The 71,212-nt window shown below is 45.6% G+C and overlaps 4 protein-coding genes and 1 non-coding gene across 5 annotated transcripts; 2 read left to right on the top strand and 3 right to left on the bottom strand.

Annotated features, from left to right (window-relative positions):
• The first annotated feature begins 33,619 nt into the window (after positions 1-33,619).
• LOC123190609 (beta-fructofuranosidase, insoluble isoenzyme 7) lies at positions 33,620-35,993 on the top strand. Its single transcript, XM_044603283.1, has 5 exons — positions 33,620-33,814; positions 33,934-33,942; positions 34,116-35,385; positions 35,479-35,572; positions 35,652-35,993. Exons 1-5 carry the CDS (start codon positions 33,742-33,744, stop codon positions 35,844-35,846), a joined length of 1,641 nt encoding a protein of 546 aa, XP_044459218.1. The 5' UTR covers positions 33,620-33,741; the 3' UTR covers positions 35,847-35,993.
• A 4,821-nt stretch (positions 35,994-40,814) lies between these two features.
• Positions 40,815-40,933, bottom strand: LOC123038368 (U5 spliceosomal RNA). The gene has a single exon (XR_006417822.1). It is a non-coding gene; the product is annotated as a U5 spliceosomal RNA (small nuclear RNA).
• Positions 40,934-41,868: 935 nt separating this feature from the next.
• LOC123190608 (cell division protein FtsZ homolog 1, chloroplastic) lies at positions 41,869-45,132 on the bottom strand. The gene is made up of 6 exons (XM_044603282.1): positions 44,748-45,132; positions 44,229-44,328; positions 43,791-44,020; positions 43,001-43,168; positions 42,478-42,711; positions 41,869-42,329 (listed from the first exon to the last, which is right to left on the bottom strand). The coding sequence occupies exons 1-6, from the start codon at positions 44,970-44,972 to the stop codon at positions 42,075-42,077; spliced, it is 1,212 nt and encodes a 403-aa protein (XP_044459217.1). The 5' UTR covers positions 44,973-45,132; the 3' UTR covers positions 41,869-42,074.
• A 6,177-nt stretch (positions 45,133-51,309) lies between these two features.
• On the top strand, positions 51,310-54,994 carry LOC123190607 (formin-like protein 1). The gene is made up of 6 exons (XM_044603280.1): positions 51,310-52,101; positions 53,109-53,214; positions 53,303-53,471; positions 53,568-53,761; positions 54,426-54,562; positions 54,701-54,994. The coding sequence occupies exons 1-5, from the start codon at positions 51,443-51,445 to the stop codon at positions 54,543-54,545; spliced, it is 1,248 nt and encodes a 415-aa protein (XP_044459215.1). The 5' UTR covers positions 51,310-51,442; the 3' UTR covers positions 54,546-54,562; positions 54,701-54,994.
• A 7,582-nt stretch (positions 54,995-62,576) lies between these two features.
• LOC123186239 (uncharacterized) lies at positions 62,577-65,728 on the bottom strand. Its single transcript, XM_044598024.1, has 8 exons — positions 65,355-65,728; positions 64,262-64,881; positions 63,948-64,158; positions 63,757-63,833; positions 63,573-63,630; positions 63,371-63,431; positions 63,151-63,220; positions 62,577-63,037 (listed from the first exon to the last, which is right to left on the bottom strand). Exons 1-8 carry the CDS (start codon positions 65,362-65,364, stop codon positions 62,786-62,788), a joined length of 1,359 nt encoding a protein of 452 aa, XP_044453959.1. The 5' UTR covers positions 65,365-65,728; the 3' UTR covers positions 62,577-62,785.
• Between the last annotated feature and the right edge of the window lie 5,484 nt (positions 65,729-71,212).

Here is a 71,212-nt window from a genome sequence, read left to right as displayed (position 1 = left end):
AACATCTGGGGGCAGATATGCACAATAAATAAAAATCATCTTTTGTTCACCGACCGAATATTCCCTTAAGAACGCTAGCTTTCGGCTTCACCCAGTCTGAGGTACACATCCGGCTGACCCGGCAGTAACAATCGCAGAGGTGTTCCCCTTATGCCCTAGCCGAATTAACAGGAACGTAGGGCATAAATACAAGAGCCAGGCAACCCAGCTTGGCCAAAACTTAAGTCATATCGATGCATATAATGGCGAAAAAAGGTACATGCGGAAGCATGACACATGTGCGGGGCTTGAGGCCCTGATAAATAATTAAGCTTCTATGAAAGAAGCCCCCAGGTATGATGAGCGCGGCTAGCGCATCTATAATGTGCAAGCGAGGCACAAGTGAAGGCCTAGAGAAAGAATAAAAGAAAGGAAGAAAGAAAAACAAGACAGATAATGTATATGTAAAAAATGGACAAACGGAGGGGACGAACATAGAGTCCGGCGCTAGGCGTAGAATCTTTGGAGCCTGGCCGCGTTCCATGGGTTTGGCTCGAGTCGACTAGTCGATGCATCCCACAGTTGGTACGCTCCACCGGTCAGAACTTGGTCAATAATGAAGGGACCTTCCCATTTGGGCTCGAGCTTGTTCTTTTTCTTGTCCGGCAGGCCTAGAACTAGTTCGCCAACGTTATAAGTTTTGGCTCGTACTTCTCTGCTTTGGTATCTGTGAGCATGTTGCTGATAAAATGTGGAACGGGCTTTGGCTATGTCGCGCTCCTCCTCCAGGGTGTCCAGACTATCCTGCCGATTGAGCTCGGCTTCTTTTTCTTTGTACATGCGCACTCGAGGCGAGTCATGAATTATGTCACGGGGCAAGACTGCCTCTGTGCCGTATACCATAAAGAACAGTGTGTATCCGGTACTACGATTCGGCGTGGTCCGCAGCCCCCAGAGTACGGAGTCGAGCTCCTCTACCCAGTGCGTGTTAGACTCCATTAAGGAATGCACCAACCTGGGTTTAATGCTGCTCATTATAAGACCATTTGCTTGCTCGACTTGGCCGTTGGTTTGTGGGTGATAGACTAAAGCATAATCGAGCTTGATGCCCATTTTGCTGCACCAGAGTTTGACCTCATCGGCTGTGAAGTTTGTGCCGTTGTCAGTGATGATGCTATGGGGGACGCCATAATGGTGTACGACCCCAGATATGAAGTCTATCACTGGTCCGGATTCGGCTGTTTTAACAGGTTTGGCCTCTATCCATTTGGTGAATTTATCCACCATGACCAGTAGGTATTTTTTTTTGTGGGTTCCCCCTTTAAGGGGTCCAACCATGTCAAGCCCCCAGACCACGAAGGGCCACGTAATGGGGATTGTTTGGAGGGCGGTAGGTGGCATGTGGCTTTGATTTGCAAAGAGCTGGCAACCGGCGCAACGTTGGACCAAGTCATGTGCATCTGCCCGGGTCGTTGGCCAATAGAATCATGTACGGAAGGCCTTGCTTACAAGAGCCCGGGCTGCGGCATGGTGACCGCCGAGTCCGGCGTGGATTTCTGCCAAAAGGTTCCGCCCCTCCTCTTCGGAGATGCACCTTTGAAGGACTCTGGTAGTGCTTTTTTTATACAATTCTCCCTCGTGGACCCTGCAGGCCTTAGATCGCCGCACTATGCAGCGTGCCTCATTTTGGTCCTTCGGAAGTTCCTGCCTAGTTATGTAGGCCAGGAATGGTTCTGTCCACAGGGCTATGATGGCCATTATTACGTGGGATGAAGGTGTTATTTCGGTGGCGGAGCCTCCGATTGTGTTAGTGTGTTCGGTATCGGGCATTTTGGCCGGGTCCGGACTATTGTTACCGGTGTCCCGTTTCCATACTACGGATGGCTTGAACAGCCTTTCCAGAAAGATGTTGGGGGGACCGCATCGCTTTTTGCAACGATGTGGGCGAGGATATCCGCCGCCTGATTGTTTTCCCGAGTCACATGGTGAAATTCGAGCCCCTCGAACAGAGCTGACATTTTTAGGACGGCATTTTGGTAGGCCGCCATTTTCGGATCCTTGGCGTCAAAGTCTCCATTTATTTGGGATATTCCAAGTTTTGAATCCCCACGCACCTCCAGGCGTTGAATGCCCATGGATACTGCCATCCGAAGACCATGCAACAGAGCTTCATATTCGGCTGCGTTGTTGGAGTCTATGTACAACATTTGCAGTACGTACTGAACGGTATCTCCAGTTGGGGACATCAGGACAACGCCAGCCCCTAGACCAGCCAGCATTTTAGAACCGTCGAAGTGCATGATCCAATTGGAGTATGCTCCGTAATCTTTAGGGAGTTCGGCCTCCGTCCATTCGGCGACAAAGTCGGCCAATACTTGCGACTTAATAGCTCGTCGAGGTTTGTATGTTATGTCGAATGGGAGGAGATCAATGGCCCATTTAGCAATCCGGCCTGTAGCGTCGCGATTGTTTATAATATCATTAAGCGGCACTTCAGAGGCTACTGTAATCGAACACTCTTGAAAGTAGTGTCGCACCTTCCAGGATGCCATGAATACCGCATAGGCTATCTTTGGATAATGTGGGTACAGTGATTTGCGTGGAGTGAGTACAGTGGATACATAGTATACCGGCTTTTGAAGAGGAAATTTATGTTCGTCAGCTTCTCGTTCGACGACGAGCACTGCGCTTACAACTTGATAAGTTGCCGCAATGTACAACAGCATTGGTTCGCCGATGTTTGGCGCGGCCAGGATTGGGTTGGTTGCCAAAATGACCTTTATTTCTTCCAATCCGGCTGTGGCAGCGTCCGTCCACTCAAAGTGTTCGGTGCACCGAAGGAGGCGATAAAGGGGTAAAGCCTTTTCTCCTAAGCGGGAGATAAAGCGGCTTAGAGCCGCCACGCATCATGTTAACTTCTGGATTTGTTTGAGGTCTGTTGGGGTAGCCAACTGTGACAAAGCTTGGATTTTGGCCGGATTAGCTTCAATACCTCTACTGGAGACAATGAAACCCAGGAGCTTTCCGGCTGGTACGCCGAAAATGCATTTTTCCGGATTGAGCTTGATGTCGTATGTTCGGAGGTTGTCGAATGTGAGCCTCAAGTCGTCTATCAAAGAGTCGACGTGTTTGGTTTTGACGACCACATCGTCTACGTATGCCTCTACTATTTTGCCGATTTATTTCTCCAGACATGTATGAATCATGCGCTGATATGTTGCGCTGGCATTTTTGAGCCCAAAAGGCATTGTGTTGAAACAGAAGGGACCGTATGGTGTGATGAATGTCGTTGTGGCTTGGTCGGACTCCGCCATCTTGATTTGGAGGTAACCGGAGTATGCGTCGAGGAAACACAATGACTCGTGTCCTACGGTAGCATCAATAATTTGATCGATGCGGGGGAGGGGGAATGGGTCCTTTGGGCAAGCTTTATTGAGGTCCTTGAAATCGACACAAAGGCACCAGGATTTATCCTTCCTTGGTACCATCACCAGGTTTGCTAGCCAGACCGGGTGTTTTATTTCTCTGATGAATCCGGCCTCCAATAACTTGGCTAGTTCCTCTCCCATGGCCTGTCTCTTAGGTTCGGAGAAACGCTGAAGAGCTTGCTTGACCAGCTTGAATCCCTTTAGGATATTGAGGCTATGCTCGGCCAGCCTGCATGGGATTCCTGGCATGTTTGAGGGGTGCCAGGCGAATATGTCCCAATTCTCGCGCAGGAACTCTCGTAGTGCGGTGTCCACGGCGGGGTTTAACTGTGCCCCGATGGAGGCTGTTTTTGTAGGGTCTATTGGGTGGACTTGGAATTTGACTATTTCATCCGCTGGTTTAAACGAGGTGGACTTGGGTCTCTTATCGAGTATCACGTTGTCCCTGTCCACTGTGGAGCGTAGCGTGGCTAATTCCTCGGCCGAGAGGGCTTCGGATAATGCCTCGAGGGCCAGTGCGGCTGTTTTGTGTTCGGCGCGGAGTGTTGTGTCCGGATCACTCGCGAGGGTGATGATTCCGTTGGGCCCGGGCATTTTGAGCTTCATGTACCCATAATGGGGTACGGCTTGGAAGATCGTGAACGCCTCACGTCCTAAAAGGGCGTGGTATCCACTGTTGAACGGGGCCACTTGAAATGTAATTTCTTCGGACCTATAATTCTCTGGCGTACCGAATACCACATCTAGTGTGATTTTCCCAGCGCATCGTGCCTCCCAACTGGGTTTGATTCCCCTGAAGGTTGTGCTACTTTGCTCAATGCGATTCCAGTCTATTTCCATTTTTTGTAGAGTTTCCTCATAGATGAGGTTTAATCCGCTGCCGCCGTCCATGAGAACTTTGGTGAGTCGAAAGCCATCCACAATTGGACTGAGGACCAGTGCGTCTGGTGCTCGGGCTGTTCGGAGTTTAGGTTCATCACTGGCATTGAAGGTAATAGCCGTGTCACTCCATGGATTTATTGTTGCTACGTGGCAGATTTCGGCCATGCTAAGAAGTGTTCGCTCGCGCCTATTATTTGACGCAAAGGTCTCGAAGACTGTTAACACCGTATTGTTATCCACGGGATGGTGCTCTGTGGCGTTTGGGATAAGAAGATCCTCACCACTTTTGGCCACCTGCCAGAGTATCCAACATGCTCTAAGGATGTGCGTTGGTACTGTATCCATTGTACTATGAATTTTGCAGGGTCCGTTAAGCCATCCCTCCAGTACGGTTTCATGCACTGTAGAGGGTTTTTGCTTCTTTGCAACTAGTTCGGGTGTCTTACGATAGTGCACCCTTTTACTTCAGACTGGGTGTGTATTCGAAGCCGGATTATCCCAAAATTTTGTTTCGGTTTTCCAGGTGTTTTCCATCGCACGGTACTTTCGTACTATGGATGCCAGGTCAGCGAAGCGTGATATGTCACGGCGACTTAAGGCGTTAAGGATTCCCTTGTCCGTGCAATTATTGCAGAAAAGTGATACTGCATCTTCCTCGCGATAGTCCTTAACCTTGTTCATCACAAGGAGGAATCTGGCCCAATAATGATGTACTGTTTCATGGGGCTCTTGCCTGACGTGGGAAAGATCGTTTATGTCTGGGTGGGTGGGTGGATTTGAGTCCGTACCCCTACCCGATCTGAGACCCAGGGGCCGAGGAGTTTCCAATCTTGGAAGTTCGGGTTCTGGAGTGTTACCCGATAAGTCTAGCCCGTCGCTTGATTCTAGGTTCAGGGCTTGGGTGATGTCCTCGCGTAAGCGGGTATCCGGCTCGGAGAGCTCAGGAATCCGGACATAGTTAGTCCTCAAAATAGAGGAAGAGTTGTCACGTTGTTCCTCCACCACCGCAACGTGATGGGTGACCGATGGAGAGTTAATCTCCCTTTGATCGGGTTTAAGCCCAATCCGATCATAGTCCGTAGCGACTCCCAAGGCGGCGATGCAATCCAAGAGTTCGTTTAGGGAAGAGAGCTCCATTGGATCCATCTGCTCGGCGACTTCCGAGCCGACGTGGAGGCTATTTTTGATGACCCAAGAAGTCATTGTCGGTGCAGCGGCCGAACAGGCAGTCATGACGAAACTGCCTAGCCGGAGAGTTTGGCCGACAGCCAAAGCTCCCCCGGCGGTAATGTTGCTTTTAACAATGAGACGAGACATCCTTCCTTACGGTGACGTCACAGAGAAACTCTCAATGAAAGCACCAATGTCAGTGTCAAAACCGGCGGATCTCGGGTAGGGGGTCTCGAACTGTGTGTCTAAGGCGGATGGTAACAGGAGGCAGGGGACACAATGTTTTACCCAGGTTCAGGCCCTCTTGATGGAGGTAAAACCCTACATCCTGCTTGATTTATTCTTGATGATATGAGTATTACAAGAGTTGATCTACCACGAGATCAGAGAGGCTAAACCCTAGAAGCTAGCCCATGGTATGATTGTATGTTGTCCTATGGACTAAAACCCTCCGGTTTATATAGACACCGGAAAGGGCTAGGGTTTCACAAGGTCGGTTACAAAGGAGGAGATATACATATCCATATTGCCTAGCTTGCCTTCCACGCCAAGTAGAGTCCCATCCGGACACAAGACGAAGTCTTCAATCCTGTATCTTCATAGTTCAATAGTCCGGCCAAAGGATATAATCCGGCTGTCCTGATACCCCCTAATCCAGGAGTCCCTCACTCATATCCTTGAAAATGGTCAAAAATCTTCTTCATAGAGTAACAACTCATAAAATCCATATCAGTACCAATGATGCTAACTTTATTTATTCTCCAATGATTACAATCTCTCGCTTTTCCATTACATGTCTCAACTCAACACCTTGAAACAAAAGAGTTGTTCCCACTACTTCTACTACTACTATATTACTTCTCACAGACACAACTAATTATCACAAGTCTCCTTCTCCTTGGGACAATCCCTAGCAAAGTGCCCTGCTTCATTACAATGAAAAAATATTACTTCTGACAAGTCCCGAGGTTTCCTTGTGATTATATAGCCTCCTTGGGTCCTTGGCTTCCTTTTTGGGCAATTGCTGAGGTAGTGCCCTGACTCCTTGCACCTATAACAGGTGATATGACTCAGATCCTTCCTGGAATCCAATCAACGTCTCTTTCTGGACTTTTCCGTTCCAATCAAGGCTTCTATATCCTGTGGGTCATACTCTACTTCCTCCATCAGGAATTCTACTAGATCCCCATTCATACAATTCTGGGAGATGTGTCCTTCTTATCCACATGAATAGCAAGACTTGGTGTAGGGTTTAATTGGGTCTTCTTCGGGTTTGTCCTCCACCTCTTCCTTCATCACAGATTCTTCTAAAATTTCCATGAGGGCTCCTTTCATTGCTTCTTTCTTCTGATGGATGGTTCTTTGTGTTGGGTTTAGTAGTAATTTCAAAAAATTTCCTACGCGCACACAGGATCATGTGATGCATAGCAACGAGAGGAGAGTGTTGTCTACGTACCCAACGCAGACCGACTGCGGAAGCGATGACACGACGTAGAGGAAGTAGTCGTACGTCTTCACGATCCAACCGATCAAGCACCGAAACTACGGCACCTCCGAGTTCGAGCACACGTTCAGCTCGATGACGATCCCCGGACTCCGATCCAGCAAAGTGTCGGGGAAGAGTTTCGTCAGCACGACGGCGTGGTGACGATCTTGATGAACTACAGCAGCAGGGCTTCGCCTAAACTCCGCTACAGTATTATCGAGGAATATGGTGGCAGGGGGCACCGCACACGGCTAAGGAATTGATCAAGTGGATCAACTTGTGTCAACTTGTGTGTTTAGAGGTGCCCCTGCCTCCGTATATAAAGGAGGAGAGGAGGGGAGGCTGGCCGGCCAAAGAGGGAGGCGCAGGAGAGTCCTACTCCCTCTGGGAGTAGGATTCCTCCCCCCAATCCTAGTCCAACTAGGATTCCTCGGAGGGGAAGGGAGAGAGGGGGGCCGGCCACCTTCTCCTAGTCCTAATAGGACTAGGAGAGGGGGAAGAGGCGCAGCCACCTTGGGCTGCCCCTTTCTCCTTTCTACTAAGGCCCATGAAGGCCCATATGGCTCCCGGGGGGTTACGGTAACCTCCCGGTAACCCGGTAAAATCCCGATTTCACCCGGAACACTTCCGATGTCCAAACATAGGCTTCCAATATATCAATCTTTACGTCTCGACCATTTCGAGACTCCTCGTCATGTCCGTGATCACATCCGGGACTCCGAACAACCTTCGGTACATCAAAATGCATAAACTCATAATATAACTGTCATCGTAACCTTAAGCGTGCGGACCCTACGGGTTCGAGAACAATGTAGACATGACCGAGACATGTCTCTGGTCAATAACCAATAGCGGGACCTGGATGCCCATATTGGCTCCTACATATTCTACGAAGATCTTTATCGGTCAGACCGCATAACAACATACGTTGTTCCCTTTGTCATCGGTATGTTACTTGCCCGAGATTCGATCGTCGGTATCCAATACCTAGTTCAATCTCGTTACCGGCAAGTCTCTTTACTCGTTCCGTAATACATCATCTCACAACTAACATATTAGTTGTAATGCTTGCAAGGCTTATGTGATGTGTATTACCGAGAGGGCCCAGAGATACCTCTCCGACAATCGGAGTGACAAATCCTAATCTCGAAATACGCCAACCCAACATCGACCATTGGAGACACCTGTAGTACTCCTTTATAATCACCCATTTACGTTGTGACGTTTGGTAGTACCCAAAGTGTTCCTCCGGTAAACGGGAGTTGCATAATCTCATAGTCATAGGAACATGTATAAGTCATGAAGAAAGCAATAGCAACATACTAAACGATCAGGTGCTAAGCTAATGGAATGGGTCATGTCAATCAGATCATTCTACTAATGATGTGACCTCGTTAATCAAATAACAACTCATTGTTCATGGTTAGGAAACATAACCATCTTTGATTAACGAGCTAGTCAAGTAGAGGCATACTAGTGACACTCTGTTTGTCTATGTATTCACACATGTATTATGTTTCCGGAAAATACAATTCTAGCATGAATAATAAACATTTATCATGATTATAAGGAAATAAATAATAACTTTATTATTGCCTCTAGGGCATATTTCCTTCAGTCTCCCACTTGCACTAGAGTCAATAATCTAGATTACACTGTAATGAATCTAACACCCATGGAGCTTTGGTGCTGATCATGTTTTGCTCGTGGAAGAGGCTTAGTCAACGGGTCTGCAACATTCAGATCCGTATGTATCTTGCAAATCTCTATGTCTCCCACCTGGACTAGATCCCGGATGGAGTTTGAAGCGTCTCTTGATGTGTTTGGTCCTTTTGTGAAATCTGGATTCCTTTGCCAAGGCAATTGCACCAGTATTGTCACAAAAGATTTTCATTGGACCCGATGCACTAGGTATGACACCTAGATCGGATATGAACTCCTTCATCCAGACTCCTTCATTTGCTGCTTCCGAAGCAGCTATGTATTCCGCTTCACATGTAGATCCCGCTACGACGCTTTGTTTAGAACTGCACCAACTGACAGCTCCACCGTTTAATGTAAACACGTATCCGGTTTGCGATTTAGAATCGTCCGGATCAGTGTCAAAGCTTGCATCAACGTAACCTTTTACGATGAGCTCTTTGTCACTTCCATATACGAGAAACATATCCTTAGTCCTTTTCAGGTATTTCAGGATGTTCTTGACCGCTGTCCAGTGATCCATTCCTGGATTACTTTGGTACCTCCCTGCTAAACTTATAGCAAGGCACACATCAGGTCTGGTACACAGCATTGCATACATGATAGAGCCTATGGCTGATGCATAGGGAACATCTTTCATATTCTCTCTATCTTCTGCAGTGGTCGGGCATTGAGTCTTACTCAATTTCACACCTTGTAACACAGGCAAGAACCCTTTCTTTGCTTGATCCATTTTGAATTTCTTCAAAATTTTGTCAAGGTATGTGCTTTGTGAAAGTCCAATTAAGCGTCTTGATCTGTCTCTATAGATCTTAATGCCTAATATGTAAGCAGCTTCACCGAGGTCTTTCATTGAAAAACTTTTATTCAAGTATCCCTTTATGCTATCCAGAAATTCTATATCATTTCCAATCAGTAATATGTCATCCACATATAATATCAGAAATGCTACAGAGCTCCCACTCACTTTCTTGTAAATACAGGCTTCTCCAAAAGTCTGTATAAAACCAAATGCTTTGATCACACTATCAAAACGTTTATTCCAACTCCGAGAGGCTTGCACCAGTCCATAAATGGATCGCTGGAGTTTGCACACTTTGTTAGCTCCCTTTGGATCGACAAAACCTTCTGGTTGCATCATATACAACTCTTCTTCCAGGAATCCATTTAGGAATGCAGTTTTGACATCCATTTGCCAAATTTCATAATCATAAAATGCGGCAATTGCTAACATGATTCGGACGGACTAAAGCATCGCTACGGGTGAGAAGGTCTCATCGTAGTCAATTCCTTGAACTTGCCGAAAACCTTTTGCGACAAGTCGAGCTTTGTAGACAGTAACATTACCATCAGCGTCAGTCTTCTTCTTAAAGATCCATTTATTCTCAATCGCTTGCCGATCATCGGGCAAGTCAACCAAAGTCCATACTTTGTTCTCATACATGGATCCCATCTCAGATTTCATGGCTTCTAGCCACTTTGCGGAATCTGGGCTCACCATCGCTTCTTCATAGTTCGTAGGTTCATCATGATCTAGTAGTATGACTTCCAGAACAGGATTACCGTACCACTCTGGTGCGGATCTTACTCTGGTTGATCTACGAAGTTCAGTAGTATCTTGATCTGAAGTTTCATGATCATTATCATTGGCTTCCTCACTAACTGGTGTAGGTGTCACTGAAACAGTTTTCTGTGATGAACTACTTTCCAGTAAGGGAGCAGGTATAGTTACCTCGTCAAGTTTTACTTTTTTCCCACTCACTTCTTTCGAGAGAAACTCCTTCTCTAGAAATGATCCATTCTTAGCAACGAATGTTTTGCCTTCGGATCTGTGATAGAAGGTGTACCCAACAGTTTCCTTTGGGTATCCTATGAAGACACATTTCTCCGATTTGGGTTCGAGCTTATCAGGTTGAAGTTTTTTCACATAAGCATCGCAGCCCCAAACTTTAAGAAACGACAACTTTGGTTTCTTGCCAAACCATAGTTCATAAGGCGTCGTCTCAACGGATTTTGATGGTGCCCTATTTAACGTGAATGCGGCCGTCTCTAAAGCATATCCCCAAAATGATAGCGGTAAATCAGTAAGAGACATCATAGATCGCACCATATCTAGTAAAGTACGATTACGACGTTCGGACACACCATTACGCTGTGGTGTTCCGGGTGGCGTGAGTTGCGAAACTATTCCACAGTTTTTCAAATGTACACCAAACTCGTAACTCAAATATTCTCCTCCACGATCAGATCGTAGAAACTTTATTTTCTTGTTACGATGATTTTCAACTTCACTCTGAAATTCTTTGAACTTTTCAAATGTTTCAGACTTATGTTTCATTAAGTAAATATACCCATATCTGCTTAAATCATCTGTGAAGGTGAGAAAATAACGATATCCGCCACGAGCCTCAATATTCATCGGGCCACATACATCGGTATGTATGATTTCCAACAAATCTGTTGCTCTCTCCATAGTACCGGAGAACGGTGTTTTAGTCATCTTGCCCATGAGGCACGGTTCGCAAGTACCAAGTGATTCATAATCAAGTGGTTCCAAAAGTCCATTAGTATGGAGTTTCTTCATGCGTTTTACACCGATATGACCTAAACGACAGTGCCACAAATAAGTTGCACTTTCATTATCAACTCTACATCTTTTGGTTTCAACATTATGAATATGTGTATTACTACTATCGAGATTTAGTAAGAATAGACCACTCTTCAAGGGTGCATGACCATAAAAGATATTACTCATATAAATAGAACAACCATTATTCTCTGATTTAAATGAATAACCGTCTCGCATTAAACAAGATCCAGATATAATGTTCATGCTCAACGCTGGCACCAAATAACAATTATTTAGGTCTAATATTAATCCCGAAGGTAGATGTAGAGGTAGCGTGCCGACCGCGATCACATCGACTTTGGAACCGTTTCCCACGCGCATCGTCACCTCGTCCTTTGCCAATGCCCGCTTATTCTGTAGTCCCTGTTTCGAGTTGCAAATATTAGCAACAGAACCAGTATCAAATACCCAGGTGCTACTGCGAGCATTGGTAAGGTACACATCAATAACATGTATATCATATATACCTTTGTTCACCTTGCCATCCTTCTTATCCGCCAAATACTTGGGGCAGTTCCGCTTCCAGTGACCAGTCTGCTTGCAGTAGAAGCACTCAGTTTCAGGCTTAGGTCTAGACTTGGGTTTCTTCTCTTGAGCAGCAACTTACTTGCCGTTCTTTTTGAAGTTCCCCTTTTTCTTCCCTTTGCCCTTTTTCTTGAAACTAGTGGTCTTGTTAACCATCAACACTTGATGCTCCTTCTTAATTTCTACCTCCGCAGCTTTCAGCATTGCGAAGAGCTCGGGAATAGTCTTGTTCATCCCTTGCATATTATAGTTCATCACGAAGCTCTTGTAGCTTGGTGGCAGTGATTGGAGAATTCTATCAATGACGCAATCATCCGGAAGATTAACTCCCAATTGAATCAAGTGATTATTATACCCAGACATTTTGAGTATATGCTCACTGACAGAACTGTTCTCCTCCATCTTGCAGCTATAGAACTTATTGGAGACTTCATATCTCTCAATCCGGGCATTTGCTTGAAATATTAACTTCAACTCCTGGAACATCTCATATGCTCCATGACGTTCAAAACGTCGTTGAAGTCCCGATTCTAAGCCGTAAAGCATGGCACACTGAACTATCGAGTAGTCATCAGCTTTGCTCTGCCAGACGTTCATAACATCTGGCGTTGCTCCAACAGCAGGCCTGGCACCCAGCGGTGCTTCCAGGACGTAATTCTTCTGTGCAACAATGAGGATAATCCTCAAGTACGGACCCAGTCCGTGTAATTGCTACCATCATTTTTCAACTTTGCTTTCTCAAGGAACGCATTAAAATTTAACGGAACAACAGCACGAGCCATCTATCTACAATCAACATAAACAAGCAAGATACTATCAGGGACTAAGTTCATGATAAATTTTAAGTTCATTTAATCATATTTATTAAAGAACTCCCACTTAGATAGACATCCCTCTAATCCTCTAAGTGATCACGTGATCCAAATCAACTAAACCATGTCCGATCATCACGTGAGATGGAGTAGTTTCATCGGTGAACATCATTATGTTGATCATATCTACTATATGATTCACGCTCGACCTTTCGGTCTCCGTGTTCCGAGGCCATATCTGCATATGCTAGGCTCGTCAAGTTTAACCTGAGTATTCTGCGTGCGCAACTGTTTTGCACCCGTTGTATTTGAACGTAGAGCCTATCACACCCGATCATCACGTGGTGTCTCAGCACGAAGAACTTTTGCAACGGTGCATACTCAGGGAGAACACTTCTTGATAATTTAGTGAGAGATCATCTTATAATGCTACCGTCAATCAAAGCAAGATAAGATGCATAAAAAGATAAACATCACATGCAATCAATATAAGTGATATGATATGGCCATCATCATCTTGTGCTTGTGATCTCCATCTCCGAAGCACCGTCATGATCACCATCGTCACCGGCGCGACACCTTGATCTCCATCGTAGCATCGTTGTCGTCTCGCCAATCTTATGCTTCCACGACTATCACTACCGTTTAGTAATAAAGTAAAGCATTACATCGCGATTGCATTGCATACAATAAAGCGACAACCATATGGCTCCTGCCAGTTGCCGATAACTCGGTTACAAAACATGATCATCTCATACAATAAAATTCAGCATCATGCTTTGACCATATCACATCACAACATGCCCTGCAAAAACAAGTTAGACGTCCTCTACTTTGTTGTTGCATGTTTTACGTGGCTGCTACGGGCTTAAGTAAGAACCAATCTCACCTACGCATCAAAACCACAACGATAGTTTGTCAAATAGACTCCGTTTTAACCTTCGCAAGGACCGGGCGTAGCCATACTTGGTTCAACTAAAGTTGGAGAGGCAGTCGCCCGCAAGCCATCTCTGTGCAAAGCACGTCGAGGGAACCGGTCTCGCGTAAGCGTACGCGTAAGGTTGGTCCGGGTCGTCTCGTCCAACAATACCGCCGAACCAAAATATGACATGCTGGTAGGCAGTATGACTTGTATCGTCCACAACTCACTTGTGTTCTACTCGTGCATATAACATCAACATCATTAACCTAGGCTCTGATACCACTGTTGGGTTTCGTAGTAATTTCAAAAAATTTCCTACGCGCACACAGGATCATGTGATGCATAGCAACGAGAGGAGAGTGTTGTCTACGTACCCAACGCAGACCGACTGCGGAAGCGATGACACGACGTAGAGGAAGTAGTCGTACGTCTTCACGATCCAACCGATCAAGCACCGAAACTACGGCACCTCCGAGTTCGAGCACACGTTCAGCTCGATGACGATCCCCGGACTCCGATCCAGCAAAGTGTCGGGGAAGAGTTTCGTCAGCACGACGGCGTGGTGACGATCTTGATGAACTACAGCAGCAGGGCTTCGCCTAAACTCCGCTACAGTATTATCGAGGAATATGGTGGCAGGGGGCACCGCACACGGCTAAGGAATTGATCAAGTGGATCAACTTGTGTCAACTTGTGTGTTTAGAGGTGCCCCTGCATCCGTATATAAAGGAGGAGAGGAGGGGAGGCTGGCCGGCCAAAGAGGGAGGCGCAGGAGAGTCCTACTCCCTCTGGGAGTAGGATTCCTCCCCCCAATCCTAGTCCAACTAGGATTCCTCGGAGGGGAAGGGAGAGAGGGGGGCCGGCCACCTTCTCCTAGTCCTAATAGGACTAGGAGAGGGGGAAGAGGCGCAGCCACCTTGGGCTGCCCCTTTCTCCTTTCTACTAAGGCCCATGAAGGCCCATATGGCTCCCGGGGGGTTCCGGTAACCTCCCGGTAACCCGGTAAAATCCCGATTTCACCCGGAACACTTCCGATGTCCAAACATAGGCTTCCAATATATCAATCTTTACGTCTCGACCATTTCGAGACTCCTCGTCATGTCCGTGATCACATCCAGGACTCCGAACAACCTTCGGTACATCAAAATGCATAAACTCATAATATAACTGTCATCGTAACCTTAAGCGTGCGGACCCTACGGGTTCGAGAACAATGTAGACATGACCGAGACATGTCTCTGGTCAATAACCAATAGCGGGACCTGGATGCCCATATTGGCTCCTACATATTCTACGAAGATCTTTATCGGTCAGACCGCATAACAACATACGTTGTTCCCTTTGTCATCGGTATGTTACTTGCCCGAGATTCGATCGTCGGTATCCAATACCTAGTTCAATCTCGTTACCGGCAAGTCTCTTTACTCGTTCCGTAATACATCATCTCACAACTAACATATTAGTTGTAATGCTTGCAAGGCTTATGTGATGTGTATTACCGAGAGGGCCCAGAGATACCTCTCCGACAATCGGAGTGACAAATCCTAATCTCGAAATACGCCAACCCAACATCGACCATTGGAGACACCTGTAGTACTCCTTTATAATCACCCATTTACGTTGTGACGTTTGGTAGTACCCAAAGTGTTCCTCCGGTAAACGGGAGTTGCATAATCTCATAGTCATAGGAACATGTATAAGTCATGAAGAAAGCAATAGCAACATACTAAACGATCAGGTGCTAAGCTAATGGAATGGGTCATGTCAATCAGATCATTCTACTAATGATGTGACCTCGTTAATCAAATAACAACTCATTGTTCATGGTTAGGAAACATAACCATCTTTGATTAACGAGCTAGTCAAGTAGAGGCATACTAGTGACACTCTGTTTGTCTATGTATTCACACATGTATTATGTTTCCGGAAAATACAATTCTAGCATGAATAATAAACATTTATCATGATTATAAGGAAATAAATAATAACTTTATTATTGCCTCTAGGGCATATTTCCTTCACTTTGTACCATGGGGTAAATGTGACACTGAGCAGGGTAGTGGGTAGTTCCTTCACACAAGAAACAAGTGATCTGCCTAGTTGGGGATTCTTCAGCTGGATGACTTCCTTCACAATTAGGGCATTCATCCTTGTGTTCTTTATGGTTGTGTCCTATTTCTCCACAAAGCTTGCATGCACAAGGTTTCTTCATATCACTTACATCAGGCTTCAATTTCTGGGACACAAACTGAGACTTTGGCAAAGTCAACTTAAATTCTTTCCAAGTGGTTACTCCTTGCCATCCATTGATGGTTTGGTACAACCTCCACCAAGTAGCAGTACCTCTTTCAAAGCATGGAAGAGCATGTTGGGTCATATCCTCTCCGGTTATAGGGTTATTCTTCTTGTGATCTGCTGCCTCTTGAGCACTTGCGTTGGTTTTCCCTTGAAGAGGAAAGGGTGGTGCAGCAAAGTAGCGTAAGTATTTCCCTCAGTTTTTTAGAACCAAGGTATCAATCCAGTAGGAGGCTACACACGAGTCCCTCGCACCTACACAAAACAAATAAATCCTCGCAACCAATGCGATAAGGGGTTGTCAATCCCTACACGGTCACTTACGAGAGTGAGATCTGATAGATATGATAAGATAATATTTTTGGTATTTTTATGATAAAGATGCAAAGTAAAATAAAAGCAATGAAAATAACTAAGTATTGGAAGATTAATATGATGAAGATAGACCCGGGGGCCATAGGTTTTGATAACCCACAAGTATAGGGGATCACAACAACTTTCGAGGGTAGAGTATTCAACCCAAATTTATTGATTCAACACAAGGGGAGCCAAAGAATATTCTCAAGTATTAGGAGCTGAGTTGTCAATTCAACCACACCTGGAAACTTAGTATCTGCAACAAAGTGTTTAGTAGCAAAGTAATATGATAGTGATGGTAACGGTAACAAAAGAGTAATGAAAGCAAAGTAATGTTTTTGGTATTTTGTAGTGATTGTAACAATAGCAACGGGAAAGTAAATAAGCATAAACCAGTATATGGAAAGCTCGTAGGCATCGGATCAATGATGGATAATTATGCCGAATGCGGTTCATCATGTAACAGTCATAACATAGGGTGACATAGAACTAGCTCCAATTCGTTAATGTAATGTAGGCATGTATTCCAAATATAGTCATACGTGCTTATGGAAAAGAACTTGCATGACATCTTTTGTCCTACCCTCCCGTGGCAGTGGGGTCCTAATGGAAACTAAGGGATATTAAGGCCTCCTTTTAATAGAGAACCGGAACAAAGCATTAGCACATAGTGAATACATGAACTCCTCAAACTACGGTCATCACCGGTAAGTATCCCGATTATTGTCACTTCGGGGTTAACGGATCATAACACATAATAGGTGACTATAGACTTGCAAGATAGGATCTAGAACTCGCATATATTGATGAAAACATAATAGGTTCAGATCTGAAATCATGGCACTCGGCCCTAGTGAAAAGCATTAAGCATAGCAAAGTCATAACAACATCAATCTCAGAACATAGTGGATACTAGGGATCAAACCGTAACAAAACTAACTCGATTACATGGTGAATCTCATCCAACCCATCACCGTCCAGCAAGCCTATGATGTAATTACTCACGCACGGCGGTGAGCATCATGAAATTGGTGATGGAGGATGGTCGATGATGACGACGGCGACGAATCCCCCTCTCTGGAGCCCCGAACGGACTCCAGATCAGCCCTCCCGAGAGGTTTTAGGGCTTCGCGGCGGCTCCGTATCGTAAAACGCGATGATTTCTTCTCTTTTATTTTTTTCTCCCCGAAAGCAGTTATATAGAGTTGGAGTTAGAGTCGGGGGGTCTCCAGGGGGCCCACGAGGTAGGGGGCGCGCCCTAGGGGGGGCCACCCTCGTGAGAAGGGTGTGGGCCCCCTGGTCTTCATCTTTGGCGAGGATTTTCTATTATTTATTGTAAGATACCCCGTGGAGTTTTAGGTCATTCCGAGAACTTTTGTTTTCTGCACATAAAACAACATCATGGCAATTCTGCTGAAAACAGCGTCAGTCCGGGTTAGTTCCATTCAAATCATACAAGTTAGAGTCCAAAACAAGGGCAAAAGTGTTTGGAAAAGTAGATACGTTGGAGACGTATTAGGTTTCACTAGTGGCTTCTCTCAAGAGCATAGGTATTTTACGGTGGGTGAACAAATTACTGTTGAGCAATTGACAGAATTGAGCATAGTTATGAGAATATCTAGGTATGATCATGTATATAGGCATCACGTCCAAGACAAGTAGACCGACTCCTGCCTGCATCTACTACTATTACTCCACACATCGACCGCTATCCAGCATGCATCTAGAGTATTAAGTTCATAAGAGCAGAGTAATGCCTTAAGCAAGATGACATGATGTAGAGGGATAAATTCATGCAATATGATAAGAAACCTCATCTTGTTATCCTCGATGGCAACAATACAATACATGCCTTGCTGCCCCTACTGTCACTGGGAAAGGACACCGCAAGGTTGAACCCAAAGCTAAGCACTTCTCCCATTGCAAGAAATATCAATCTAGTAGGCCAAACCAAACTGATAATTCGAAGAGACTTGCAAAGATAACCAATCATACATAAAAGAATTCAGAGAAGATTCAAATATTGTTCATAGATAAACTTGATCATAAACCCACAATTCATCAGTCTCAACAAACACACCACAAAAGAAGATTACATCGAATAGATCTCCACAAGAGAGGGGGAGAACTTTGTATTGAGATCCAAAAAGAGAGAAGAAGCCATCTAGCTAATAACTATGGACCCGTAGGTCTGAGGTAAACTACTCACACTTCATTGGAGAGGCTATGGTGTTGATGTAGAAGCCCTCCGTGATCGATGCCCCCTCCGGCGGAGCTCCGGAACAGGCCCCAAGATGGGATCTCGTGGATACAGAAAGTTGCGGCGGTGGAATTAGGGTTTTGCCTCCATATCTGATCGTTTGGGGGTATGTATGTATATATAGGAGGAAGAAGTACATCGGTGGAGCAACAAGGGGCCCACGAGGGTGGAGGGCGCGCCTGGGGGGGTAGGTGCGCCCCCCTACCTCGTGGCCTCCCTGTTGGTTGCTTGACTTAGGGTCCAAGTCTCCTGGATCATGTTCGGTGAGAAAATCACGTTCCCGAAGGTTTCATTCCGTTTGATATTCCTTTTCTTCGAAACCCTAAAATAGGCAAAAACAGCAATTCTGGGTTGGGCCTCCGGATAATAGGTTAGTCCCAAAAATAATATAAAAGTGGATAATAAAGCCCAAATAATGTCCAAAACAGTAGATAATATAGCATGGAGCAATCAAAAATTATAGATACGTTGGAGACGTATCATGATCTTCCCTGTTCTAAATCCATCGGTCTGTCGCCAATTGACTCATCGGTCCAGAAAATACAAGCTCATCTCCATCCATCCTCTATTGGGTCCATTGGTTTTGGGGTGAGATGAGAGAGACAGAGAGGGATACACACAATGCAAACAATAGTTTTGAAAAGACATATTTTATTTTTGTGGCTGTCGGAAAAAACATCAAACAAAATGACAGCTCACAATCGTCGCATCTAACGTAAGTGTATAATAGGGGTTTGGTCTTCTAAAGGTCAGAAAATCTTCAAAGTCACCAAACTCTTCAAGTCTTGTTCATGTCTCCGATGGCTTCTTCCGATCGTGCTTGTCCTTCTCAAGTTCTTTTGCTAGATCAACTCTGTTGACGCGAAGTTTCTCGTGACGTCCTTTAATATTTCTAGAGTTGCGTTCCAAAGTTCTGGGTTTCAACTTCCTTGTCATGAACAATGGTCCTACTGTCCTTCAGTTCCTGACGAATCTTCGGTATCTCAAGGTTTTGCTCCTCCAGCTTGGCTACTTTCAGCTTCTAGGTCCCGAGTTCTTCACGAAATGCTTCCTTGTCTAATACGGCTTCCTGGAGCTCCATCTTAAAATTCTTGATGTACTACTCTAGATCCTGATGATACACCGGCTAAATTTAAAACTTCATCTTTTGATGATAGGTGCTCCATTCGCCCTTTTGTCATCCAATCCTTCCGAAGAAACGCATGCTTAACTCAGCACGGTGACAAATAGCATAAGCGGGCGATAACATCATGGATAGCCATGTCTATGCCCATGTCTCTGCCATGAGCTATCAGTCCATAGTTGATATCTCCTGCCTTAGTGTTTTCTTGACAAAACTTTGAATTTTAACGCTCCATGTTCCGGTCTTTCTCCGACACACCTTGATCTCGAGTATTGACAACTTCAATAGTCTGATAAGTTCCATAGGGGTAGCCTTCCTAGGTCATACCAATCTGGAAATTCTTCAAAGCCTTCAAATTTTCCTAGTCTTCGGAGTCTTCAACCGTCGTAGTTTCATTATTATAATGCTCGGTAAAATCCTCTTCATTCCGAAGTGGTCTTAGTTGTCCGATGTCTTGTCCTTCTCGGAGTGGTCTCATCAGTCGAATCTTCGCGTGGTCAAAAGGGGAAAGGGGGTATAGTCTAACTAAAACAAATATTTGATAAAACTAGAAAGGAAGAGAGGTAAAAGATCCTTTTGAAAATAAGGTTTGACAGAAAAATCTTTCCCATGGGCTTGCCAGTTTCTAGGGGTAACGTCCTATACTCAACATGTGCTCTGATACCATCTTGTAGCAATCCGACCTCAGACGGTCAAGTCTCTGTGCTTAAGTGTCATCCTTGGATCAGTATGGTGACACACACAGTACTCGAGGATTTATAAAAGAGGTAAATCACATGTATAAAGTAACATAAATACTATTACCTCAATCCAAAATAGCGGAAGTAGCGACAAGGTTGTGGATTCCCATCAACACCAACGGCAAAGTTGAGTGTAGAAATCGTAACCCTAACGTATCACTTACTCGTCGTAAGAATCCTGCAACATGAGACGTTGCAGCCACAAAGGGTCCGTACATTGAATGTACTGGCAATTTCACACCATAGGATAAAGATGAATAATGTCTATCACTACATGCATATTTGGCTGGTGGTAAAGCTCTATGGTTATGATGTGTTTGTGAAAAGCCATTTTTTCCTACAGCCAAGGAATATATTTTATTTAACTACAAAGTTTGTTGAACAATATTGAGAAGGTTCCTCCAACTCAATCCCAAATTAATAATCATTAACCCAACAAATTAATTAATTAATGTGATGAGATCAATATGATAATCCAATAACCAGATACTCGGGATGTCCATAACCAGGGACACGGCTAATCATGATTAGTGTGTACACTCTGCAAAGGTTTGCACAGTTTTCCCTACAAGACTCGATCTCCTCCGTTGGATTTCTCGCACTACATGGTGTTTGAGAAACGGATGACTGAGACACAATCTTTCAGAAGTATTAACTCTAACCCCGGGTAGACCGTACCAACCTACATCCCCTACATCTGCTAGTCTACCACTGGAAGAGGTCATGCAACTTACTCCACTATGCTAGAGCCCATAATAGCTTGTGGCTGCACACGGAAGTTCTAGCATGAAATATCTCGGTTCCCTTTGAGCCTGGGTGGCGGACCTTAGGATGATCACACGGGTCCTCCGAGATATCCTAGGACAACACTGGATTCTCCAGGTGCCCGACAAGCAATCCACCCAGATGTGTATTGAAGTTGCCACCTTATGTTGAACCATTAATTAACAATCTCTCATCTGTCATGGATTCACTCACCCAAACCACGTCTACAAGCATAGCATAGCAATATAAGCAATACGTAGAAGTAACTCCCAAGGGTTTGATAATAACAGGGCGATAGGTTCTACCTCATCAACTACTTCCCAAACCCACATGTTATATCACAACCTAATCATGCAATGTTTGAGGATTGGAACTAATGCATAAAAATTGGGTGATAAAGGGGTATGATCAAAGTGTTACTTGCCTCGTACTGTTGATGAAGATGATTCGCACTCATAACTCCTGATAGTACTACTCGTCACACTCCGGTCAATCTATCATAAGCAAGCAATTGCATACATAAGCACTCATGCAAAAGAATCGAAGAAAAGATCTCGGAAAACTTCAAAAATAGGTGAATAACTCTTGCAAACAGAAAATAATTTCTAACAGTACCAAAATTAAGTGAATTTGGCCTTATCAGAAAGTTTAGGTCAAGAGCTTCGATTTGCAAAAAGAATCAACTAAATCGGAGTTACGAAACTCTAATTATGATCAAAAAAAGTTTGAATATGAATTTGAATAAGTTTTGAAAATTGAAAATTTTAAAAAGTTGATGTGACAGATTCACTGGATAGGTGAAAACAAGACGAAGCTATAGGCGCTGGTTTCATCTAATTTGGATAAACGAGTGAAAAGTTATGGCTATTTGAAAAATCAGAGCCAAGCTGTTTTACGAAGGAAAAATAGGTATGGCTAAAAGAATTTTAGGTTTAATGTATAAATACAGAGACTAATTGCTAATCTAATTATTCTACTGTACTAGTCTAGAAAATAATAAACTACGGAAGTATAAAAAGAAAATGAAGAAAGATACCTTTATAAGATAAAGAAAAGACTACTTCAAATAGAAGGGACAATTTTCAGAAGTCCCACCGGAGAGAAAAAATAGTTTTCTTTAATGAATCTAGTCAACCAAAAATATTGATTTAACTTGATTCGGATGATTTTTGGAGGCTCATTGGGTCTATATATATAGATGGAAAAGAGGCTTAGAGGTCAAAGACTAGGCAATGTGGGACTAAATATAGACGAAAATAAACGAAACAAAGAAGAAAAAGGCTAAACGGCTCGCACGGGCCTAAAGGACTCGGCCGACCCCGCGCTGTAGTTTTTTAAAAAACAAAATTCGGCCTAAGAAAAAAATGAGAAAGATGGCTGGGCCTGGCCCATGTAGGAAAAAAATGAGCTACCCGCTGCCACTATGCTACGCGTGTAGGCGATAAATAAATATGGGCCGCACGTATAGTTTTTTTTAATAGAAACAGAAGGAAACCCGAATAAAAAAATAAAATAGATTTTTATATAGGCATATTATATAGCAAAATATTCAGAAAAAGAATTTTTTACAACACAGACATTTTTCTAATGTCAAATAAAATACACAAAAATTCAAGTAAATCAAACAATACTACTGCTCTAATAAAATCCAATAAAAATCATTTTAAAAAGCCAAAATAATTTCAAATTTATTTCTCTCCAATTTTATGATGTAGGGAATCATTTTACCCTATTTTCCATTTATTTTATTTTTGGAGAAAAATAATTTAAATGAACCCAAATAACTCCAAATTGAAAATAATTTCAAAAGGACTTTTAATTTAATTCTCTTACAACTTCCAACTCATATTTCATATGTTTTGAAGAAGTCATTTTATCTTCTCTCATGAAAATCATTGACTTGCATAAAGTTTCTGGGTTTGAAATATTTCCCAATGAAATTCAAATATTTTCAAATACCCTCTTCATTTAAATGGAAGAAGTCATGTTATCTTCTCTCCAGGGTTTTGTGATGAAAAGTATTTGAATTCATGGAGATCATAAAATGCAAAATGAAAGTTTGGGAAAGTCCTTTTATTCCCTCTCATTTAACTTTTAAAAAAAATCGAGTTACACTCAATTTCACTCAAGCAATCACACCACAATCTATCAAATCTATCTATTTATTATAACATTCCAAAATTTAGAATTTTGGAATGTTACAATTCGAAAGGCTTGCAGAAGGCAACTGTCAGAGGTCAACTTTGAGATCAATGGCTACCACTACGACAAAGGATACTACATAGATGATGGTATATATTCTCAGTGGTCAACTCTTGTGAAGACAATCTCCAAGACGGTAGGGGAGAAGAGGGTTAGGTTTGCCCAAGCACACGAGAATACTAGGAAGGATGTGGAGCGTGCTTTTAGTGTGCTCCAATCTCGATAGGCTATCATTTGGCACCTATTAGAACATGGAGCACAGAGAAAATGTGAGAGGTGATGATGACTTGTGTGATCATGCACAACATGAGCGTAGATGATGAGTGTGATGACAGCCTCTTCAACCAAGGTTTGATTTCCAGGGTGAAGATGTTGAGTCTGAGATTGACAGTTCACCCAATTTCATACAAAATGCGTGATTGAACAACTCACATTCAACTTCAAAATGATTTGGTTGAGCATATGTGGACTCACCTTAGCAACCAATAATGCATCAGGTCTTTTCTTTCAATGTATTTATGACAATTTAAAATTTATTCGGGTTGTAAACTATGAGATTTTTATTTGGCTGTGAACTATTTATCGTAATATTAAAACTAAGTGATTTTTATTTCGTTGTGAACTTCTGTTAAAACTATCATAGAATGTGTGAAAAGTTATCCTCCAACAGTCGTGCGGACCAAATGGGTCAGCCGGTTGGGCTCACCGGGCTCACCGGCTAGATTAGCGCGGACGCGGCCGGACAACGCGCCTCCAGCATACCCAAATGGATGAAATGTTGACCAAATCCATGGCGTGTTGGAGTTGGCCTTAAGCGGACAAGGATTTGCGGTACGCAAATGCGGGGACACTCAGGTTCTTGGTGCCGACTTTTTATTACGGCTTCCGATTTTCAAAGTTCTATATGTTTTAAACCAAAATTATAAATTAAGTTATGTTGTCATATTCATGTTTCTCTTGACCAGTGCTTTTAAATAAGATCCATTTTAATATATTTTGAGGACTTTAAAAAATATATGTTAAGTTTGAATGTGGAAACCTAGTACGATCGATCAATAAAAATCAGTTATTTTGTGTCAACGACTGACAGAAAAAATCACTTGAAATTATATCTCTGAAACCTGGCATTTGTAGATGCAAAAACAGTAAGTTTCATCGTTGAAACTTACTGTTTCAAAAGAATCGAAGAAAAGATCTCGGAAAACTTCAAAAACAGGTGAATAACTCTTGCAAACAGAAAATAATTTCTAACAGTACCAAAATTAAGTGAATTTGGCCTTATCAGAAAGTTTAGGTCAAGACCTTCGATTTGCAAAAAGAATCAACTAAATCGGAGTTACGAAACTCTAGTTATGATCAAAAAAAAGTTTGAATATGAATCTGAATAAGTTTTGAAAATTGAAAATTTTAAAAAGTTGATGTGACAGATTCACTGGATAGGTGAAAACAAGACGAAGCTATAGGCGCTGGTTTCATCTAATTTGGATAAACGAGTGAAAAGTTATGGCTATTTGAAAAATCAGAGTCAAGTTGTTTTACGAAGGAAAAATAGGTATGGCTAAAAGAATTTTAGGTTTAATGTATAAATACAAAGACTAATTGCTAATCTAATTATTCTACTGTACTAGTCTAGAAAATAATAAACTACGGAAGTATAAAAAGAAAATGAAGAAAGATACCTTTATAAGATAAAGAAAAGACTACTTCAAATAGAAGAGACAATTTTCAGAAGTCCCACCGGAGAGAAAAAATAGTTTTCTTTAATGAATCTAGTCAACCAAAAATATTGATTTAACTTGATTCGGATGATTTTTGGAGGCTCATTGGGTCTATATATATAGATGGAAAAGAGGCTTAGAGGTCAAAGACTAGGCAATGTGGGATTAAATATAGACGAAAATAAACGAAACAAAGAAGAAAAAGGCTAAACGGCTCGCACGGGCCTAAAGGACTCGGCCGACCCCGCGCTGTAGTTTTTTTAAAAACAAAATTCGGCCTAAGAAAAAAATGAAAAAGATGGCTGGGCCTGGCCCATGTAGAAAAAAAAGGAGCTACCCGCTGCCACTATGCTACACGTGTAGGCGATAAATAAATATGGGCCGCACATATAGTTTTTTTAATAGAAACAGAAGAAAAACCGAATAAAAAAATAAAATAGATTTTTATATAGGCATATTATATAGCAAAAAATTCAGAAAAAGAATTTTTTACAACACAGACATTTTTCTAATGTCAAATAAAATACACAAAAATTCAAGTAAATCAAACAATACTACTGCTCTAATAAAATCCAATAAAAATCATTTTAAAAAGCTAAAATAATTTCAAATTTATTTCTCTCCAATTTTATGATGTAGGGAATCATTTTACCCTATTTTCCATTTATTTTATTTTTGGAGAAAAATAATTTAAATGAACCCAAATAACTCCAAATTGAAAATAATTTCAAAAGGACTTTTAATTTAATTCTCTTACAACTTCCAACTCATATTTCATATGTTTTGAAGAAGTCATTTTATCTTCTCTCATGAAAATCATTGACTTGCATAAAGTTTCTGGGTTTGAAATATTTCCCAATGAAATTCAAATATTTTCAAATACCCTCTTCATTTAAATGGAAGAAGTCATGTTATCTTCTCTCCAGGGTTTTGTGATGAAAAGTATTTGAATTCATGGAGATCATAAAATGCAAAATGAAAGTTTGGGAAAGTCCTTTTATTCCCTCTCATTTAACTTTTAAAAAAATTCGAGTTACACTCAATTTCACTCAAGCAATCACACCACAATCTATCAAATCTATCTATTTATTATAACATTCCAAAATTTAGAATTTTGGAATGTTACAATTCGAAAGGCTTGCAGAAGGCAACTGTCAGAGGTCAACTTTGAGATCAATGGCTACCACTACGACAAAGGATACTACATAGATGATGGTATATATTCTCAGTGGTCAACTCTTGTGAAGACAATCTCCAAGACGGTAGGGGAGAAGAGGGTTAGGTTTGCCCAAGCACACGAGAATACTAGGAAGGATGTGGAGCGTGCTTTTAGTGTGCTCCAATCTCGATAGGCTATCATTTGGCACCTATTAGAACATGGAGCACAAAGAAAATGTGAGAGGTGATGACGACTTGTGTGATCATGCACAACATGAGCGTAGATGATGAGTGTGATGACAGCCTCTTCAACCAAGGTTTGATTTCCAGGGTGAAGATGTTGAGTCTGAGATTGACAGTTCAACCAATTTCATACAAAATGCGTGATTGAACAACTCACATTCAACTTCAAAATGATTTGGTTGAGCATATGTGGACTCACCTTAGCAACCAATAATGCATCAGGTCTTTTCTTTCAATGTATTTATGACAATTTAAAATTTATTCGGGTTGTAAACTATGAGATTTTTATTTAGCTGTGAACTATTTATCGTAATATTAAAACTAAGTGATTTTTATTTCGTTGTGAACTTCTGTTAAAGCTATCATAGAATGTGTGAAAAGTTATCCTCCAACAGTCGTGCGGACCAAATGGGTCAGCCGGTTGGGCTCACCGGGCTCACCGGCTAGATTAGCGCGGACGCGGCCGAACAACGCGCCTCCAGCATACCCAAATGGATGAAATGTTGACCAAATCCATGGCGTGTTGGAGTTGGCCTTAAGCGGACAAGGATTTGCGGTACGCAAATGCGGGGACACTCAGGTTCTTGGTGCCGACTTTTTATTACAGCTTCCGATTTTCAAAGTTCTATATGTTTTAAACCAAAATTATAAATTAAGTTATGTTGTCATATTCATGTTTCTCTTGACCAGTGCTTTTAAATAAGATCCATTTTAATATATTTTGAGGACTTTAAAAAATATATGTTAAGTTTGAATGTGGAAACCTAGTACGATCGATCAATAAAAATCAGTTATTTTGTGTCAACGACTGACAGAAAAAATCACTTGAAATTATATCTCTGAAACCTGGCATTTGTAGATGCAAAAACAGTAAGTTTCATCGTTGAAACTTACTGTTTCAAAAGAATCGAAGAAAAGATCTCGGAAAACTTCAAAAACAGGTGAATAACTCTTGCAAACAGAAAATAATTTCTAACAGTACCAAAATTAAGTGAATTTGGCCTTATCAGAAAGTTTAGGTCAAGACCTTCGATTTGCAAAAAGAATCAACTAAATCGGAGTTACGAAACTCTAGTTATGATCAAAAAAAGTTTGAATATGAATCTGAATAAGTTTTGAAAATTGAAAATTTTAAAAAGTTGATGTGACAGATTCACTGGATAGGTGAAAACAAGACGAAGCTATAGGCGCTGGTTTCATCTAATTTGGATAAACGAGTGAAAAGTTATGGCTATTTGAAAAATCAGAGCCAAGCTGTTTTACGAAGGAAAAATAGGTATGGCTAAAAGAATTTTAGGTTTAATGTATAAATACAAAGACTAATTGCTAATCTAATTATTCTACTGTACTAGTCTAGAAAATAATAAACTACGGAAGTATAAAAAGAAAATGAAGAAAGATACCTTTATAAGATAAAGAAAAGACTACTTCAAATAGAAGAGACAATTTTCAGAAGTCCCACCGGAGAGAAAAAATAGTTTTCTTTAATGAATCTAGTCAATCAAAAATATTGATTTAACTTGATTCGGATGATTTTTGGAGGCTCATTGGGTCTATATATATAGATGGAAAAGAGGCTTAGAGGTCAAAGACTAGGCAATGTGGGATTAAATATAGACGAAAATAAACGAAACAAAGAAGAAAAAGGCTAAACGGCTCGCACGGGCCTAAAGGACTCGGCCGACCCCGCGCTGTAGTTTTTTTAAAAACAAAATTCGGCCTAAGAAAAAAAATGAAAAAGATGGCTGGGCCTGGCCCATGTAGAAAAAAAAGGAGCTACCCGCTGCCACTATGCTACACGTGTAGGCGATAAATAAATATGGGCCGCACATATAGTTTTTTTAATAGAAACAGAAGAAAAACCGAATAAAAAAATAAAATAGATTTTTATGTAGGCATATTATATAGCAAAATATTCAGAAAAAGAATTTTTTACAACACAGACATTTTTCTAATGTCAAATAAAATACACAAAAATTCAAGTAAATCAAACAATACTACTGCTCTAATAAAATCCAATAAAAATCATTTTAAAAAAGCCAAAATAATTTCAAATTTATTTCTCTCCAATTTTATGATGTAGGGAATCATTTTACCCTATTTTCCATTTATTTTATTTTTGGAGAAAAATAATTTAAATGAACCCAAATAACTCCAAATTGAAAATAATTTCAAAAGGACTTTTAATTTAATTCTCTTACAACTTCCAACTCATATTTCATATGTTTTGAAGAAGTCATTTTATCTTCTCTCATGAAAATCATTGACTTGCATAAAGTTTCTGGGTTTGAAATATTTCCCAATGAAATTCAAATATTTTCAAATACCCTCTTCATTTAAATGGAAGAAGTCATGTTATCTTCTCTCCAGGGTTTTGTGATGAAAAGTATTTGAATTCATGGAGATCATAAAATGCAAAATGAAAGTTTGGGAAAGTCCTTTTATTCCCTCTCATTTAACTTTTAAAAAAATTCGAGTTACACTCAATTTCACTCAAGCAATCACACCACAATCTATCAAATCTATCTATTTATTATAACATTCCAAAATTTAGAATTTTGGAATGTTACAATTCGAAAGGCTTGCAGAAGGCAACTGTCAGAGGTCAACTTTGAGATCAATGGCTACCACTACGACAAAGGATACTACATAGATGATGGTATATATTCTCAGTGGTCAACTCTTGTGAAGACAATCTCCAAGACGGTAGGGGAGAAGAGGGTTAGGTTTGCCCAAGCACACGAGAATACTAGGAAGGATGTGGAGCGTGCTTTTAGTGTGCTCCAATCTCGATAGGCTATCATTTGGCACCTATTAGAACATGGAGCACAAAGAAAATGTGAGAGGTGATGACGACTTGTGTGATCATGCACAACATGAGCGTAGATGATGAGTGTGATGACAGCCTCTTCAACCAAGGTTTGATTTCCAGGGTGAAGATGTTGAGTCTGAGATTGACAGTTCACCCAATTTCATACAAAATGCGTGATTGAACAACTCACATTCAACTTCAAAATGATTTGGTTGAGCATATGTGGACTCACCTTAGCAACCAATAATGCATCAGGTCTTTTCTTTCAATGTATTTATGACAATTTAAAATTTATTCGGGTTGTAAACTATGAGATTTTTATTTAGCTGTGAACTATTTATCGTAATATTAAAACTAAGTGATTTTTATTTCGTTGTGAACTTCTGTTAAAGCTATCATAGAATGTGTGAAAAGTTATCCTCCAACAGTCGTGCGGACCAAATGGGTCAGCCGGTTGGGCTCACCGGGCTCACCGGCTAGATTAGCGCGGACGCGGCCGAACAACGCGCCTCCAGCATACCCAAATGGATGAAATGTTGACCAAATCCATGGCGTGTTGGAGTTGGCCTTAAGCGGACAAGGATTTGCGGTACGCAAATGCGGGGACACTCAGGTTCTTGGTGCCGACTTTTTATTACAGCTTCCGATTTTCAAAGTTCTATATGTTTTAAACCAAAATTATAAATTAAGTTATGTTGTCATATTCATGTTTCTCTTGACCAGTGCTTTTAAATAAGATCCATTTTAATATATTTTGAGGACTTTAAAAAATATATGTTAAGTTTGAATGTGGAAACCTAGTACGATCGATCAATAAAAATCAGTTATTTTGTGTCAACGACTGACAGAAAAAATCACTTGAAATTATATCTCTGAAACCTGGCATTTGTAGATGCAAAAACAGTAAGTTTCATCGTTGAAACTTACTGTTTCAAAAGAATCGAAGAAACGATCTCGGAAAACTTCAAAAACAGGTGAATAACTCTTGCAAACAGAAAATAATTTCTAACAGTACCAAAATTAAGTGAATTTGGCCTTATCAGAAAGTTTAGGTCAAGACCTTCGATTTGCAAAAAGAATCAACTAAATCGGAGTTACGAAACTCTAGTTATGATCAAAAAAAATTTGAATATGAATCTGAATAAGTTTTGAAAATTGAAAATTTTAAAAAGTTGATGTGACAGATTCACTGGATAGGTGAAAACAAGACGAAGCTATAGGCGCTGGTTTCATCTAATTTGGATAAACGAGTGAAAAGTTATGGCTATTTGAAAAATCAGAGCCAAGTTGTTTTACGAAGGAAAAATAGGTATGGCTAAAAGAATTTTAGGTTTAATGTATAAATACAAAGACTAATTGCTAATCTAATTATTCTACTGTACTAGTCTAGAAAATAATAAACTACGGAAGTATAAAAAGAAAATGAAGAAAGATACCTTTATAAGATAAAGAAAAGACTACTTCAAATAGAAGAGACAATTTTCAGAAGTCCCACCGGAGAGAAAAAATAGTTTTCTTTAATGAATCTAGTCAACCAAAAATATTGATTTAACTTGATTCGGATGATTTTTGGAGGCTCATTGGGTCTATATATATAGATGGAAAAGAGGCTTAGAGGTCAAAGACTAGGCAATGTGGGATTAAATATAGACGAAAATAAACGAAACAAAGAAGAAAAAGGCTAAACGGCTCGCACGGGCCTAAAGGACTCGGCCGACCCCGCGCTGTAGTTTTTTTAAAAACAAAATTCGGCCTAAGAAAAAAAATGAAAAAGATGGCTGGGCCTGGCCCATGTAGAAAAAAAAGGAGCTACCCGCTGCCACTATGCTACACGTGTAGGCGATAAATAAATATGGGCCGCACATATAGTTTTTTTAATAGAAACAGAAGAAAAACCGAATAAAAAAATAAAATAGATTTTTATATAGGCATATTATATAGCAAAATATTCAGAAAAAGAATTTTCTACAACACAGACATTTTTCTAATGTCAAATAAAATACACAAAATTCAAGTAAATCAAACAATACTACTGCTCTAATAAAATCCAATAAAAATCATTTTAAAAAAGCCAAAATAATTTCAAATTTATTTCTCTCCAATTTTATGATGTAGGGAATCATTTTACCCTATTTTCCATTTATTTTATTTTTGGAGAAAAATAATTTAAATGAACCCAAATAACTCCAAATTGAAAATAATTTCAAAAGGACTTTTAATTTAATTCTCTTACAACTTCCAACTCATATTTCATATGTTTTGAAGAAGTCATTTTATCTTCTCTCATGAAAATCATTGACTTGCATAAAGTTTCTGGGTTTGAAATATTTCCCAATGAAATTCAAATATTTTCAAATACCCTCTTCATTTAAATGGAAGAAGTCATGTTATCTTCTCTCCAGGGTTTTGTGATGAAAAGTATTTGAATTCATGGAGATCATAAAATGCAAAATGAAAGTTTGGGAAAGTCCTTTTATTCCCTCTCATTTAACTTTTAAAAAAATTCGAGTTACACTCAATTTCACTCAAGCAATCACACCACAATCTATCAAATCTATCTATTTATTATAACATTCCAAAATTTAGAATTTTGGAATGTTACAATTCGAAAGGCTTGCAGAAGGCAACTGTCAGAGGTCAACTTTGAGATCAATGGCTACCACTACGACAAAGGATACTACATAGATGATGGTATATATTCTCAGTGGTCAACTCTTGTGAAGACAATCTCCAAGACGGTAGGGGAGAAGAGGGTTAGGTTTGCCCAAGCACACGAGAATACTAGGAAGGATGTGGAGCGTGCTTTTAGTGTGCTCCAATCTCGATAGGCTATCATTTGGCACCTATTAGAACATGGAGCACAAAGAAAATGTGAGAGGTGATGACGACTTGTGTGATCATGCACAACATGAGCGTAGATGATGAGTGTGATGACAGCCTCTTCAACCAAGGTTTGATTTCCAGGGTGAAGATGTTGAGTCTGAGATTGACAGTTCACCCAATTTCATACAAAATGCGTGATTGAACAACTCACATTCAACTTCAAAATGATTTGGTTGAGCATATGTGGACTCACCTTAGCAACCAATAATGCATCAGGTCTTTTCTTTCAATGTATTTATGACAATTTAAGATTTATTCGGGTTGTAAACTATGAGATTTTTATTTGGCTGTGAACTATTTATCGTAATATTAAAACTAAGTGATTTTTATTTCGTTGTGAACTTCTGTTAAAACTATCATAGAATGTGTGAAAAGTTATCCTCCAACAGTCGTGCGGACCAAATGGGTCAGCCGGTTGGGCTCACCGGGCTCACCGGCTAGATTAGCGCGGACGCGGCCGGACAACGCGCCTCCAGCATACCCAAATGGATGAAATGTTGACCAAATCCATGGCGTGTTGGAGTTGGCCTTAAACGGACAAGGATTTGCGGTACGCAAATGCGGGGACACTCAGGTTCTTGGTGCCGACTTTTTATTACGGCTTCCGATTTTCAAAGTTCTATATGTTTTAAACCAAAATTATAAATTAAGTTATGTTGTCATATTCATGTTTCTCTTGACCAATGCTTTTAAATAAGATCCATTTTAATATATTTTGAGGACTTTAAAAAATATATGTTAAGTTTGAATGTGGAAACCTAGTACGATCGATCAATAAAAATCAGTTATTTTGTGTCAACGACTGACAGAAAAAATCACTTGAAATTATATCTCTGAAACCTGGCATTTGTAGATGCAAAAACAGTAAGTTTCATCGTTGAAACTTATAGATTTTTAAGAGATTTTATTTCACCGTGCCCTCGTGTGGGATTCAACTATTTCACGAATCGCGAGGCAAATCGAGCAGGCCGCAGGCCTAGCCAGGTGAGTGCCCCCAGCGCTTACATGCCCTTGCTAAGTAGTAGATCAGTCTAGGTTGAGATAGATGCAAAGACAAAGAATGAGAGTTTCTTCAATAAAAAAGTTACCCCCGGAAACGGCTGAAACCGCGTCGCCGTGACGTGGGATGCTTTCGTGTTTCAGTGATGTATGTGTATGTTGTTTTGATGGCATATTGAATTCTGAAAGAGCGTGTGAGCGATTTATATATATACACATAGTTGGGCAGAATTCTTGTGATTGGGAAGTTTCGTCGGAAGATGATGGCGGGGTTGCTCCGTGCCGCGGAGGTAAGCGACCTCTGAACTAAGCATCGCACCTGATCATCAACCGTCCTAGTCATCAGCCAGCGGTAAGCGCGTCACGCGAGAATATAATACGATTAAACATTGCCCATTGGGCGGTAATCCTATCACTTTGGGACCTGGGATGGCAACTGGCTTTGCTTGATATCTTGAGCAAACCAAATTTTGAAACCAGACATCGCTGTCCACTGGGCCCAAGTCTTATTGACTCGGTTAAACATTGAGATCCCAACGGCTATAAAGTTCGCATCAACTCCTCCGAGATCCTGCAAACCAACAGCAAGCTCTGTCTTCCCTCCCATTGGCAACATCAACAAGAGCTTTTGTCTTCTTCTCCGGTCCGCACCATGAATGGACTCGAGCACCCGCGCAATGGCCGGACCGCCTACCACTTCCAGCCGGCCAAGTTCTGGCAGAATGGTATGCGGATCGTGTTCCATCCACTTTGATTTTGTGGGAGTCATTCTGACCATTTTGCGATCCTCGTTTGCGTCCCTGGATTTGGACGAACACGCCATGGATCGACGGCAACGAAACAGATCCCAACGGTATGTGTGATTTCTCCCGCATTTTATGTTCCTCTTCTTAGATGTTATTGTCGAATCAATTTGGGGAAAGCGCTGTTTGTTAGTTAGTTAGCGAATGATATCATGGATCTTGGTTTGCTGCAAGATTAATGGCGGAGTGACGGACTGACAGAAATTTTCCTTCGTACGCGCAGGGCCACTGTACCACAACGGCATGTACCACTTCTTCTACCAGTACAATCCCCACGGCGCCACCTGGGGCGACGGCACGCTCTCATGGGGCCACTCCGTCTCCGGCGACCTCGTGAACTGGGCCGACGTCGGCAATGCGCTCGACCCCACCTCCCCGTTCGACGCCAACGGCTGCTGGTCGGGCTCCGCCACCGTCCTCCCCGGCGGCCGCCCGGCCATCCTCTACACCGGCATCGACGCCAACAGGGTGCAGGTCCAGAATGTGGCCTTCGCCAAGAACCCCGCCGACCCGCTCCTCCGCGAGTGGGAGAAGCCCGACTGCAACCCGGTCATGCCCATGCCGGCGGACGTCACCGGCAACAACTTCCGCGACCCCACGGAGGCGTGGCTCGGCCGCGACGGCCTGTGGAGGGTCGGCGTCGTCGCCGAGGTCGGCGGCGTGGGCTCCCTGCTCGTGTACCGGAGCGCGGACTTCCTCCGCTGGGAGCGCAACGCCGCGCCTCTGCACGCCAGCTCGCGGGACGTGCCCGTGCTGGAGTGCCCGGACCTGTTCCCCATGGCGCCGCCCGGTGCGGCGGAGGGGCTCGACGTGTCGGCGAGCGGCGCCGGGGTGCTGCACGTGCTGAAGCTCACGGACTTCGCCAAGGAGGACCACTACATGGTCGGGCGGTACGACGACGTCGAGGACACCTTCGTGTCGGCGGAGCCCGAGCGCGGCGACGACCCCGGGAACTGGCGCCGGCTGGACCACGGCCACCTGTACGCGTCCAAGTCCTTCTACGACGCCCGCAAGAAGCGGCGCGTGTTGTGGGCGTGGGTGGACGAGAACGACGGCGGCGGCGTGGCCAGGGGCTGGGCGGGCATCCAGGCGTTCCCGAGGGCGATCTGGCTGGACGCCGACGGGAAGCGGCTGGTGCAGTGGCCGATCGAGGAGATCGAGACGCTGAGGAGGAAGCGGGTGGGCCTGCAGTGGGCGACGGAGGTGGAGGCCGGCGGCAGGAAGGAGGTCGCCGGCATCGTGAGCTCGCAGGCGGACGTGCAGGCGGTGTTCGAGATCCCGAACCTGGAGGAGGCCGAGACGCTGGACCCCAAGTGGCTGCAGGATCCCAAGGGGCTGGCCGCCGAGATGGGCGCGTCCGGGCGCGGCGGAGTCGGGCCGTTCGGGCTGCTGGTCTTGGCCTCCGGCGACCTGGAGGAGCACACCGCCGTCTTCTTCAGGGTGTTCAAGCACGATGGCAAGTTCAAGGTCCTCATGTGCACCGATCTGACAAGGTGATTTTCCCCTGCCAAAATCTGATCCGAACATGAAAAAGATACTTCTGGTACATGCTGTAATTGTTCTTGGCGAACATGAAAAATGCACAGATCGTCGAGGAAGGAGGGGATAAACAAGCCATCCTACGGCGCATTTCTGGACGTGGACGTGGAGAAGGAGAGGAGCATCTCGCTGAGGACCTTGGTGAGTTCTTTTCTACAGCATTTGTCACATCACAAGGCGATCCGGGCCACGTTAACTAATCGTGTACGGAGAAATGCAGATTGATCACACGGTGGTGGAGAGCTTCGGCGACGGCGGGAGGGCGTGCATGACGGCCCGGGTGTACCCGGAGCACGCGGCGACGGGCAGCAGCCGGCTGTACGCGTTCAACTACGGCGCCGGGGCCGTGAAGGTGTCCAAGCTGGAGGCGTGGGAGCTGGCGACGGCGGCCGTGAACGGCGGAGGCCATTTCTAGCTCGGTTGCGCCGGACGTCGCGGCGCATGAAGCTTTGGTTGCATTGCTGCATGCGTGATTGAGCTCATGTATTTGGAGCCTTGAGTGAGAATTTGTTGTGATTTATCCTATATATTATTCAATAATGAAACATTGTTTAACAAAATACAAATGAGAACAACCGGATACACGTACGGATGTGGACTTTTGGCCGCGGTGATTGCCGCACGTCATGAGCGGGACGGACGAGCTGGCGTTGAGCGAGCATGTGGGGCGTGGTCAATTAATTTGTGCCTGTGTGTTATCTCGTAATTTTTTACTAGATGAAATTTGCTTTGAACGACGGCGTCGACGACTTTGTCAATGTGCCCAAGGCCAACGCTAGGCGCGGGCCGGCCGTCGGATTGGCCTCCCACGAGCCGTCCGATGCAGCCCAGATTGGGTCTTCTCCCCCCGGCAAGGTCAACGCCTGGGGCCTCCCATTTCTCTCCCCGCTCACGTCCAACGACCCCCAGCGCGACGTCCGTCCTCCCTCTGCCTCCTCTTTGTTCGGTTGCAGCACCACCGTGTGCGTCGCCGCACTGCCGGCTTGTGCCCCTTACCCGCGGCTGTCAGAATTGCAGCACGACTGCCTGTGAAGCTCCCGATCCTGCCGTTTGCAGCTCTCCATCAGCCGGTTCCACCACGTGGTCGTCATGGTTGTAGCATTCCCGACGTCACCGCCTCTGGCTCGCCACCGTCGTGGGGTTCCACCACTATGTTCATCAACAAAAACTCAGCGTGAAAATGGTGTTTGCCGGTGGTGAGGAAAAAGAAAAACAATGCCAGCAAAAAAATGTGTCGCGGCCGACGGTTGCTTCAAAAGAACCTCGCCAGATCCGGTTAATTTTTTCCCAGTCGCAGCAAAACAAAAGGTCGGTGCCAGTGAGACGACTCCAATGGTCGTCCAGTTCCAGTACTGGTCAAGTGTGGATGTAGGTTTTTTCCACAGGCTGGTTCCAGCAAAAAATCACCGGTTGCAGCACCGGAGGTTGCCGCCTCCACCGCTGGCATCTGGTGGTTGCGGATTTTCACTCGGACTGCTCCGTCAATTAACCGGTTGTAGCACCGGGGGCCGTCGCCTCCATCACTAGCAACATCTTGTTGTTACGTCGTTGTAGCTACTACTCACCGAACCACCCATCACAAAGCACACATGGCCGATGTTACCCCCAGCTGTACCACCGCCCGCCACATTGCCCCGCTGTATCCGTGAGAGAGACTGTTGGGGAACGTAGTAATTTCAAAAAAATTCTACGCACACGCAAGATCATGGTGATGCATAGCAACGAGAGGGGAGAGTGTGATCTACGTACCCTTGTAGACCGACAGCAGAAGCGTTAGCACAACGCGGTTGATGTAGTCGTACGTCTTCATGGCCCGACCGATCAAGCACCGAAACTACGGCACCTCCGAGTTTTAGCACACGTTCAGCTCGATGACGATCCCCGGACTTCGATCCAGCAAAGTGTCGGGGTAGAGTTCCGTCAGCACGACGGCGTGGTGACGATCTTGATGTACTACCGTCGCAGGGCTTCGCCTAAGCACCGCTACAATATTATCGAGGATTATGGTGGAAGGGGGCACCGCACACGGCTAAGAATATGATCACGTGGATCAACTTGTGTGTCTAGGGGTGCCCCCTGCCCCCGTATATAAAGGAGCAAGGGGAGGAGGCCGGCCGGCCCCTATTAGCGCGCCAGGAGGAGTCCTCCTCCTAGTAGGAGTAGGACTCCTACTAGGAGGGGGGAGGAAGTGGGGAGGGAGAAGGAAAGGGGGGCGCCGCCCCCCCCCCCCCCCCCTCTCCTAGTCCAATTCGGACCAGGGGGGAGGAGGCGCGCGGCCCACCCTGGCTGCCCCTCTCTCTCCACTAAGGCCCATATGGCCCATTACTTCTCCCGGTAGGGTTCCGGTAACCCTCCGACTCTCCGGTTTTCTCCGAAATCACCCGGAACACTTCCGGTGTCCGAATATAGTCGTCTAATATATCAATCTTTATGTCTCGACCATTTCGAGACTCCTCGTTATGTCCGTGATCACATCCGGGACTTCGAACTAACTTCGGTACATCAAAACTCATAAACTCATAATATAACTGTCATCGAAACCTTAAGCGTGCGGACCCTACGGGTTCGAGAACAATGTAGACATGACCGAGACACGTCTCCGGTCAATAACCAATAGCGGAACCTGGATGCTCATATTGGCTCCTACATATTCTACGAAGATCTTTATCGGTCAGACCGCATAACAACATACGTTGTTCCCTTTGTCATCGGTATTTTACTTGCCCGAGACTCGATCGTCGGTATCTCAATACCTAGTTCAATCTCGTTACCGGCAAGTCTCTTTACTCGTTTCGTAATACATCATCTCGCAACTAACTCATTAGTTGAAATGCTTGCAAGGCTTATGTGATGTGCATTACCAAGAGGGCCCAGAGATACCTCTCCGACAATCGGAGTGACAAATCCTAATCTCGAAATACGCCAACCCAACATCTACCTTTGGAGACACCTGTAGAGCTCCTTTATAATCACCCATTTACGTTGTGACGTTTGGTAGCACACAAAGTGTTCCTCCGGTAAACGGGAGTTGCATAATCTCATAGTCATAGGAACATGTATAAGTCATGAAGACAGCAATAGCAACATACTAAACGATCGGGTGCTAAGCTAATGGAATGGGTCATGTCAATCAGATCATTCACCTAATGATCTGATCCCGTTAATCAAATAACAACTCTTTTGTTCATGGTTAGGAAACATAACCATCTTTGATTAACGAGCTAGTCAAGTAGAGGCATACTAGTGACACTCTGTTTGTCTATGTATTCACACATGTATTATGTTTCCGGTTAATACAATTCTAGCATGAATAATAAACATTTATCATGATATAAGGAAATAAAATAATAACATTATTATTGCCTCTAGGGCATATTTCCTTCAGAGACAGGAGCCACGCGAGCGCCGCAACCTTGGGGAGGTAAGAGCCGCACGAGCACCGCATGAGGAGCAGCTCGCCGGGGAGAATGTCGTGATGTGGGATGACCATGGCCGTGAAGGTGCGTTCGGAGGTAGGGGATTGGGAGGAGAAAGATGGGGCTGCAACTAGTGGTCGCGCTGCGTTGGAAAAAGATAAGGCGAAGCAGAGAAGCGGTGGCGTGGGGGGGCATATTCACATGTGCATGTGCGCGCGACCAGCCGAAATCTTACCCGGTCGACCGTATTAGATAGTTTCTCATGTGCCCAATTGGCATTTTTTGGGCACATTAGCACTTGAAAAGTGGGACCCGCCGGTCAATTAGGTCATCAAACAGACTAAACTCCACTAGAATAGTTGTGTGTTAAAGATCAGAAAAAGTCAAGCGTGCATTATATTTTGGGAAGTAGGAAGTGTTTCACAAAATATACGATTGAATTGTTGGTCCTCCAAATAAGAAGAATCTCCTTAAAATATTAGTATATGTTGTGGTTTATGGTGTGCACACGGTGTGGATTTCTATCTTGTATATACTAATAGTAAAATGTTGCTTTAAAATAGGGAGATAGTCTAAAAAATCTCATCAAAGTTATAAACATCCAACCACCGATCTCAAAAATAAGAAACACATGTCAACTGATCTGGTGTATTAGCCAGACCGAACACCTACCACAATAACCCATGATTCCAGGACCACGCCCATGTATTGGTCGTTTGTCCACTCCTACACTAGTACACAATCCTTTTACTAGTGGTGTGTGAAAAAGTCTAGTAGTGGTGTGTGGGTCAGACACCACTAGTAAGTGGCACACGTGCTAATGGTGTGTCGAAACCCACACGCATTTAATTTAATGCATGTCTATCTTGATGACGGTGGCTTGGTCATGGGGCAAGGAGGAAGCAAAACTGTTGAAGATGGAGAATCGAATTTATCATTAGCAAAGAGCAAAACACTAACATATATACCAAACATGTAACAACATAGATATCAAACATAGCACATTAGCACATAGCAACATTACCGCATTACCAATGAAGCCAAAAGGCTTATTTTTGTTGCCATCACAGTATTTTGGATTCAATCCAAAATACTGTGATGGCAACAAAAATAAGCCTTTTGGCTTCATTGGTAATGCCATTTTCCATTTTTGAGTCAAAGTGCTCATCTTTCATGTGTTTTCTTCTTGGTTTTTGGGTGTACTTATTACAGTAAATCAACGTACTTGATGACTATGAATTTTTGTGATCAAATGCCAAAGTGTTTTTTACCTGAAACAATAGGTAAATATCCTACTATGAAATTTATATATAAAAACTAGTATGGTTAGTACAAAAGTTCATCAGTTAAGGGGCAAGTAAAAGGTAAAATTTACACAGGTAAGTTAAAAACGGATAAGAAGCATGGGATCAACGCTTTTGAAGAATCCATGCCTTCAGTTTGTGTATATGCATTTGCTTTGTCCTATGGGTCATCAGGATCAGATCTTCTCGAAGATGGGAGCGCCAGGTAATTTCCCGAAGGAGGGATGTTTTAGAATATGAGATCTTTCACGGGTTTTCGAACGAAAATGCCAAATCTGCTTTCCATTCATGAAGAAGGGGCAGTACAGGGTACAACTCGACAGTACAAAGGAAGACCAGCTGCATACAAACTGTGTGCAGACAACGGGCCACATAGCCTAAAACATCTCTAATCTGCCACCCTCGGTATAGTATGTATCAGCTGGTTGATCTTGTTCTTGTTTGGAGCAAGTTCATCTATAAAATGGCAAGTAAAATGCTTTCATGGTATGTGGGTTCAGCACTTTGTGTTCTACACTTCTACTTCTATTGCTGAAGCCGCAAGTAAAACGACTTGCTTCTTGCATAGGATACACCCCAGTGGGCTACTTGTGCCTGACTTTGGGCATTCAGAAGACTAAAATGTCCAAACTATGTAGCTAATGTTTAAATTTGAATTGTGGGGCCCTCCAATGAAGGAGAATCCCCTTCAAAAATTAGCGTATGCTGCTAATTGCAGTGTGCACACGGTATTCTTTAGTAAAAGGCGAAAGAATAGTTCGCTTTGTGCCCGCTGCGCAGCTGCGTGCTTTCGAATGGAAGGCCTGGTCCTCCTTATATACTGCTCCCTCCTAGCGCCGTAGACATCGAGGAGCGAGGTGGGACTAATCTCCCGGGGAGGTGCGAGCCTCAACTCCGCGCAGCCGCAAGTAGGTGGAAAAGGCCGAGGCAATGGGCTCACGGCCGGGCAACCCTCTGGGCTTCTTGGCCCGGTGATACTACTACCGGGGAGCAAATGCCAGAGGCTTGCCTAAAAAAAAAAGGCGGCACGACGCAATACGAGATACTCCTACTTTCTTGTCCGGCGTTGAGCACCTGTGCTGCATGTATTCTCGTCGATAAAACCCCCTCAAAAAAAATCAAAAAAATGTTGTGTTGCATTCCCTCAAAAAAAGAGTTGTATTTGCAGGCAGGACATGGATGGATGTTGCTTGGACATGACTGGTTTTCTTGATCTAATAGATAAATCTCATGTATGTCGACAGCATTTTAGCATCTCTATTTTGGCAATATAAATAGGTGGGTACGCACACCATATGATACTGGATCAAACTCTCCATGAGAATTCATAGTTGCCTTATGGGCAATGCTACACCTACGAATGGTTTAACGTAATTGTTACGTAATTAGACAGCTGGCATGTTAATATTGAGGTTAGAGAGAAGGCGGGCCCCACCCCACTTAAAATCAAGGGGGAGAGAAGCATTGATGGAAGGTTACGTAAGATATTTACGTTAGTCTTCGTAGGTGTAGGATTATCATTGCCTTATTTGTAGCTTCCTTACTAGAAAAGACGGATGAAATTTGAAAGAGTTTGACAATTTCCGTAGTCCCCTCGTTTTCGAGCAAGAACGTGGATACACTAACACGCAGAATCTAGCTGAATTCAACAATCGAACACATGCTCATACACAAACCCACAAAATGCAACAGGCGAGCCCTGGGGTTGCCAAAGCTATAAACGAACAGAACACTTTGTAAAACAACCGAGTCAAGTGTCTGAGCAATACATACACTAGGCGAGAACCTAATCACTACGCGAAACTAGTTTTCAGAGTGTTTACACAGCCAAAAAGAATAACACCGGCTAAAACTCTCTACTGCCTCGAGAAAGTGAGAACCACAGCCTCACAATCGCAAGGTTGTTTGCCTGCTGAACAGCGTTCAGGAGAAGAGCCTCCGGGACCATGTCGGGACGGCCGCCGCAGGTTGTTGCACCGCAGCAGCCGTTGTGAGGCTAGCCGCTTTTTCTTTCGCCTCCAGTATCCGTGCTCCCTTCGGATCAGCCAGAAGGGACTTCTGGAAGGACTGCGGAAATCCTGTTGCGATGATGGTCACGTGGATCTCGCCGTTATAACGGTCGTCGACCACAGCTCCGAAAATTATGTTGGCCGAGGGATCAGCCAAGCTTGTCACGATCTGCAGAAAGGGGATGAGTGGTGGTTACTTCCAAAGCAGTTGAACAGTACATCCCATCCATGTCAACCACCTAAATATTCTCGACGTTCTCATGGCCAATTCTTCAAAGATTATTCAAAGATAACAGTAAGGAGTCGTACACACACACCTGAGACACCTTGTTCACTTCTTGCAGAGTGATGTCCTTCCCGCCGGTGATATTGTACACGACACCAGTAGCTGCCTCAATGGACGACCCTATCAAAGGGGCAAGAGTTGCCTGCTCGGCAGCTTCTTGGGCACGGTTTTTGCTGGAAGAAACACCAACGCCGAGCATGGCAGTTCCAGAATTTTTCATCACAGCTTTCACATCGGCAAAATCAACATTCACGAGCCCAGGTATCTGCAGAGTTTCAGATAAGTATTATGTCATCTTACTACTATGAAGATGTCAATTGGTCATGGCGATCTATTCATGTGTGGCTTACACCACATGTTGAATTTGTCACAGCTGGTTGGAATGAGGGAAAACTTGGAACTAAAAATCATTTTAAGCATACAGTATTGTTTTTTAACAATAGCAAAAACAATCTTTTTAAGCATACAGTGTTGTTTTTAACCATAGCAAAAACACATGTACATTGTGCTAGTCACAACTAAGTAACTGCAGCATAGAGAAGGGCAAAACCTACCGTGATAATGTCTGATATTCCTTGGACACCCTGCCGAAGGACATCATCTGCAAGGAGAAACGCGTCTTGCAAGGGCATATTCTCATCAGCAATATCTAACAACCGATCATTTGGGATCACAATCAGAGTGTCAACACTTCTTTCCAGCTTCTCCAATGCTTCGAGTGCCTGACGTGGTAAGAAATTTAAAAAACTAGAGAAAAACAAAGGCTACTTAAGCAGGAGTGGTCCAAAACAAATACCAAGCACTAAAAGGGCAGCCCGGTGCATGTAGCTCCCGCTTGCGCAGGGTCCGGGGAAGGGTCCGACCACTTTGGGTCTATAGTACGCAGCCTTTCCCTACATTTCTGTAAGAGGCTGTTTCCAGGACTTGAACCCGTGACCTCATGGTCACAAGGCAGCAGCTTTACCACTGCGCCAAGGCTCCCCTTCACCAAAACAAATACCAAGCACTGCAAACAGAAATTCCAATGACTAGCAATCAAATGAATCCATATCAGCAGATGATGGGTAGTTAATAATCAAATGCGTTTTAGGGGTATTTTCACAAAACAAATAGCAACAAATTGTATACAGCAGCATTAGGGGACTGACGCTAAGACTACTGTAAGGACTGAAAATGACATTGCAAGAGGTAGGGCTAACTCTTGTAGCTGGTGTTTGCATAGCAGTCTTCTATGTGATAAAAAAGAAGTGATGTATGCAAAAGTCATTCCAACCTTAATCAAATATACCAAATATTGTTCAACAGGACACCAAAAATGATTTATATTCAGGTTCAAATACATACCTGTAGAGAGCGCTTGCGTCCTTCAAAGCTGAATGGGTAGGTGACAACACCAACAGTAAGATAACCGGCTTCCTTTGCTATCTGGGCAACAACTGGAGCAGCACCGGAGCCAGTACCCCCTCCCATCCCAGCTGTTATGAAGACAAGGTCCGAATCTCGGAGGGCATTGGCTATCACTTCCTTCGATTCCTCGGCAGCCTGTTCTCCCAAATTAGGATTTCCACCAGTACCTGTTTGCACGAACATAAGTCAGTCTAGTTAACATATTTGCTATTTGCAATGGAAGTTACAGTCAGTAGCCATGTGTCATCTGGTATACTGTTTGTTTTTTGTTCTATTTTGCAGGGCATCAACACAAGTTTGCATTAGAGGTGGCGCCTTTAACAGGAAAATATCTGTAAAGACAGCATTCTTTCATAAGAAAACAGAAAGTATTACCCAGCCCACGAGTCAATTGTTCTCCAATTTGTAGCGGATGCTGCGCCTGGGAATTCACAAGAGCCTGGGAGTCTGTGTTTATAGCATAGAACTCGATACCCTGAAATTGTATAATGCAGTCATCAGTATTTGAGAAATCAGACAAGGAATGTGCAGTCATCATTACTGTCGAATTATACTGCTTTAAGACTCCCCTGGATGCTTCTAAGGAGGCAAGGAATAATTTCCAATCTATAAGCACACATTTCGTTGTTTATTAGGGAACAGTGTAGTACGCATACACACACCTTCACATCAGCCTACATAGACTCGTATGCTGAACTAAAGCGCATTACGAGCGGTGGCCTCGGGAAATGGATTCAGAGCACGGACACAATGCCGCGGATTAACTCGTTCACTTGCTAAGTTCGAATTTCAAATCAGACTATGAAATGGATCTACACGCCGAGCACGGGACAGAAAGCAACCCCGGTTCCGCGGGGGGAGGGGAGGGGGTCCAAGCAAGGGGCACCGCACTACCTGGAGGCCGCTGCCGATCATGCGGTTGACGGCGTTGTTGCCGCCGCCTCCCACGCCAACGACCTTTATCCTCGCCGTCTCCACGGGCGCGAACGCGAAGGAGCACCGCACGGCCGCATGGCGCGGCCGCCGCGGCTGGTTCCGGCACCCGCCTCTATGGGGTCCACGGGGAGGCAGGCCTGGGAGGTGGAGGAGGGCGGAGGCCGACGAGGTGGACGGCGCCATTTTCCCTTGGCCGTGGGGGGAATGGGGATGGGGAGAGGTGGCCGGGAGGAGAGGAGAGGGGATCTGGCGTGCAATACTCTAGGGTTTTGGTGGATTTTTGGAGGGTTTTGCTGCGCTGGTTTCTCGAAATCGACCAAATATCCCCTGTCGTGTCTACAGTACCTTCCTGGTTGCGGTCGGGCGGTTTTATTTGTCATTTCTTTCTTCTGCAAATCTGCAAAAAAGGAAAAAAGTTCAGAAAAACATGAAAATGTGAGATAATATACTTTTTGAAACTTCGGTAACTTTATTTAATCAAAGACAGCTAGTGCATCGGTAAGTTTGATGCGCCAAGTCTAAGCGTACCATGTACAATGGTGAAATTGACAAGATAACACATGTTTATCGTGTCGTTCGTGTCAAGAACGCACAAACATGTGTTATTTTGTCAGATTTTCATGCATTATATGTATGTGCAAATATAAGTTGCTCCCCAAGCTTTGAGGGTTCTTTTGGATACACGAATTATGCATTGTGAGCCTATGACAATGCTTATGTTGCTACTTTAAAAAAAACACCCTCATATATTAATCAGCTTAAAACATGCTTACAATCGTTCATTAAAGAATACGCCACGCGGGTCAAAACACTATAGTCCCTCCGGCACAGTTTAGAAGGCACAGTTAAATTTGCGTGCGTTTTCATAATAGACAAGGTTTAGGGCGCATTGCATTTATTTCTAGTAGCTATTAGTACTCCGATATACTATTTTTATATGCATGCGTAGTGTGAATGCTATTTCTTAGCCCATCTCACAACCAATAGATAACCATCTAGGTCCCAGAGAATTTGCAAGCGCGCCTACTAAACCGTGACGGAGGGAGCAGTAAAGAAGACCGTCCGACCTATTGTCAAACCTAAATTTGGCGATCTCATAAGCTGCCATGTTTGTCTAGCGTTTGATCTTAACGATCTTGAGATTATTTATAAGCTTCATAATGCTCCGTGCTTCCCACTTAAGATCAACAAAAGAGATCTGACAAGAAAATTATTTGCAAGAAAAGAGAGCACAAAAGAGCTATCGGATTCTACAATAATGGGTTTATTGAGACTGATACCAACATAGAGCCCGGCAAGGCACGCACGAATCTCCGCTTCATCAACACACGTGCACGGCCCAGTAAAATCCCAAGAAAGGATGACTACCTGGCTAAGGAAACGACAACAAATAATGGTAGCCATGACCAGTGTTTGGTTTGGCTGATTAGACAATATTATTGACTAGTTAGCGTCTTCTTATGAGATTCATAACTTACAACACTTGTGTTACTTCATTTGGTAACTAACACTTGGTTACATGTTTTGAAGGGATTAAGGCAAAATCCTATGACATGAGGTCGGTTTCTAGAATTTTTTTATTTGTTTGGCTGGGAAGAGCACGGCCTGACCTTGGTTTCTATGGGAGCTTGGCTCTAATGACCCTATCCGTTTCCTTATCTTGGCGAGCTCGGCGGAGGCCAAGGCGGCCTCATCGAGTTCCACGTTGGCAACCTCAGCTTCGTAGGCCTTTTGAGCTCCCCCGTAAGGTATTTGTGCCATTCGAGCCCGGCATCTTTAGCTGTAGATAGGCGTAGGATGGGACCGCCATGAATTTCACATATGCAGGCCTGCCCAGGATCATGTGCTAGCCGCTCTGAAAAGGAGCGACCTAAACTGTACGATTTTGCTTCGGTAGTTGTGCTCGTCTCTGAAGATGACCTCGATCTCAATCTACCGTAGGGGAGACATTGGGCGTCCCGACACCACCCCATGAAACCACACGTACGTCCGACCTATGTGGGCTAGACACTAAGATATTCATCTTCTCTAGGGTGTTAGTGAAGATAATATTGAGGTCGTGGCCTCCATCCATTAGGACGCATGAGAGGCAGCAACCCCCCATGATTGGATCTAGCACCAAGGCATGCTTGCCTGGATGGACGACGTCCTCGAGGTGATCCCCGACGTCGAAGTTCACCATTTCCTAGGTCCACGCAAGTCGCTCGTTGGTTGTGTTTTCTGCTGCGTAGATCGCCTATCGCCCAAGTTTCTGGTTTCGGCGTGTATCCGCCGTCGTGGATATCATATTCACGGATGTCTCGCGAGCGGGCTGACGGCTTTGTGGAGCCTGTACAACGCCTCGCTCGTGTTTCCACACGAGGTGGTTAGGGCTAGGGTTCTCATCGTACATGTGGTTGACGGGGTGTGAGGGCGAGATGTCGAAAAGTCGACCTGATCCATTGGAGACCAGCTCAAAAGAGTCGAACATGAGGGATTGGCCTGGCGGGAGCTTGCCGTCCTCTTCTGATTCTCCGCACCGGGTTAGGTCTCCAATCACAACGCCATTACTTGGTGCGCCAACTAACGTGAGGGATTGGCCTGGCGGTAGGGTTCATGATGAGATCAGAAGTACCGAGACGGAGTCTGCACACACTATTTACCCAGGTTTGGGCCTCCGAAGAGTAATCCCCTACATCCTTCTTCTTCTTGTTATTCATGGTGAAGGGATACCTCATGGAGAGGATTACAATGGTGTACCGAATTACTACCGAGAGTTTGGATCTAAGATTGGATGATGAATGAGGACCTAGATCTCCCTTATAGACATGAGAGGTATATGGTTTACATGGGGGTAGATGTCATCTACGGCGCCGCCGCCCTCTAGTCTTGGAGAGCACGAAGGTCGCCCCCACCTCTTAGGGCTTCCTCCTAGTCTGGTCCTAGCGGGCCTTGTGTATCTAGCAAGGTCGGGCCCCTTTATGTTAGGTACCCCGAGTACAGGAGCCCGTCAGGGGAACTTTCCGTTTATCTATATTCATTATGTAGCTCAAGTCGACACACAATAAACCCATATCATGGTCCAACAACCAGAACGCTAATACCTAACCTAATTCTGTTCTATGTTTTACAAATCCGTGCCACCAGTAACATGATATGCGCCATACACCTATCAATGGTAAAGCATTCCACATGCCACTCACTCATCCTTGTTGTAGTGTCCAGGCGTGACCATGTGGTGCGGCTGGTTTAGGTGTTATGGCAATGACTTAGGAAAACATCGATATATATATATATTATAGTGATATCAATCTAAATTATTGTTGGTTTGCTTGTGTTTCTCTCAATGGTTCAAGGGGTCTTTTAGTTATTACACACATCCAATTCTGTATCCGAGTTTGCACCATATTTGCTATCCATTTGTTCCCGTTAGTATTTGTTTCCGGGGTTTCTATATTCGTTTCCACTTTCGAAAAGAAATATGAAAACACATGTGGCAACACTTAGTTCCGTCTGCTTTTGCTCCATTTTCACCCCCTCTCGTGAACCAAACATGATGTTCGATTAATGGTTAGTTGTTAAACGAGACATATCACGAGCCTCGGTGTTAGATTTCTCACTCCCATGTCTAAAGACAATTCTCTCTCGGTCGTTGCATCGATCTTGATATCCTCAAGGATTTGACCGTATAAGCATTTTGTCGACCCTTGGATACCATGTGTAACCTCCGGATAGTCAGAGGCCAGACACAATACTAGCCAAAAATGAAGGTCACCCATGAGATTGAGAGCCTCTCTGCATGCCATAGTTGCGAGACTACTCGGGATGAGTGATGATATTGAAGACAATGGTGTGCCCTTGTAAGTGTCATCCTCCCATATGCATACCACATGAACCATACATCTCAATTGTGTCTCTGAGACAACTACATGAATATTAATCTTTGAGCCAACATCGATGTCGTACTAGAAACCTTCGGCCTCCCCCCGTGCTACCTCTCCATTGTTACCTCCAAATCAAAGATAAAGTTTTCCATAAACAGGTGGGTGGACATGGGGTATGGAGGATTTCCTCATGGATTGCCTTAAGACATCTCCAAAGCGGCTCACCAAATCTCTTCTATATGTTTAGATCAAACGGTATGGACACTTTTAGGCCTCCAACACAGATTCTCGTCTTGGGCTGGACCCATTTGGACGTCTGAACCCCCACAGTCCACCCAAAAATTTGTGGGAGGCATGGGGAATTCCAAACGTCCGCCACGTTGGAGTCCTACAACCCGATCCCACCTAAAACTTTGGTCGATTATAGAAGCATCGCCACATTTAGACCGTCTCATCGACTCTCACCACCCCGCGACAAACCTTCGCTGTTCCAGGCATACCATGTTCATGGTATGACAACCGACGAGGCGCATCGAGGAGCATAATGGGCTATTAAAAAGTCGGTTGGGCACCCCCCAAACTCTACCTCCGAACCCATTCTCTACATTTTCTCACCTCTATTCGTGGTCCAAGCCCCATAGTTTGTCATCCGCCGTTTGTCGTCACCATGCCGTGGATGAAGATAACGCGATACAAGAAGTTGACGCCGATGTGTCGCGTTGAAATCGTAGTGGGGGTCCATGTTCTGGACGCCCGATGGCAGGCTCGTATTGAGGCGAGCCAACATACAAGGTCTCCGGAGCCGAGCTCGTAGAAGGAGTAGGAAGGTTACCCCATGGCGCTAGCGGATGTCCCGAAGGATGACGAGACGCCCGTGGAGGAGGAGGCGATGACCGTCGAGGTCGCGGCTCCGGCTGATGGGGCGGTCGACCACTTCTTAGTGCAAGAGACAACAAGTTCGACCACACTCCTAGATGAGCCCCGCGCGGTCATGGAGCAACTGGAGGTGGAGCGCAGATGCTGCTGCCCTCGTGGCGCTCCTCGCAGACTTATAATTTGTCAACGAGAAACAGGTAGTGCTCGCTTCCGTGCGGAGGGCCCTCACGGTCAACCGAGAGCTCCGCATCAACGAGGCGCTGCGTGCCTTCCTCTTCGAGGAGCTTGAGTCCAAGGATGACGTGGAGACGAAGCAGCACGATGACCATGCCAAAAGAGTCACACATCGACAACTCTCGTGAGTTCGCGCCAATGGCCAATGACGATGGGCCGACTCCTCCTATGCGGGGTCATCGACCTCACCTCAGACAACGAGGAGTCGGCTTTATTAGAATAGTTTTTAGTTATTATTAGCGATCTTTTGCATTGTTTTAAAAAAATCTATGACCTAGTGAAATGACTCGGTGTCAGCCTTATATGAGGTATAGGGTTGAATGATGTATATGGGTACGGACACGTCCGAAGAACGCCCGCAGACATTTGGGGGCGTTCATTTATGCCCTTACATAGGGCATTTATTTAAGAGAAACGTTTTGGGGCAAACCTGGTCACTCGCACTCCTTTTTTTAAAACACACGCACTTTGTAAAACATGCGCGGGGCACTGTCTATGCAGCCCACAACCCGAACTTTCAAGGGCAAACAAGGGAGGGGATACGACAATCTCCGAGCAGGCTCATTGGAGTGGATCCTATTCACACCCTGTAGCGCCGCGCCACCCACCACCTAGACGAGTTGGACCGGTGCAGTTTGGGTTTTTTCTTGTTGTTTCTTGCTCGCTACTTTACTGCAGCTTTTTTGTTATGATTTTGTTTTGCTTATCTTACTTTCATTTTTTCCTTTTCCATTTCTTTTGTACTTTTTAATACATGGTGACCAGTTTTTTTAGCACACGATCAGCAATTCTTTAACGTATAGTGAACAATTTTAATATACACTAAACATTTACAATTATACAATGGACTCGTTTTTAGTACACACTGAACTTTTTTTAATTCAATGTGAGCATTTTCTTTGTACGTACTGAACAAATTAATAAAATATTTATTTTTATTTATAATAGAGTTTTAAATATTTATCTCTGTAAAAAAATCCCTGTTTTTAATAGAAAATCCGAAAAAAGTAAAAAAAAAACCGCTCGCGCTAGAGTGGGCTGGCCTATTTGCCAATGTACGTCCAATTCCTTCTTCTCATTTAGCCCATCCATAGCTTCGGCTCAGCCCACGTCCCGCCCCGCCGCAGGGGTTTCCTTCTTCTCCCCTCCCCTCTCCCCGCAACCGTAGACTGGACACGTCCCCGGCGGGCGGGTGGGCGGCGGGGCCCACAGGCGCAGAAACGCATCCCACGCCTCCTCAACAACCGCATATCCAAAACCGGGGGGCACTCTCGCCATTCCGCACCGAGTCCCCCCGTTCCACACGCGGCTCGCCCGGCCACCCCCCCGATGACGCGTGGGCCCCACGCGCCCCGGCCCCCATTGGCCAGCGGCTGCGTGGCCGGCTGCGCCGTGCGGCCCTTTCCGCCGCCCCCCTCGCGACGAAACCCTACTTAACAAATAGATTAGGCGAGGAGGAGGAGAGAGAAAGCCTCACCCCAGGGGAAATCAGGAGAGAGAAAGGGGCGGAGCTAGAGAGAGAGAGAGAGAGAGAGGGGGGGGGGCGACAAAGGGGGGGAGACCAAGCTGCAGAGACAGAGAGGGGTAGAGAGAGAGAGAGAGAGAGAGAGAGAGAGGGAGGGAGGGGAATCGCGGTGGGTTTTGGCGGGGCGAGATTTGAGTTTTTTTCGCGCGGCGGCCATGGTGTCGGACCAGGATATCGCCGCCTGCGTGGAGTCGCTCCTCCGGGGCGCGCTCGAGGCCGGCGGCGGCGGCGCCGGGGAGGCGGCCTCGCTCGCCGCCGTGCTCCAGCAGGCGCAGGCGCGGCTCGGCGTCGACCTCTCCCACAAGGCGCCCTACATCCGCGACCAGATGGACCTCTTCTTCGGGCCCCGCCTCCAGCCGCCCCCGCCGCCGCCGCCCAAGGCCCAGAACCAGAACCAGAACCCTCCCCCGCTCCCCGCCTCCGCGCCCGCGCCCGCGCCCGCGCCTGCCATGACGCAGGCCCCGCCCCAGCCCCAGCTCCTCCCGCTCGAGGTGCAGCAGCAGCAACAGATGCTGCAGATGCAGCAGCAGCAGCAGCAGCAGTTCGCGGCGATTCAGCCGCAGTTCATCTTCCAGACCATGCCCCAGCTCCCGCCCGTCGTCTCAGGAGGAGGCGCCGCCGCGGTCTCCGCGCCGCCGCCGGCCGTGCCGGCCATGGCCTTCTACCCGCCGCCGCCCCTCGCCTTCCGCTACACCAACGCCCTCGGCGGGGTCGCCACTGGTGGGACCGTCTCCTTCCAGCAGCCGGCCCCTGGGGCCGGGGCCATCACTTCCCCCACAGCTGCGCCACAGGCCGTCGGTGACAACAAGGAGAGGTGAGCCATGGATAACAATTAGGGTTTGTTCCCTAGATTCAGTTGCTTGACACACTGCAACTACCTACCTTTTGGCACTGAAATTTAGGTGGTTGGACATTTAGCTGGTCGATTCATGTGATTACTGTTGCTAATTGTGTGGATTGAAGGTTGAGCTGATTGTGTTCATCTGGATTCATGAAATGGCACCTAATAGCGGCCGTAGGCTTAGGGTTTAGGGGTTCAATATGGCAACTTTGTTGGGCCCAACTACGTAACGTCGTTTGCTATGGACTCCAGTAGTGTGGTGCTTAGGATATCATTATCCGTTTTTTCGCCACTCGTAACGGCTGATTCGCTTAGTGACCGTTCATTTGTAGTTTTGTTCTTTGTCCATTTCCGCCACTTTAATTGGACTCGTCAACCAGGAAGGTAGTTTGGCATGGTTAGCTTCATTGGTTGCATCCAATATGTTGAGCGTCATAAAAGCTAACCTTTTTATTTTAAAAGGCGCACATTTCCGTTATGAATTTATTTGATACGCAATGAAGTTCAGGACAGCTGTTATGCCAGAATGTACAAACTAGAGCTTAAGCCGTACATGCCGTACTTGTGGAATCGTAACCTCCTTCAGCTTTTGTGAGCAACCCGTTTCTTTGTCTGTGTTGACTCTTGTCTTCTGCCTACCCTGCTTTTGAGGAAATAGTCCCAACCAGTCGACTAGTGTCCTCTAAATTTATTCTGTGCATTTGTATGCCGAATTATCATTTTCTGGCTGATTTGGTACATAGGAAGTGTTAATTATACCTTTTGAGTCATAGTATTGTGCTAATGGACCTTCTTTAGTTCATCAGGCTTCAAGAGTATATTTTGCCTCAACACTGAACTGTTGTATTTTCATGTAGTTCATGCACCCATGTTCAACACTTAAATTTTGTTACGTTATACGGGCCAACGCATAGTACTAATTATGGAATTAAGTCATCTATGTATACCAATCGTTGTGATATGTTTATAATTTCTTCCAGTGCCTCCAAGAGAAAGAGAGGTGGGCCTGGTGGCTTAAACAAGGTTTGTGCAATTTCACCTGAACTTCAGACTGTTGTTGGCGAGACTGCCATGTCAAGAACTCAGGTACTTTCAATATCTTCATTCACTAGATCAGATTTCTTCCCCTTGATTAACTCAAATTGTTCACTTCTGAACTCTATTCTTCATTCAGATTGTGAAGCAGTTATGGGCATATATCAGGCAGAATAATCTTCAGGATCCTGATGACAAAAGGAAGATTATATGCAATGATGAACTTCGTATTGTTTTTGGAACCGACTCCACTGACATGTTTAAGATGAACAAATTGTTGGCCAAGCACATAACTCCTCTTGACCCAAGTACGTGTTTTTGTTTCCTTTTATCTATATCTGCCTGCTAATATACATCTGAATTTACTATTAAGAATTCTCAAATACATTATTTTGATACTGCAGAAGATCAACCTTCGGAAGCAAAAAAGATTAAGGCTGCCACTCCAGCTCCTCAACAAATGCCTACTATAAATCAAAATCAGCCCTATGTGGTTGTTTCTGATGCGCTAGCCAAATTCCTTGGTGTAGAAGGAACGGTGCCTCATGATGATGCCCTCAAGTACCTTTGGGATTACATAAAAGCAAATCAGCTTGAGGTATGGATGTGCCTTAACCTTTCTTTTACTTGCAGGATTCCAGTTTGTTCTTTGCTTGCGGATACGTACTGAATGATTGCTGAAAAATCCAATGCGTTGAAACACTACTGCCAGGAGTAACAGTAGTAAAGACTGATGAATAATCTAAACTCACATCTTTCCTCAATTTGGTAGAGAATCATTGAGATATAGGTGTCTGTTATGCTGCAGTAGCTGTGTGTCATGTTTACTACCGTGTCTTTGGAAAGAATTTAAGCCGCATTGTCTTTTGAAGACCATTTTGGATGTGTTCTTCCTACAGTAAGACTCTTGAATGCTTCATGATATATTGTAGTGATTGTTTTATCCTAGAATGTGGATTGTGGTTTGGAACTGTATCCATCTCAGATACACGCATTTATAATGCTAGCAGTTTCCAAATACAGAAAACAATTGTTGCATTAAGAGGTCGGTTTCAGAATAGCAGCCGAATTTCTACATTGATTTTGAGCATGCACTTCTCTGTAAAGTAGTGTCGGGAAATGTTTGCCAATCATACCTCCATGTCCTTTCACCTCCTGATGATGCCATTCCTGAGAATTTTAATTATTTGTTAACTGGGACATGCTGTCCAGCCCCATTGAGACGCATGAGATCCATTCATGTTCTGTTTGATTGTGCACAGGATCCTGCGAGTGCATCAATACTATGTGATTCCAGTCTGCAAGAGCTGTTCGGCTGCGAGAGCATTCCAGCTTCAGGATTATCAGACTTGCTTGCTCACCATTTCATCCAAAGGACATAGCATATCCTCATTAACTGGTTAGAACATTCACTGTTTTTTTCCTCTATCCAGTGTACATCAGCTACTGAAATCACTGCAAGTAGATACATGGATATGCCTCCTACCGATGCACTGACTAACCTTGTTTTGCCCTGCTCTGCTCGCCGTCCATGCAGATGTAGGATCGCAGCGGTGCCAGATAGGCCTAACTTTACAGAAATGGTGTTCTTACAAAATGGACAGCGTAGCTTGTGTATCTCCCCGGCGTTCCGGATTATGGACTGCGTCAGACAAAAGTCAGATTATTTGTGGTAGCCTGTAACTTGCCATGTGTGTGTATTGGCTGCCGCCCAGTATTTGGTTGGTGTAACTCGCACTGAGTTGTTGTTAGCTTTAGTTTCTGAGTGTCAAAGTGTCTTTACTGACTATGTAAAGTTATGCTTTATATCTGAGTGCCAGATTGAATTGAATTTTAGTTTTCTGATGAAAGGTTTATGCTGAGGTTCTCGTTGGGCCTTCCATGGTCACTGCATTCGTATGTTAAATCCCTTGTGTTTGCATTACTTGGGGAATTGCTGCACAACAGATAACCTCTACACTTATTTTTTGGAAAGGCACCTGTAGGCTGTAGTTCCCCAAAATAAGATGGAAAAGCCGGGGCATCTTTTCCTTGCAGAAAGCTCCGGTGTAGCAGCGGCTCGTGCTCTGTCAAGATAATATTACCTCTGTTCACTTATATAAGACGTTTTAGACATTACACTGTTCAAAATAGTAGTAGAAAGCAAGCTCTCTAAAACGTCTTATAAAAACAAACAGTGAGTAAATAGTACCTCCTTCGTAAACTAATATAAGAGTGTTTAGATCACTATTTAGTTTACAAAAGAGTAAATAGTACCTCCTTCGTAAACTAATATAAGAGTGTTTAGATCACTATTTAGTTTACAAAAGAAGTACTAGCGATACTGTGATGAGCTAACTAAACTAGTAGTACATGTTGACAAAGCAGGTTCACCATAAAAATGGAACTGAACGGGGGACGTCAAGCAGACAATCCAATTTATTTTTGTGTTCGCTATGCATTTTCTCCCCATTATAATCCTCCTCTCTGACGCCAGGCGGAGTTTCCACGGGTCCTCACAGTTTACAATACTGTCACTTGACCTAGAGGTGCTGCTTGCGTTTGTTAACTGAGCTGACACCTCACCTAACTGAACCGAACCAAAATAAGCCCTTGCTAAAACAGGTCGTGCATTCCTGTTTGAGTTTTAATTTACTACAACTCTGACGAGACAACAACAGAGAATCGTTCAGAAACGCGTGGGTTTCCACTGACAAAGAGCCTTCGATGAACTAGTGAAAAACAGACATGATTTATTACTCTATCGACCTCGAAAAAAAAGAATACTCTGGCCTCTGCATCGATCAATGCACACGGCCAACCATCGTTAATGTATAATATTCATCGAAAACTACAGCATCAACACTTGTCGGATCAAATCAAAAGCCCTAGATCACTACTCCCTTCGTTCCAAATTATTCGTCGCAGAAATGGATGTATTTAGAACTAAAATACATCTAGATACATCCATACCTGCGACAAATAATTTAGAATGGAGGGAGTACAATTTTTCACAAGGCTAGCTCGAGGTCGTAGCTGGCGCTGGCGACAGAGATGACCTGCACGTCATCACTGTCATCATTGATGACGTCGACGAACACGGTGTCCTCCTCTTGCTCGGACAATGAGGAAGAGCCTGACCTCTGCATCGATTAATGCACACAGGCATTGTCGTTGATAAACATCGAAACCTACAGCAGCACCACCGTAAAAAAGAAAGAGAAAACTACAACGGCAGCAACATTTCCCAAATCAAAAGCCAAGATCACTAAAACCTGCACCTCGTCGATGACGTCGACAAACACGGCGTTGTCCTCTTGCTCGCTCGGCGCCGTCGCCGGCGGCGGCAGGAAGAGGACGACGACAGGGTACGCGGCCGACGCGGTGTTGCCGCTGGCCTTGAGCTGGTCCTCGAACATCTTCTGCAGCCTCTTACGCTGCTCCTCGATCCTTCCACTGTATCTGCATCACACATCAAAAGAGCAACAACGTCAGTAGACAAACCATATGGACTTTGTCACTGACAGGTGAGATGAGCCTAATTTCCTCTAGGTGGCAGGCAGACAACTCGAGTATCGCGGTGGTACACCATTTTAAAAGCCCCCGTGACCAGTTAAAAGAAAAGCCTCCATGAAATATTGCAATGCGATTGCGCAAGTGAAAAGAAGGTGGCCATCGGGCACGTCAATCATGGAGTTCGTAAGTTTTGTTGCTTGTTGCTTTACATGTTGATCAATTCATTGATTCGTTGTTACAACTTAATGATCACGTCATTGTATAGGCAGGACGCACTACCGAGCTGTACCAAAAGACGAAGGGCAAATCCTTCACATTGATCCTCTCGCCCCCGCCTCCCCCCCCCCCCACGGCTCGGGCGGTGCCGGCACCCCCCGTACGTAGCCCCCTTCCTCTCCCTTCTCCCCATCGCTGCCCGGGCAAAGCCCCTGGTGGTGGCTGGCGGCGGGGGCTCCTTCCTCTTTCGCACGGTTGCGGGGCAGCGCGGGCGGCCTGCCCGTCGGAGGCGTCAGGCGTGCGCGGGGCCTGCCGACGCCGCGGCGGTAGCTCCGGTCGGCAGAGTGCAGGCGGCGGCGGCGTGGGCTCGGCGGTGGCGTGGTTGGCTGTGTGGTGGGAGGGCATGTGCGTTGTGATGGCGGGAGTCTGCTCCGGATCTCTGCCCCGTTCCCCACGGGCGACGAGGGCAGCGCGGTGCGGGTCATGGGCTGCTGCCTTTGCCATGGCCTACTGGTGGGGGTGGCGCGTTGCGGCGGTGGAGGTGGCGGAGCGTGATGGACGAATCTGACGCAATTTTTCGTTGGGTGGCGCGGGTTGGGGCATCGGCTCGACATGGCCGCTGCTCCGGCTGTGGGCGCCGGTGGCGAGGTGGCTCGGCTCTCTCGGTGTGGAGCCTTCCATTCACTGAGCCGGCATCACGGCAGCTCGGCGGGCCGGTTGCGGCGGCGATGGATGGCTTTCCGGCATCAGCTCGATGGCCCGGCCGCGACGACGATCTCACTGAGAGACCATTCCTCATAGTACTTGGCTATTTCCCCGTTGAGGCGGCGGAGACGACACTTGCTAGTCTCTGCTGTCGTGACGGAGCGGTCCAGGGCCAGACGTACGCCATCTCCGGGTCCGCCGCGATGTGTGGCGGTGGAATGTCGGAGTCCGCGAACTCCAACTGGCACGCCATGTTGTGCCTGTCCCGCCGGAGCCGCTCCCTGTTGGCGTACCCCTGTGCCATTAGAGCGCTTTAGGAGGACGAAGAGCCGCCACCACCGAGATAGTGGAGAATGCGACCACGCGCCTTCGCGGCGATCGCATTGGGCACGGGCGGCGGAGAGCGCCGCTCCCCCTTCACGCGCCGGGGCGACGGAGAGAGCATCTCCTCCTTCATGTGCCGGAGGGGCGGCGAGAGGGGCTCCTCCTTCACGCGACCCCCAATTTGGACGCGGCAGTGTGGAGAGTGCGGAGAGGATGCAAGCTCTGGCTTCACGGGGAAGAGTGTCCCGGATGGCGCCACCGGGTTGTTCAGGTGGAGGACGGAGCGACAAAGCATCAGGTCTATCTCCTGCTTGTACTCCTCCGTGGCGGTGTACACCTGGACCTACGTCGCCGGCGCAGATTGGTGCTGCGTCGACTAGTCTTCCTCGTCGCCGGAGGAGATGACGATCTCCGACTTCATTGAGCCGTCCGCCGATGAGGATAACGGCCGCAGAGTTTGAGTGCAGCGTTGTTGGGGATTGTAGCAGAAATTTAAATTTTTTTACGCATCACCAAGATCAATCTATGGAGTAATCTAGCAATGAGAGGAAGGAGAGTGCATCTACATACCCTTGTAGATCGCTAAGCGGAAGCGTTCAAGTGAACGGGGTTGATGGAGTCGTACTCATCGTGATCCAAATCACCGATGATCCTAGTGCCGAACGGACGGCAACTCCGCGTTCAACACACGTACAGCCCGGTGACGTCTCCTACGCCTTGATCCAGCAAGGGGATAAGGAGAGGTTGGGGAAGACTCCATCCAGCAGCAGCACGACGGCGTGGTGGTGGTGGAGGAGCGCGGGACTCCAGCAGGGCTTCGCCAAGCACTACGAGAGACGAGGAGGGAGAGGGGTAGGGCTGCGCCAACAGGAAAGGAACTTCATGTGTTGGGCTGCCCCTTTGCCTCCACTATATATAGGGGGAGAGGGAGGGCTGCGCCCCCACCTAGGGTTTCCTCCCTAGGGGTGGAGGCAGCCCTAGATCCCATCTAAGGTGGCGGCCACAAGGGGGAGAGGGGGAGGCGCACCTGAGGTGGGCCTTAGGGCCCATCTGCCCTAGGGTTTGCCCCCCTCCCCTCTTGGAGGCGCCTTGGGCCTTGGTGGGAGGCGCCCCAGCCCACCTAGGGGCTGGTCCCTTCCCACTATTGGCCCATGTAGGCCTTCGGGGCTGGTGGCCCCACCTGGTGGACCCCCGGACCCCTCCGGTGGTCCCGGTACACTACCGGTGATGCCCGGAACACTTCCGGTGGCCAAAACCATACTTCCTATATATTAATCTTTACCTTCGGACCATTCCGGAACTCCTCGTGACGTCCGGGATCTCATCCGGGACTCCGAACAACATTTGGTAACCGCGTACATACTTTCCCTATAACCCTAGCGTCATCGAACCTTAAGTGTGTAGACCCTACGGGTTCGGGAGTCATGCAGACATGGCCGAGACAACTCTCTGGTCAATAACCAACAGCGGGATCTGGATACCCATGTTGGCTCCCACATGTTCCACGATGATCTCATCAGATGAACCACGATGTCAAGGATTCAATCAATCCCGTATACAATTCCCTTTGTCCATCGGTACGATACTTTCCCGAGATTCGATCGTCGGTATCCCGATACCTTGTTCAATCTCGTTACCGGCAAGTCTCTTTACTCGTTCCGTAACACATCATCCCATGATCAACTCCTTGGTCACATTGTGCACATTATGATGATGTCCTACCGAGTGGGCCCAGAGATACCTCTCCGTTTACACGGAGTGACAAATCTCAGTCTCGATTCGTGCCAAACCAACAGACACTTTCGGAGATACCTGTAGTGAACCTTTATAGCCACCCAGTTACGTTGTGACGTTTGGTACACCCAAAGCACTCCTACGGTATCCGGGAGTTGCACAATCTCATGGTCTAAGGAAATGATACTTGACATTAGAAAAGCTTTAGCACACAAACTACATGATCTTGTGCTAGGCTTAGGATTGGGTCTTGTCCATCACATCATTCTCCTAATGATGTGATCCCGTTATCAACGACATCCAATGTCCATGGTCAGGAAATCGTAACCATCTATTGATCAACGAGCTAGTCAACTAGAGGCTTACTAGGGACATGGTGTTGTCTATGCATCCACACATGTATTTGAGTTTCCTATCAATACAATTCTAGCATGGATAATAAACTATTATCATGAACAAGGAAATATAATAATAACCAATTTATTATTGCCTCTAGGGCATATTTCCAACAGTCTCCCACTTGCACTAGAGTCAATAATCTAGTTCACATCGCCATGTGATTAACACTCACAGGTCACATCGCCATGTGACCAACATCCAAAGAGTTTACTAGAGTCACTAATCTAGCTCACATCACTAGGTGATTAATACTCAATCAGTTCTGGGTTTGATCATGTTATACTTGTGAGAGAGGTTGTAGTCAATGGGTCTTGCCATATTCAGATCCCTATGTATTTCACAAAACTTTATATCGTAGATGCTGCTACCACGTTCCACTTGGAGCTATTCCAAATTATTGCTCCATTATACGTATCCGGTATCTCTACTCAGAGCTATCCGGATAGGTGTTAAGCTTGCATCGACGTAACTCTTTATGTCGAACTCTTTATCACCTCCATAACCGAGAAACATTTCCTTATTCCTCTAAGGATAATTTTGACTGCTATCTGGTGATCCACTCCTAGATCACCTTTGTACCCTCTTGCCAGACATGTGGCAAGGCACACATTAGGTGCGGTACTTCAGCATGGCATACCGTATAGAGCCTACGACAAGAGCATAGGGGACGACCTTCGTCCTTCTTCTTTCTTCTGCCATGGTCAAGCTTTGAGTCTTACTCAACTTCACACCTTACAACTCAGGTAAGAACCCCTTCTTTGATTGATCTATTTTGAACTCCTTCAAAAACATCTTAAGGTGTGCGTTCTTCGAAAGTATCATCAGACGTCTTTGAAAGCACTCCTACGGTATCCGGGAGTTGCACAATCTCATGGTCTAAGGAAATGATACTTGACATTAGAAAAGCTTTAGCATACGAACTACACGATCTTGTGCTAGGCTTAGGATTGGGTCTTGTCCATCACATTATTCTCCTAATGATGTGATCCCGTTATCAACGACATCCAATGTCCATGGTCAGAAAATCGTAACCATCTATTGATCAACGAGCTAGTCAACTAGAGGCTTACTAGGGACATGGTGTTGTCTATGCATCCACACATGTATCTGAGTTTCCTATCGATACAATTCTAGCATGGATAATAAACTATTATCATGAACAAGGAAATATAATAATAACCAATTTATTATTGCCTCTAGGGCATATTTCCAACAAGCGTCGCCACGATCTTTCAGAGCCCATCCTGGAGCCACCGCCTGCCGACGCCGAGGCCCACGAGTTGCCCATTGTCGGAGTTATGGAGGAAGAGGGGCGAGGAGGGGAGGAGGAGGAGGAAGAGCGGAGAGATTGCGATGTGATCAGTGCCGGAAGCACAGCTTATAAAGCCTCGGCCAAGCCATGCGAAAGGACGGTCAACCGCTTCAATGCGGCACAACGGCCAGACTTGGTTTCTCGGGAAGGTGCGTCCGCATTGAAGCGACGGCTCTCGAGAGGTCATGTCAGTCAGCGCCGCCCTCCCGTCCTGTCGCATCGCTGCATCAGTGCTGGTCGTTGCGTGTTTTGGGCTAGCATTGATGCGGCGCGTGCATCGAAAGAAAAGTGTGGGAGAGGCGGGTGGTTTTTTTTGATAGGCCAGGACGGTCAGACGCGAGCGTGACAGCAGTCCGGACATCCGCAACCCCCTTCGATCCCCTATTTGTCTTCGGTTTGCGAGAAAAATGACATTCGAACCGCGTTGGATGACATAACACGTCCAGACCACGCGATCCAGATTTATATGGGTTGTTTGAGGATCCGCGTTGGAGATGCCCTTACCGCATGTGCGTGCGTGCGCGCTCACTTGTGTTGCTATTTCTGGGTCAATGCTATACATCAGATGAAAGTAATGAGATAGGAAAAGCAGGGGCATCTCGTTAGTATATTTTAGTGTTTCTCAACTGTTCACTTCAATTTGAAATTAGAGCCGCTTGCAGGAAAGTCGTAAAGTCAAAATGAACCTCTTTTTTTATTTTGTTTTGTAAAGGAGAGATAATCCCCAACTCGAGCTACTTAATTCTCTAATAATAGTGGGCTTGTTGTCCTCTGTCGACGGCCTAGCTACCTACCACATCAGAAACGAACAGAAGAATTGAATTGGAGACGTCAAGTAGACAATCCAGTTTTACAAGTTGGCGTGGCAGGTTCATCTGCTCTGCATTTCCCTTGTACAGTATTGCCATTTGCTCTCTAGGTGCTATCTGTTAACTGCGCTGAGACGAGCTGACTAGACCAAAGCCTCTATAAAACTTGTCCTGCTTTCCGGTTTGAGCAAGTTGTAAAACTCTGACGAAACAGCAACTGAGAAACATTCAGAACACCCATGGGTCCCAGGTGGTAGCATTCGACCCCTCCCCCTCTATGTTGCTACTGTTCTCTTTTATACCTATCAACGAAAAGATACGTAATTCTTTGCGCATTCACGAGAAAGGTAACATTCCATGAACTTGGGAGAGTTTTCGATGAACTTGTGGAAAATAGATAAGAGACACTTCTCTAGTTTCTCAGCTAGAATGATGCCCTTTTTATCTCTCGAAAATAAGTAAGACCCTGACCTCTGCATCGATCAATGCACACAGCCATCGTTGTTATAGACATTGAAACCTACAACATCACCACCGTAAGAAAGAAAAAAAAGAAAGAGAAAACTAGTAGTAACAAACAACATTTGCCGAATCAAAGGCCTAGGTCACTACAGAGCATCTGCAGTTTTTACAAGGCTAAGTCGTCGTCATAGCTGCCGCTGGCGACGGAGATTATCTGCACCTCGTCGTCATCGTCGATGACATCGACGAACATGGTATCCTCCTCTTGCTCGCTCGGCGTCTCCGCCGCGGCCGGGAAGAGGACGACGTCCGGGCCCGCGGCCGGCGCGGTGTTGCCGCTGACCTTGAGCTGGTCCTCGAACATCTTCTGCAGCCTCTTGCCCTGCTCCTCGATCCTCACCTGCAGCTTCCGCTGTATCTGCATCACACACGTACGCACGCACCAAAAGCAACAGCTAGCGTCACTAGGCAAATCATACGGCCTAGCTAATTTCCTCCTGGTGCTATGTGTGTGTGGGAGTGGGACGGCACCTCGAGCTGCTCGTGGAGGCGGCGCTGCACGTCGAGCTGGACGCGGAGTGCTTCCGTGATGTGCATCCCACTGCACAAAGAATCGGCATCGTCGTCGTCAGCAGTGCTTAGTGGCAATATATGTACTACTAGTGTGTGTATGTTATGCATGACACATCAGGAGCAAACACATGGGTTGAGAGGGGGAAAAGCTAGTAGAGATTAGTAGAAAGAAAGATACGTTTTCGGGTCCAGTTCATGCTGGGTGTCGCTTCCGGCGGCCCTCCTCTCGTGCTGCTTCCCTGCGATTCGACAAGGGACAGGATGGATGAGTTACCGGTGAGCACATGTGTCGCTGCCCGGTAGGATGCATGCATGGAGGCCGATGGCAACAAACGAACTGAACGGTGACGTGATGGGTAGATCAAGTATGGTGGTGGTACCTTCGGACGACGACGACGACGAAGATGGTGCCGGCATGTACTTGGCCATCCGGTATTTCTGTGGTCGACAGACGGAGAATGAAATTAACTACTGTAACTTGGATCGAAATAAAACTTCCTAGCTATGAACAGGAGTAGTAACAAGTTGGGAATTATTACTGCAGACACAAGCCAGTCGTTGTACCTGGAGGTGGCTCTTGATGTGGTAGATGGTGAGGCCGTCCGAGTTCATCAGCTTCAGGATCCCCTTCGGGGTCGCCCCTGCAAGTTTGACGCCGTGAGAAATTGTATAATGGCCTCCACGCGTCGGCACGATCGATCACAGCAAGTAGGAGTTGTTTTTCTTGGATCAATCAAGAATAGTAAAGTACGCACTGTCCGCGCCGCCGAGCTTGCTCACGCAGTCCACGAACCGCTCGTGCAGCTCCGGCGTCCACCGGATCCGCGTCTTGCTCGGCGCCGGAGGTGCTGACACGCTGCCGGTGCCGGTGGGGGTCGCTGGCGCGCCGGCTCTGCTCCTGGCGGACAGGTGGCTCTCCATCTGGCTCAGCAAGCTGCTGCTGCTCGGCGCCTCCATCGACGGGACCTTCAGAGATTTCGGATGGAACGTCAATCACCATCAAGAGAGCTTGCAGGGACCGAAGGATCTATCCATCCATGGCTGCCTGCGTGTACTGTAGCTCACTTACATGGGGCGAGAACGAGTGCGGTTTGATGGCCGGAGGGTTGCCGAACAGGCCATGGTGCGCGCTTTCTTGCTGCTGCGGTTGCGGCAGTGGCAGTGGCAGCTCGAGCTCCACCGGGTCCCGCCGCTGCTGCGGCCGCACGTAGTACGTCCTCACTGACGGCGACTGGTCCGCGCGGAGCATCACCGGGTCGAGCTCGTGCGACATGTACATGTCGCCGCTCTCCGGCCGCGTCCTGGCCGCCACCTCTGGCATCATCGTCGCCGCCGGCGGGAGCATCCCGAGGGGAGCGCCGTCGAACTGCCCGATGCCGAGCAGGTGCTCGGCCGCGTAGAACGCCGCCGTGCTTGAGCCGACGCAGCGCTGCGCGAACGCCGACCTCTGCGGCGCCGCGTAGTACTCCTCGCGCGGCCACCCGGTGCCAGCCTCGCCGTGGTGCTGCTGCTGCTGTTGCTGAAACCCGGAACTCATGAACAGTTCCTGGTTCGACGTCTGGAGCCCGGTGGAGGACGCGGAAAGCTGCCTCGCCTCGGAGCTCGGGTTGCACAGCGGCATCATCCCGTCGCAGTAGCGGTCGTGCAGCCTAATCTTCTTGGCCTGATTCTTCGAAGCTCCAGTGTTAACTGAGCAAACAATCAAATACCAAAAACAGCACCATTAATCCATGGCTTAATTTCGCCGTTGCACAGACAGCATGCATGCATGGTGCATCGAACATTATGCGATGTCGACCTGAAAACATCAAGAATTGTTTCGCGAGGAGATTGGGACGAGATTTGGAGGGGGGAAGGAAGATTAGCGCGACCGCGGGCGCTTAAATATGGCGGAAGCTGCCGCAACAAGTGCAAGCTAGGTTCGACCGGAATCGATGCACAGCAGCATAGCACCACCGGCCTAGATTCCCCGGAGGCGTGGCACGCAACACGATTGGAATAATTCGCCGATGGGCACACCCAAAATCTTCGGAATCGCCAACGTTCCAGCCGTCGCCGCCGCCGCGGACGCGACGACGACGATCGAGGAGCTATGGCAGCCGGAGAAAGGAAGCAAGGAAAGCACGGCAATGCAAGTTGGAACAAGGGAATAGTTTCCTTACCCGTACGCATATGATAACCAGCAGCAGCAGCTAATTGCAACCTGAGCACATATTCACACCGCCACGAGCCATGGAAACTTCCTGCTGCAAGCTACAAAAAACTATCGATCTATCCCTCTCTCTATATACGAAAATATATGTCCAAGTTCACGGTGTATCCGGAGGAAGGATTGGAATCTGGAGGAGAATTGGGAAGGAGGAGTGGGTGCGGAGGTGGCTCCTTTTTCTCATCCCAAATGGAATATGATGAGCTAGCTGCTCTCTGGGTGGGGGGTTCCTAATGGGGGCAACCCTGACAGGAATATAAAGATGCAAAGAGGGAGAGATATGTATTGCGGTGTGGCATGCCAGACAAGGGAGTAGAGGACAATCGGCCACTTTGGAGGTTTCGCCCTCTCCCACATTCCATCTCCTTGCATTGCTAGCTCTGGCCCTCCCCTCACGGTCACCGCACATCAGCGTCTATCTCATCCATCCACCTTCAAATTTCCCTATGTTGAAACCTTCTTAGTGCTGCTTTTGTCTTTTGAAATCCCAACAAGGGACGATCGAATGGACAGCAAGACCAGGAACCTTTTCTTGGATGTGATGTGCACCCGTGTCGTACGCATCTGAATCATACAAGTAAATTACGAGAGCCGCGGCGACGAAAGGGACGGAATTATTACACACCGAAAATAACACGGTGATTTACGCAACGCAAAAAATGCGCGATAGCCAAAAGCTAAATGTGTTTTGTTCTTACTGATGCGGTGAGATCGATCGACTCATGCTTTCGTCTCCTTTGTTCCGGTCACCGTCGAAGAAGACACCTTTTTTGTTTCTCATTTGGTTTACTGTAGTAGCCTTTAGGAAACATACTATAGCTAGTTGCACACCACATACTTGAGTGATGCTTGATTCTAGTTGGTCCAAAATATCTTTATTGTAGAAGAGTGTAAAGTCTTGTTGGCATAGTACACATAGTGCATATCTACAAGTTTGGCATAGTAGAGTGCAATTCGGCTCCTAGGCTCCATGGGGCTCCAATATTAATAAAATAAATCAAAATGTTAAAAAATTTAAAGAAAAACAGTATATGATATTTTCCCCTTTCAACATATACATATAGGCGTGTATGCTTCTGTAAAGTTTTATTAAAAGAATACATTAATTTGTAACCTACACATAAAACAATTTTATGGATCCATAATAGGAAATAGTAAATCTGTTTGTGGTCCACATAATTTTGTTTTTTGCGTAGCCCACAACTTAAAATATACACTCATTCAAAATTGTATGTGCATATTCATGTTTGTATATGCATCTATTTTCAGATTTTTAAGGTTCCAAAATGAACATACGTGGAGTTTTATGTGTTGTCACGAAGTAACATAGATGTATATGGAGTTTTTATGGTTAAAATAAAAACATATCAACAATGCACTTTGCAAACCAAACCAAACCAAAGCAATCTCCAAACATATCTTGGGCCATAGTGTGTTAACCAAGGAGATAGATATGAGAGGAATCTAGTTCAAGGAGGTGAAATTCAGTCACGAGTGAATGAATTTCAACGGTGAGGCTCATAGCTCAACCGTTAAGATGGAGCTGAAAAGTCTGGCACGGTTACCACATACGTAAGTGATGCTTCATTTTAATTGGTCTAAATATATATATTTGTCATAGTAGAGTGCAGCCCTTGCTAGCATAATTGTACATACTTAGTGTATGTCTAAAAGTTGTCATAGTAGAGTGCAACTTGGGGCTCCACAATATTTTAAAAATAAAAATGAAATGCATTTTAAAAAGTAAACAAATGAACTTTTCAACACATACATATAGAAGTGTTCTATATCTCTGCAAAATTTTGTTTAAAATACATTAATTCGCCCTTTCAAAATATATATTAATTTGTAGCCTACACAAAAATAAAAATATTTGAATTCATCATAGGCAAAATAGTAAATCTATTTTGCGTCCACACATTTGTCTCTTTTTTTGCTTAATCCCCAACTTAAAAAATATATACTCATGGAACATATATGCACATTCTTCACATATTGATATACATTTTTTTAGGTTATTTAAGGTTAAAAACTCCCGGACTCCGTGGAGCCCACGTCTGCTTTATTCGATCAACTGTGCATTTCACTTCATGGTTGATTATTGAACTTTATTTTTTTGTCTGTTAAGAAACTTAGGAGTTCTAGAGAAATGTGTATTCATATGGATGTAGTTCATGATATTTAATGACAACACATAAAAATCCATCGATGATTTACACAAAAAAGGCAGCAGATAAAAAAAATAGTACGGCAACAATATACATGACACAAATGGTTATCGAATAGTTTTTTTGCATGTTATGTCATAGCATTGCCTGCACCCATGATTGTTCTCAATTATTCTTCCTTCCAAAAAATAGAGTGCTTGGACCCAATATAAGATGATGATGCAACCTTGATAATTCTCACTAACATGATTATCCTCTATATTAAATAGATGAGTACCTCCTCTACCTCGAAACGAACATGTACTCCTCACACAAGAACAAAGGTAGCTAGGGTTCCTTCTTAGGCCGCCGCTACTGGCCAGGTGGGTGGGGAGGGGGACTCTAGTTTGGGTTGTCTCTATAGCCTTTGGTCTCCCTAGTTTTTAGCCAAGGTTAGGCCTAGATGCCTGGTTATCGGTGGTGAGGTGATAGCCCCATGCATGGGTGACGAGGTTTAAATTCTTCACGTCCTGTCCTTGTTCTGACGATGTCATTTGGCATCGGCAGAGGGCATGTGTATCTTCAGTCAGGGCTTGATCTTGGGACTCATTTTCATCTTCTTTTTGTCTAGGTGATCAATGACGCCCTACAAAGGGGATGATGTCATTGCCTGTTTTTTTCTTCGGTTCCTTCTCCGTCCAATGAAGTTCAGCCAGATGGGCTCCGTTGGGGAACTTGCAAGGTTTGGGTCCCCCTCTTCTGTTGGCAGGAGTTGGGATGACCTTCTGTCCCTCCTCAATGGCAACTTCTATAGGATGGAACTTGTCCAAATGATGATCGTCGGGGTCTTTTGGTCTACATCGACAACTTCCTGGCCGCTACTGCTTCAAGCTCCTAGGTTTCAACAAGATTGCTCGGTTGAGAAGGAGGACCAGAGGGGACAACGAGTTTTGCTCACGGTGTACCGGCAGTCATAGTTTTAAATAGCCGGCCATAGCTCCGCTATAGTCCGCTATAGCCTTTTCATCAGGGCACCGCTAAATGGTCGCCTTCACAAATAACCTGCTATAGCTGATTTGGAGGCCTGCCGCTATTTTTCATAGCCCGCTATTTAAAACATTGCCGGCAGTGGATGCAGAATCGAAAACGGTGCTGACTTCTTCAAGCTTATTCTTGTAATGAAGTTCTTGTAACGGTTGATTTTATCTAATATATGATCATCGACCTTTCCACAAAAAGAAATGATTATTCCCTATATTGCATGGATGGCAGCACGATCTTAGGATTGCCCCCCTCCGGTTTAGGCGTTATACATACTCTACATATTTTGTTCTGAGAGATGACTTTGTTTGGCTGTGTGCATCTTAGTATGCAAAGGCCGGGTGTAATGCTTAAACCTTTTATGTAATAAAGCGCCCCTTATCGAAAAATATTGCATGTAGACAAAAAGCTATCCCTGGAGGCAGTATTCTCAACCTTGTTTGAAATGCAAGAGATCTCTACGTTCACAAAGAAAAGGATATCTCTAAACTGCATTGTGAAGACAAACTTTTTTGGCACAAAAAAAATAATCGATCAAGACAAAGTAACCATGATAAAGACAAAGCACCATTGAGGAATCCACTGGTGCTGGCCACTCAGCCGTTCAAAAGGGATTGCAGGTGTTTGTTGAGCACCGGCCAGCCGCCAGCTTTCCATCCTTGTAATCTTCCTGGCGAGACAGCAGAATGAGAAACCAAGGTCTAAGTTGTTTGTCCCGGTCACACCCAACAACACACAGCTTGCCAGAGTGTGAGGCACTGAAACTACCAAACGAAGCTCAAACTAATGCCATCACTCTTGGATGGAAAAAACGCTCAAATTAAACGCCATCCGGATTTTTTGTTTTTCGAAAATAGAGAGTTGTATATTAGTTAAAAGGGAAAACAACGTTCTTACAATCTTGCAAGACCACGCTTAACACGGAGGTTGGCACTGCCCCTTGCATAACATCACCACGCAACTCTCTACGTCCAAACGCCATCCCAATTTTCTCGGATGAGCGCACACACATGTCAAGTCCGCTGCATTTGGCAAAGTATGAACGCGCTTATACTATCTTCGGTCGCGTGCGCCAAATGGTTGAAGATCTCCACAGGCCAGAAAAGGTAAAAAACGAGAAGATTCGGGAGGCCCGATCGGTCGATCGATCGATGGGCGACGATGTCTATGCGAGTTGAGATGTGGACCTGCCCGCGTCCAACGTGGAATGGATTAGAGAAAGGCAGAAGAATCTCATCCGGATATGTATGTATATGTATATAGCCTTTCCGCAGGGGCGCAAGAGGTAGGAGAAGAGATGCCCAGCTCCTCAAGGCCTCAAGGGCCATGGCGCGGCCCTGATCGCGGCTCATTGCCCCCCCGAAACCCTGCTCTCTCTCTTTATTGCTTCTTTGGATCTGCCGTCGCTGCCTCGATCGATCCACATTAAGCAAGAGGGTAGTATACTAGTGGTGGTAGTGCGGTTCGCAGCTTACAGGTGTCGGATGGGTTGTCAAGTGTCAACCCTGGGTTAGCTCTGCATCATTATCTGCTTGCCGGATTTGGCAGGGGCCATGTTTCCCAAATGCTTCTCGGGGGCATGGCATCTCGGCCGTCGCCATCAGCTAGTTGGCCTTGGTTGATTGGTTCTGGCTTTATAAATTGGCGAGGGGTTTGTGTGTGTGCGCGCGCTTCTCGTCATCGCCGGCATCAACCGGCCATACAGTACACGACGTCATGATTCAGGGTGGACACGGTCCGGGCCGGTCCGGTCCCTGACCGAGCCGTCGTTTGGACCGGCCGTCGGCGGTCCGGACCGGACCGGACCGAGCAGCGTCGCGGTCTTGTTTTCAGGGACCGGACCGCAGCGACGGAAGCCCGAGCCGGACCGAGCGGCTCGTTTGGACCGGCCGGTGGTCACCCCAGAGCTCGCGCCGGAGCACGGCGACGCGGGGAGGGCGCTGGACGCAGCGGGGCCTGTCGTGGTGGTGTCCGGCGACTTCTTTGACTCAAGGTGGACTGCACGGCGGCCAGGCAGAGCTCAGGCAGCAACAGCGACGAAGAATCTGGCACGGCGGCCGGTGCACGACGACCGGTGTACAACAGCGGTGTAGGGCCTCCTGCTTCAATTTCTACCTTCCAGGTAATAGATCTGAGCATGGCGCATCCACTAGACATGCTTGCCAGCGTCAGGGAGGCAGGTGGCCGCGCGGATGAACGACGGCGGCGCTGACCAGCGCACGACCGACGCGCCCGCCATGCAGCTCTGGCCACGCGCTCGCCACGCGCCGGCCGCGACCTCGACACACCCTCGCCACGCCCCTGCCACGTCCTAGGCACGCTCCCGCCACGCCCCCGCCTCGTCCAGACATGCCCCCGCCACGCCCTGGCCATGCCATAGCTCGTGCTCGTCGGTCCGCTCGGTCGGACCGAGCTTTCACCGGACCGGACCGAGGGATTTTCGGTCTCGTTTGCAGGGCCCGGACCGGCTAGATTTTATGCCGGGCCAGGACCGAGCCTGGTCAGTCCGAGCGGGCCGCGAGCCGGACCGGCGGACCGGACCGTTTCGTCCAGGCTGAGTCATGATGACTACTGGTCGACGGCTCCGCGGAGCTCCACCTGCCGGCAACACCTCTCGGCCCAG

The sequence above is a fragment of the Triticum aestivum genome, chromosome 2A (assembly GCF_018294505.1).
Source record: "Triticum aestivum cultivar Chinese Spring chromosome 2A, IWGSC CS RefSeq v2.1, whole genome shotgun sequence".
NCBI lineage: Eukaryota > Viridiplantae > Streptophyta > Magnoliopsida > Poales > Poaceae > Triticum > Triticum aestivum.
This window is presented reverse-complemented; position numbering and strand designations above follow the sequence as displayed.

What these genes read in the sequence shown, in the direction of transcription:
- LOC123190609 (XM_044603283.1), top strand. Translation starts at nt 33,742, where the DNA reads ATGAATGGACTCGAGCACCCGCGCAATGGCCGGACCGCCTACCACTTC. An exon ending in ATGTGCACCGATCTGACAAG is followed by an intron (nt 35,386 to 35,478) that starts GTGATTTTCCCC and finishes AAAAATGCACAG; the next exon opens with ATCGTCGAGGAAGGAGGGGA. An exon ending in GCATCTCGCTGAGGACCTTG is followed by an intron (nt 35,573 to 35,651) that starts GTGAGTTCTTTT and finishes GGAGAAATGCAG; the next exon opens with ATTGATCACACGGTGGTGGA.
- LOC123190608 (XM_044603282.1), bottom strand. Translation starts at nt 44,972, where the DNA reads ATGGCGCCGTCCACCTCGTCGGCCTCCGCCCTCCTCCACCTCCCAGGC. An exon ending in TGATCGGCAGCGGCCTCCAG is followed by an intron (nt 44,329 to 44,747) that starts GTAGTGCGGTGC and finishes ATACAATTTCAG; the next exon opens with GGTATCGAGTTCTATGCTAT. An exon ending in GACGCAAGCGCTCTCTACAG is followed by an intron (nt 43,169 to 43,790) that starts GTATGTATTTGA and finishes TTACCACGTCAG; the next exon opens with GCACTCGAAGCATTGGAGAA.
- LOC123190607 (XM_044603280.1), top strand. Translation starts at nt 51,443, where the DNA reads ATGGTGTCGGACCAGGATATCGCCGCCTGCGTGGAGTCGCTCCTCCGG. An exon ending in CTGCCATGTCAAGAACTCAG is followed by an intron (nt 53,215 to 53,302) that starts GTACTTTCAATA and finishes TTCTTCATTCAG; the next exon opens with ATTGTGAAGCAGTTATGGGC. An exon ending in CATAACTCCTCTTGACCCAA is followed by an intron (nt 53,472 to 53,567) that starts GTACGTGTTTTT and finishes TTGATACTGCAG; the next exon opens with AAGATCAACCTTCGGAAGCA.
- LOC123186239 (XM_044598024.1), bottom strand. An exon ending in CGCACTCGTTCTCGCCCCAT is followed by an intron (nt 64,159 to 64,261) that starts GTAAGTGAGCTA and finishes AAATCTCTGAAG; the next exon opens with GTCCCGTCGATGGAGGCGCC. An exon ending in GCCTCCACGAGCAGCTCGAG is followed by an intron (nt 63,038 to 63,150) that starts GTGCCGTCCCAC and finishes TGTGTGATGCAG; the next exon opens with ATACAGCGGAAGCTGCAGGT.